Genomic DNA, 71,107 nt, shown 5'->3' on the forward strand with positions numbered 1-71,107 from the left:
GAGGAGGGGATTCACCAGCGGGGAAATATGCACAGTTCACCGAAGTCTAAAATCGGCGAGTGAACTGCTCCATAGGATAAATTGCCGGCGAACCGCTCTATCGGAGCCTTCTCTCGGAGCCTTCTCTCGGAGGGACGCTAAAGTGTGTTGCATAGCGACCGTCGATGCATAGCGGCAGCCAGGAGGGACTACTTTTTTGTATTCTTTAACAAAACGGCTACTTTGACTTTCTTTGTTTCTTTTTAAATGTAGTGTGTCTATGACTTTCGTTTCGCCATAACAGTAACCGTTGTATAAAAGCAATAGATCACTTCAGTCAGTGGTGTGTGCTCACATTATACCACTGTGAAGGGGGTCGCCGGCCCTCCGCTGCGCGTCGGGGCCGGACAACGCCCCAACAGTGGTATAATGAGCACATACCACAGCCTGGCGGGATCTATTGCTTAAATGTAAAGTAATGACCAACATTAGTTCTATCGGGAGGAGTGCCGCTGCCGACCGTCTCCTGGGCAGCGGCACACAGCTGGACACACAGGACTCATACTGTCATCTTACATGTCTAGATTGCCACGTAACATCGCTGTAATTCAAGCTGTAACTCCAGCCATTGGATAATAATATCTGTTGAATATCCAATGGCTTTCTAGATTTTTCACGGTCTTTTAAAGACCCAGACGCAGACAATCGAGACCTATTTTGTTTCCATATGGTTGATAACGCTGGAATAGCCTCAGCTTGGATCTGGTGATGGGCGAAAAAACGTTCATGACCGTACGTCAAAAAGGCTGAGGAGTTATGAGTTTTTGTAGTTTAATTGATCGCTATAGTGCCCCCTATGGTCCATGGAGTTTAGCTAGGTTAACCTTGAACTATGCTTCTTTAAGTAGACATGGTTTGGTGAGTATTGACTCAAGGTAACCCCGCCTTTGGCAACTAACATTGATTGGGCTAATTTGGACGTCCAGCCACCATTTTGTTACAGGTTCAGGGTTTCCTAGGAGCATTTTCTCAACATGAAGAGAGACAGGATTTAATGATTATAGATGAAAGGCGTCAGGAAATATGGCCGTCCAAAGTTTGCATTTTCAGTTAATTGTTAAAGCAACCCCTAAGGCCCAATCTGGTTACAATTTTGAGAGATTCCTCTTGATGCTTGTTCCTTTGACTACACCAAGTTTGATTATAATGGGGTCAAGTTTTGGCCTTAAATTCAATTTCTACGATTTTGAGCCTCCGGCAGCCATGTTGTTTTGTTAATCGAGTTCATCTTAGTTGAGCAGTTATAACTTTGGTCCCCAACAATCACTAATCAGTCCCCAACCCTAACACTAACGATTACAGTAGGTTGCCTCACACTTTGTGCTTGGCCCCCTAATAATAATAATCTCTGCAGTCCTGCAGGAGCGTGTGACGGTCATCCAGCCTGACTGAACACCTGTTGTTTTGACAGACCTTTGGTGGAAGCACATCAGAGGCCCCAGAGAGTTGTTAGAAGCATTCGTCTTATTTGCACGACGTGATTTGTATTGATTGAGTGTCCCACAAACATATTAGGTAAATAAGTAAGGTTTCATCAACTTGCTATAAAATCACAGGACCAAGGCCTTTATCTTGGCTTTATAGCAACAACCTCGATACCTGGTAAGTATTCTGATTGAAACTGTTATCTTGTTATGGTGTTCATTTATGTTATTGAATAGGGATGCATACATAGTACCAACCTAAGAAACCACAGTTTTCCTTATAAAATAGCCTAATTGTATATGGTTTCTAATATTTTCAGCCCAAAACAATCAAAAGAGATGGAAAATACGACAAACATGATTTCCAATGGCACAGAATCTGCCGGAAATAATGGGACAATCTTTTGCGCAAACGAAATATGTCAAACTTACATCACAATAAGTGAAATTCTTAGTATTTTCATTGGACAACCTGTGATTGCAAAAATGCTGTGGACCGCCTTTCACTCAAAGAAGAAGGATATCCTCAACATCAATTTGGCTCTTTTTCACAACATCCAATGCCTGCTAACCACTTTACACGTGTGTTTCATTTATTTAAACTGGGAATTCAAATCACGAATAGTTTATTTCATAACTGTGTATCTTCTCATAGGAGGGCCGATGAATTTATCCTTCATCTGTTGGGAGCGATACATTGCTGTGGTCCATCCCACCTTCTATCCACTGTTGAAGAAGTACAGATGTAGGGAGGGTTGTGCTCTGTCCATGTGGTTTCTAGTTCTGCCCACTGCCACAATTAATGCTTTTTCGTATGGATTGAATATCAAAGGTTATGTCATACCCTCTATGGTGTACACCGCACTGTGCCTCATGGCAATTGAAATGGCATGGGTCAACATCGCCATTCTGAAGGCCCTCAGGACTTCAGGGCCTGCGACTCATAAATTACATCCTGCCAGAAAGCGAGCTTTTCGAACTGTGTGTGGCATTGTGTTCATTGCAATGATATGTTACACTCCATTGGGTGTGGGTTTTTTATTCTTATTTTTCTCCGGACCTGATGCAACTTGTTTTTTACTTCCTGCCATCATATTACTGGTGTCTGTTGCTAGTGTTGCGCATCCCTTATTTTACCTGTCAACTACAGGGAACCTGCCTTGCCAAAGATCGTCAGCGACTCAGTAACAACACTGCTTGTACAATTCATTTAAAGCTTATAGGTTTAAACCTTAACATTGGGAAATTTAGAGAACCAATGGAAGCGGTCATGTGAGTATTTTTGTTTTGTATAATATTATAATATCACGTAGGCCTATGCCCGGATGTCCCAAAATGCGTTATACGAAAATAACTCAAATGTGTTGTAAGATGTATGACATAATATGAAACATTTCTGCATTAAAATATCGGAAAATGACTAGTCCTTTGTTCTACCTTTTTTGTTGTTGTGTGAGTTGAATTTTTCTAATTTCCAACAATGTTCATACACAGAAAATGCCGTAGTTTCCTTCATAGTAACGACCTGTTACATTCGGCAGAATGTCAATGACGGGGTGCTTTGTATTTTGCCTGTTGGAGAGGCCCGGATGTACAATAGGTAATGTAAAGTAATGACCAACATTGGCTCTATAGGGAGGAGTGCTGCTGCTGACCTGTCTCCTCGACAGCAATACACTGCTGCACACACAGGACTCATACTGTCATCTTGCGCGCCTAGTTCGCCACGTAAGACCGCTGTAATTCAGAGTGTGTACATCTGTTAAATATCCAATAGCTTACTCGATTTTTCACAGCCTTTTTAAAGACTGTGATGCAGACAATAAAGACCCAGACGCGGACGATTAAAACCTTTTTTGTTTCCATATCGTTGACAACGCTGGATTAGCCTCAGCTTGGATCTGGTGATGGGTGAACAAACTTTCATTACTGTACATCAAAAAGATGTGGAGCTATGAGTCTTTGGAGTTTAATTTATTGCTGTAGCGCCTCCTATGGTCAATTTTGGATGGGGTTTTGCCTTGTTAACCTTGACCTATGCTTATTTAAGTAGACCAAGTTTGGTGAGGATTGACTCAAGGTAGCCCCGCCTTTGGCACCTAACATTTCTTTTGGCTTATTTGGACGTCCAGCTGCCGTTTTGATACAGGTTCTGGGTTTCCTAGGAACATTTGCTCAACATAAGGAGAGACGTAAGTCTACAGGATTTAATGACTGTAGTGTAGGTGAAAGGGTCAGGAAATATGGCCGTCCAAAGTTTGCATTTTCAGTTTATTGTTATAGCGCCCCCTATGGCCCGATCTAGATAACATTTGGAGAGGTCCCTCTTGACTCATGTGCCTTTGACTGCACCAAGTTCGATTATGATCGGGGAAAAATTTTGGCGTTAAGTTCAATTTGGATGATTATGAGCCTACGGCAGCCATGTTGTTTCGTCAATCGAGTTCATTATCTACTTGAGCAGTTATAACTTTGGTCCCCAACAATCACTAATCACTCCCTAACCCTAACACTAACGATTACAGTAGGTTGCCTCACACTTTGTGCTTGGCCCCCTTATAATAATAATCTCTGCAGTCCTGCAGGATCGTGCGACGGTCGTCCAGCCTGACTGAACACCTGTTGTTTTGACAGGCCTTTGGTGGAAGCACATCAGAGGCCCCAGAGAGTTGTTAGAAGCATTCGTCTTATTTGCACGACGTGATTTGTAATGATTGAGTGTCCCACAGACACTTTAGGTAAATAAGTAAGGTTTCACCAACTGGCTATAAAATCACAGGACCGAGGCCTTTATCTTGGCTACATAGCAACAACCACCGGTACCAGGTAAGTATTCTGATTGAAACTGTTATCATGTTATGGTGTTCATTTATGTTATTGAATAGGGATGCATACATAGAACCAACCTAAGAAACCACGGTTTTCCTTCTAAAATAGCCTAATTGTGTATGGTTTGTAATATTTTCAGCCTGACTGAACACCTGTTGTTTTGACAGGCCTTTGGTTGAACCACATCAGAGGCCCCAGAGAGTTGTTAGATGCGTTTGTCTTATTTGCACGACGTGATTTGTTTTGCTTGACTGTCCCACAGACACTTTAGGTAAATAAGTAACTGGCTATAAATCACAGGACTGAGGCATTGATCTTGGCCATATAGCATCAACCAATGATACCTGGTAAGTGTTCTAATTGAAACTGTTATGCTAGTTAATGTGTTAGATTATGTTACTGAATAAATATTATAAATAGTACCAACTTCACAATACCAACTTTAGCCATCATGGTTTTCCTTCTAAAATAGCATAAATGTGTTTGGTTTTTCATATTTTCAGCCCTTAACAATCGAAAGACATGGAGATTACCACTAACGTGTTTTCCAATGGCACGGAATCTGCCCGACGTAATGGGTCATCAACCCAATGTCTGGGCCATAGATACTGGATTTCCGTTGCAATAAGTGACCTTTTGTGTATCTTCATTGGACAACCTGTGATTGCAAAACTGCTATGGACCGCCTTTCACTCAAAGAAGACGGACGTCCTCAATATCAATTTGGGTCTCTTTCACAACTTCCAATACCTGCTAACCACTATACAATTGGGTTTCATGTATCAATTTAACAAGGATCCAAGTTTAAAAATTGTTTCTTTCATAACTGTGTATCTTCTCATAGGAGGGCCACTGACTTTATCCTTCATCTGTTTGGAGCGGTACATTGCTGTGATCCATCCCACCTTCTATCCACTGTTGAAGAAGTACAGATGTAGGGAGGGTTGTGCTCTGTCAATGTGGTTTCTAGTGCTGCCCACTGCCACGATTAAATATTTTTTAATTGAATTCAAAATTAACAATCAGATTGTAATAGACTACATGGTGTACACTGTAATGTTCCTCATGCTGATTGTAATAGCATGGTGCAGCCACGCTATTCTGAAGGCACTCAGAACCTCAGGGCCTGCGACTGATAAATTACATCCTGCCAAAAAGCGAGCTTTTCAAACAGTCCGTGCCATTGCAATCATTGCATCGATGTGTTACATTCCAGTTGGTGGATTAATTTCATACACAATAATAAAAGGAAATGAAACAATTTGTTCAACAATTCCTGCCATCCTATTCCTGGTAACGATTGCTAGTGTTGCGCATCCCATATTTTACCTGTCAACTACAGGGAACCTGCCTTGCCTAATCATCACAGATTCCATAAGAAACTGGCGTCATGTGGCTCAGGTGGTGGAGCGGGTCGGCTAGTAACCGGCGGGTCGCTAGTTCGATCCCCGGCTCGGCCTAACCAAGTGTCGAGGTGTCCCAAGCAAGACACCTCACCCTGACTGCTGCTGACGAGCTGGCTGTCGCCTTGCATGGTAGTCACCGCCGTCATGCATCCATTGACACCAGAGTGTAAATGTGTGCATGAATGGGTGAATGTTGTAATGTTCAACATGTAAAGCGCTTTGAGTGGCCACTGGTTCTTAAAGCGCTACATAAAAGCAATTTATTGACCATAAGAAAAAACACTGCTAATGATATATTCTCTACAAAGAGCTTAGAGTGTAGATCCTTTGGAACACAATTGAAGTACATTCAACATTCATTTGCATAACATGTATAACTTATAGGTATAAATCTTTTCATTGGCACTTTTAGAGAAACAATGGAAGCTGTCCTGTGATTCTTTTTTACCATATTATAATATCATGTAGGCCTATGCCCAGAGGTCCTAAAAGGCTGAATGGGAGAAGAGTTTGAATGTAATTAGTTAATAATGCCACAGCCATTTGTCAGCTAGTAGTGTGCCGGCCTCTGTATGAGCCTATTGAGATTTTAGCCTGGCTTACTCGAATCTTTCTTACAGCACCCTATTAAAGGCATAAGAAGTAACATTTCTGCATTAAAATATCTTAAAACTACGATTCCTTTGTTATACTTTTTGTTGTTAAATCATCCAAATTGTTTCCAAAAAAATTTCAAACCAAGAGAAATCCGTAGTTTCATTCAGGGTAACGTCCCGTTACATTCGGCAGCAGGTCAATGACGGGGTGCTTTGTATTTCGCCTGTTGGAGAGGCCCGGATGTACAATAGGCAATGTAAAGTAATGACCAACAATGGCTCTATAGCAGGGGTCTCAAACTCGCGGCCCGGGGGCCAATCGAGGCCCGCGGGATGATATTTTATGGCCCCCTACTTGACATCAGAGTTTAGTGTTAGTGCGGCCCGCGTGTTGTTGTCAAACGCACATTTTTGCTGAGTCGCTTGCCATGCTTTTTTATCACTTGTGATAGGGTGACCAGATGTCCCGGTTTTGCCGGGACAGTCCCAATTTTGAGTTGCGTGTCCTGAGTCCCGACAAAAGCCAAAGGACACTAAAATGTCCCAGTTTCCACCAACCATTATGAAATGTCCCCTGTTGTCAGCGATTACATAGCCAACGTGATCTAATTACAGCCCGATCATTATCTTAGATTGGGTCAGTTGTGCTACTTTTTCTTGTGTAATACTTGATGTGGCCCAGCCTGACCCAGACTCTAGCTCCAGCGGCCCCCAGGTAAGTTGAGTTTGAGACTCTATAGGGAGGAGTACCGCTGCCAACCGTCTCCACGGCAGGAATACACTGCTGGACACACAGGACTCATACTGTCATCCTAAGCGTCTAGATCGCTGTAATTCAGAGTGTTGAATATCCAATATCTTTCTAACTTAACAAATTGACACCACTTGTGACCCTTCTGTCAGCTAGCACCAATTATGTTGGAAACACTATAAGTGTGAAGTAATATTTTAAATTTAGGGTAGTCGACTCATCTAATTCTGGGAGTTATTGTTATATTACTTATGCAATTTCATTTAAATTAATTTGCATAACGTGACTAAACGTAACCTGAATACAATGATAAAACATTGACCTGGCCGTGAACATGAGTTCGATGGTGGTAAAGACAACAACTTCAATTATGTTTGGACCGGCCGGATCCTGTCGGGAGAGAGACGGAAGATACGTCTAAACGCGGATAATGGTGAAAATACAATTTCCTTTATAACTTTTGGATTTCTATCACATTTATTTTTTATAACTGACTGTTATTATCTCAACCAATGGAGCTCGCATTCACTTTGCTCTGAATGCATTATCTTTTGCAGGTTGTATTTAACTTACATGCCACAGGGGCCATTAATGAGACAGAATATATATATATATATATATATATATATATATATATATATATATAAGCTGTTTAACAGTGTTGTTAAGGTCTCTCTCTCTCTCTCTCTCTCTCTCTCTCTCTCTCTCTCTCTCTCTCTCTCTCTCTCTCTCTCTCTCTCTATTTCTCTCTCTCTCTCGCTCTCTCGCTCTCTGTCTAGTCCTATTTGACTAAACACCTGCCGTTTCGATAAGCCTTTTGTAGGTCCACAGTATCACCTATCAATTGTTCATTTTTCTGATGCCTGAGTTACACCTCACATATATATACGCCTTGTATGTAAATCTCACTTGTTAAAGCACAACTAGAAGTGGTTTGTTTTGTTTGATTGTCCCACAGTCACTAGCCTGTAGGTAAATGGATGAGCTGTGATCCACTTGCTATAAAATCATAGGACTGACTGGAACCTTCAGGAAACTTCGCCAATAGCCCCAACCACCGTTACCTGGTAAGCAAAACATTCATTCATAAATATAGTCATTATGTTAGTTATGACCATGAATCTGTTTCGACCTATCCCTGACTTGTGTGCGGTTTCTAATATTTTTTAGCCCCACAATCTGGAGTTGGAGGACATGGAAGACTTATTTGACAACGACACAGTTAAAAATAATGAAACTGACCTTTGTAGGAGCTACCACTTAGTTGTTATCACAACGCTTGATATTTCTACTGTTCTCATTGGACTACCGGTGATTGCAAAGCTGCTGTGGACGACCTTCCACTCAAAGAAGACCGATGTCCTCAATATTAATTTGGCATGTTTTCACACCCTTCAAAACATGCTTTCCCTGTTACAAATAATTTTAATTTTGATTAACATTGATGACCATACCAAAATTACTAGGTTTTTATTTGTGTATGTACTCATAGGAGGGCCAATGAATCTATCCTTCATCTGTTTGGAGCGGTACATTGCTGTGATCTATCCCACCTTCTACCCACTGTTGAAGAAGTACAGATGCAGGGAGGGTTGTTCGCTGTTGGTGTGGCTTTTGGCGGTGCCTCCTAGCCTAATGAAAGCCCTTTCTGAGGACCTCCATACTTCAATGGAACAGGGGTCAATGGACCTTGTAGCGTACACCATTTTGTGCCTTACTACAGTTGTAATGTTATGGTCCAACATCGCCATTCTCAACGCTCTCAAAAACTCGCAGTCCTCCACTGATAAACAACATCCTGTCAAAAAGAGAGCTTTTCAAACAGTCCGAGCAATATTCATCGCGTCATTTCTGTGTTACATCCCAGCGGGTATAATGGTAAAGTATAAGACTGTAGTGAGAAACTCCTCTTGTATAATTGCTCCTTTCTGTATATTCCTCGTCTCTGTCGCTAGTGTGGTGCATCCCATGTTTTACCTGTCAGCTACAGGGCAGCTGTTTCCATGTTCAACACCGACAAAGTGAGATAGGCCTATTTATCTTTATATCTGAAATGGAGGTTATTCCTCCTCCATCCTTCTTAGTTTTAGTCAATCTTTTATTTTACCTTTTCAGAATACATTGTTTTGTTTATTCACGTTTTCTTGCCAACATCGCCCGGTTCCTCCTTTGAGAGCGATTGATCGCCCACCGTAACCATCCTGTTGAAACAGGTTATACTTGGTTTACTTTAATTTGCCCATTGAAGGAGTAGTGAGTAGAGTCCCTTTAATATATTCTTTTTTCTCACAATTCTTTCTGCGAGGACGTCTATAACGAATGCCATATGAAGATTATTTTCACCCAAAATTGGCGCATTATAAAAAATACACAAAAAAGTACGTTGTGTACACAATATTTATGCATGTTTAATGTTTTTGGAATAAAGTGTATGGTGTTCAAAAGTTTAAAGTCATTTATTTACATTCACTTACATTTCTATTTACAAATTTCTTGACACTTACAGGTAAACATTTTGGAAGCTGTCTTTGTGCTGGTAGGCTCGTACTCTCCTGTGCAGCTAGAGCCTATGATAAATTGTATTGTTTCATTTAGCCACTGATATGCCCCTCTCTTCCTGTAGTCAAATATTAGTCTGCTGACCAGACCGAGGGGTCTTGACATTTTATATAGCCTTAGGCTTAGTAGGCCAATGGCCATTCATTCCAACATGTGTGGTTTCCATTGCTGTTGGCTGGGTTTTCCACAATAAATTCCTTTAATCACGGGCATTTTGAATTGCATGGGTCCCCAGAAGAAAATAAGCTATACACGCTGACTAAAGGAAACATTGTGACGGCCCCTAACAAGGAACCCAACTGCACTACAGCGCCGCACCACACGAGGGCGCTGTGTCCTTCGTCGCGCAGGATCACCCCAATGATCACTTTTACATAGGACAGAGTGAGAACAAAAACAATCCAGGCACACACCTGTTGAGCAGAAGACAAGATGGGTGAACCTCATTGCATGCGTACATTCAAATGCGATGGAAATAATGGCTCTCAATCGAAATGCTGTAATAGCAGGTTATGCCATATTTTCCATAAACAATATACGGTAACATGTGAAGGTAATTAAATACTGGTGATTCTGGTTAACCGGCATATTTGATTAAAGAAAACAGCACAGAAATCACAGTTTTACACTGCTAAAGCATTAATCAGAAAATAATTAACTTATGACCACTATTTCACCACCAGGTACGAGGTTGATTAGTTATTAGATAAAGCCTCTCCTATCTGGGAGCGTCCACCCGGATGTAGGATGAAGCGATTTTAGCCTCCCAGTTGGTGCAGTCCATCAGGTTGGTCATCTATCCATCCTACACCTGGGAGAACGCTCCCACTTATGATGTCCCCCGGGGAACGCTGACCCATCAGCCATCACGCCTGGTGGTAACGTAGGGACCCTTTATAGCAGAGCAACAGAGTACAAGAGGCCCTGAAACAGCGTCAGACTCACGATGAGGACCACTCCCGAGGTGTCGTGGACCAGCAGTGGACAGGGACTCAGTGCAGCCATGCTCACGATGTACGCTGCAACACCGGTGCCCAAACACGTAAGCACTCCCATCGACAGCAGCGACCTACGTGTGCAGAAACAAACATCTCATTTGCTGTTTGCGTTCTCTTGGATTGATTAATCATTACACACAGTAATCGTTGTGTTGACACCAGTGTGTGATGTGGTTTAGCGATTACAAGCCATTTCAAAATCAACACTATGGTGAACTGACACGTTTTTGATGTGCGTCCATATTCTGAAGCCGGACGCATGATGGTTCAGCCTACCAGTTAATCGTCCACTAGATAGGCTGGTACTAGGGTAATCTACCTATCAGGTTCCTGCAGAACCACAAGTGGATCTGGCTCTACCTTATCGGGATGAAAACGGCAATGAAGCAGGCCAGCGGGTTGGCCACGGCGGCCATGGTGGCGGACAGGTGGTAGGCTTTGTTCCCGTAGGGCAGGCACGAGTAGGACTGCACGGACGGCACCACCACGTTGGTCAGGGCGTTGACCCACGCAAGGATGCCAAAGATATATAGCACCTCCCTCGTGCTGTAGGCCCCCGTGCCGAAGCCGCTCCTGGGCTCAGCGTTGACCACTCTGAACGGATCCGTCCTCACGGCGCCCTTCTCGGAAGCCTGTGACCGGCCGTGGGTGGCCTTGACGCCATTTGTGTAGTCGCCGTTGCGGTGTTCCCGGGCCACGGCCGGGTGGTGGTTGAGGAGCAGGAACGCCACCAGGCACACCAGCATCATGGCGCTCAGGAAGTAGAAGAAAACCTCCGGCGAGAAGTTGGCCGGCTGATACCGGGCCTCCAGCTCGGTGGCGGCGGCGGCGGCGGTTTGGTTGGGCGCCCACGCGGCGGCGGTGACGTTGACGCAGTCCACAACCCCGACCCCCTGCACCAGGGCCACCAGTGCCGGCAGCAAGCCGCTCAGGCCCTCACCGATGTAGTACGTGGTGAGGTACTGCGGCTTGAGGCGCATCATGAAGGGCAGGAAGGTGACGGAGGAGGTGCAGTCCACGGTGGACAGGAAGAAGGTGAGCACCAGCAGAGCCACGCTGCGCGGGGCGCCCGCCACCACCGTGGTCTCCTTCCAGAAGAGGGCCAGCAGGAGGGAGGCCGCGGTGCCCAGGCCGATGATGAAGTAGATGACGGCCGTCTCGTTAAGCTTCCCCGGCTGGAAGCGGTGCATGAGGGTGACGAAGAGGGGCCCCACGTTGGCCATCTGGATGAGCACCGACAGGTAAGAGGGCAGGTACCAACCCTCGGGGATCTGGGGCACCAGCAGGGGCAGCTCCACCCACAGACCGTTGATGGACACCCAGGAGCCCATGCCCAGCAGGCAGGCCAGTATGTGGGTGAACAGGGACATGCTGAAGGAAAAAGGTCCCTTCGAGTGAAGCACAACTTTCCTAAAAGATGGGAGGAAAAGACATTTTGTTCGTTGGGGGTTGAGGGCATCTTGCCAAATGATGCATAAGGGTACACCTGCGGACACTGGGGATTGAATCTAGTACCTTTTCCATGGCAGTAGGGGACCGTAACCATCAGGCTTTCCTGCATAATACAATGCATGTGTCCACGGTACCCCAGGCTGCACAAGGATTGCGGTGAGGAAAGGCCGGTTCTCAGTAGTGTGTCTACTTGCGGATTTGCCAGCTTACAAGTCTTATTCTCCAAAGGCCGAACTCCCAAGATTGGACTTTGTATTCAGAAACGTCTTTCATGGTCTTTCATTGATCTGCTGTTACATAAGCCTAAATGTGGAACTGCTTATTATCAGTAATTGGCAATTAAACTTAATAACAAGCTTGAATAACAAAGGACTGGTTGGGGCGCCCTGGTAGCTAGAGCATTACCCGGGTTAATGGTATGCATTAAGCGCACCATTAAAGGCTTAGTCCTTTTGGCAGTGCTGCGGGTTCGATTCCTGCCCATGGTCCTTGCCTGCATGTACTCCCATACCTTCCAGTCTAACTCACTTTATCTTGAATGATTAAAGCGTAAAGAAATGCAAAAAGATAAAGAGAAAATGACAAAAGAATGATCTGACTTGAAAGTTCTTAAGAAACAATATACATATGGCTGACAACCTCAAGGAAAGTAAAGTAAACATTATCAAAATGTGACCCATCAACAAACTTATGTTAATATGTAAGCAAACAATTGTATAAAAGGGTGTTTCCTCTTTCTCTAAATGATTAATTTGCATGTGCTGTCGAGTTAAGATGTCCTACAGCCCGTGAATGAGGCTTTAAAGTTACAGAAGAGGCGGAGACGTCGTGATCCAACAACTCTTCTTACTGAATAATACTATCGTATTGGTTTACGTGTCATGCAAAATCCGAAAAGTCTTTAATGACAAACCATATATTTGAACCAATGTAGACAAGACTTGGATTAAGATGGTTTCGTCCGTTTGGGAACCTTGCAAACTTTTGAAAAGTTTATAGCCATCTGCTATGCCGGGGTAATGTTCAGCAGTGTTATACAACCTAAGAACACGTCTGAGCAGGCATTGTTTGTGGAAATCATGAAGGAAATCATGCTGTGAGAGCTTTTGAAAACACTATTATGTCACAGCTCGGAAATCATAGCATGCACATCTGGCAATGGAACGTGAAAAATATATGAAAAGTTATAGAAAGGGTTTTTAACCTTTAAGTGCGCAAAATTGTCAATTTAAAATGTTCTATTTAAAGGTTATATTTGTGTCTCACTAAAAATAGTATCGTGAATTTCAAAAATTCTTTTTGCAAAGGATTAGCAGGTTGCAACACAGCATCTATCAACTTCCATATTAACATTTATACCATGTAATACCTGGGGTGCGCTTCTGTGACGTTATAATCACAGAAACGTCAAGTTAAAAAAAACAAGACAGTATCTCTTGTCGGGCAAACACTCACCGTGGCTCGACAGAAGCTCAGCAAACCGACATCTAAAATCACATTTCCCCGGACTCTGAGCCAAGTTTATAACGGTGAGGGAGGGGGGGACTATGATCAACCAACCATGACACAGGTCTGCAATATGCCCTCCCTCCCTGATACATTGACAAGTAGAGAGCCACACATCACATGTTGTGATTCGTAACCAGCTTCTTTGTTTTTTTAACAAAAAAAACCCACTAGTCAAAGGTTTATAGCATCTGGAGGTTTTCTTGACCCCCCCCCCAGGCCGGTCATGGGAGCAGAGGCTTAAAGTTTTCAGTTCCCCTTTCCTGTATACGTACTTATCAGATATAAACCAAACAAGTTGTTTCTGTTGTGGTGTGGGCTTTTGGAAAAAGAATACATTTGTATTATCTATGTGATTCCTGCAAGAGGGAATCACAAGATGGAGAGGCCTCCATCTTTTATGTAGCATTTTTATTTTATTTTATTAAAAACTAGAATGTAGTTAACAGAGTGGATTAATACTGAAATTCTTCTATATGGGTAAAAAACAAAATAATAGCTTAACTTGAGTTAATGGCCTGAAAAATATAGTACGATTGAGTAGATACCTTTTCATAAGCACATACTTTGCGGAAATGTCCATTCTCAGAAGAAAAAGAAATAAATAATTATAAGAAGCCAAGAGATTAATGTGGGCTAATGACAAGAAACCAAAATGGGGAGCTGGATACCCGTCGATTGGATTTAGCTTAAACGTCATGAAAATATTCATAAAAAAATCATATTTGGAAAATAGTTAACAGAAATGGATTTGGATTGGTATCAATAAAAAGATCAGTTTCATCTTTGAAAGTTACTTGGTTTAATCAGTTTCACTATTTCGATTTAGTGAACTTAATCGTAAACAAACCACATGATGGCAGTAGCATACATCAGTCAGGACATAAAATACACAATGTAATGGCTTTGGCTGGTTTAATTTCGACAGCAAGGAGACGGGGGGGGCTAGAGACATTTGAAAGACATTACAATTTATTCTTCCTGATACATCGTTATCCTAAGTTCCCTGGGCTCTCAAGAGTGTCACAACATTGTACAGTTTAATACATTTGCCATATTGTAGCAATAAATCAAACCTAATTGAATACTAGAAGATGAGGCGTACCGTACCATTTGTTCTCAAATAACCTTTTCTTTCTTTTAAAAAATTAGCCCTTTCCTCAGATGACTAGCAATGAAAGGAGTGTGATAGCTATGTAGTAGCTAACCAATACCTTTAGGCACATTGAGATTCTGATCTTCACAAACCCAGACAAACATGGGCTGGGTAAAGGTTCATTATTTACTCAGGGAAATCATGATCCCTTCAAAACTCATTAGGACTTTCACGATGGTGTCAATGTTGAACTGAATTTTTTACAACCTATGTACTTTAAAAAAAAGAACTTTTTTGCAGATGATTTCACTTATGACAACAATAATAATAATCTGTTACAGTTCATAAACAAAATCCAACTAAGAACAAAAAAAATTACAATTTCATCTACAATCAATCCGTCACATGGTAAATCAAACAATGAAGCCTTTACCCAACAAATCATGAACATTTCTTGTAGTAAAGTAACTATGACAATCTGTTCAGGTTTATCAACGGTAGCAGCATATTGATGATAATCAGAAAAGTACAATTTGAATATCAAAATATATAGCCTACATTCGTGGTGGTCTGCTATTAACTAAAACATTTCCTCTTTTACCAAAGTTGGTTTATTGACACTACATTTGGTAGGCTTTGAATTTACCAGTAAATACATTCTTCGAAATATTACAATAATGTATTAACTATTTGCCACTGAACAATTACTGTCCTTTGGCTGGTAATAAACCTGTGGTGTCACTTTTTTATGTAGAAAGCACTGATGTACAATAATTGCTACGCTGACAACATTTTATTACACAAATAGTAATTAGCTTATCCCAGTTCCTCCTAGGGTGAAGTTGAATTTTAAAATGTGTTGTTACATTTATTGTCAGTTGTCAAATACATGATTATATTCTTTTATAATAATTACCAAGTGACTAGCAGCAAGTAAAAAAAGGTATTAAAAAGGCAAAAGAATCTCCCTGTATTGTTTGAAAGACCTGGACGCATATGGATTGCAATGAACAGAAAATATGGTCCGTGCATGAAATGGTTACTTAGTGTAGAGGTAGGAAACTCCTTCAGTGTAAATATTAATAACCATTTCCATTGCATTTCTTTCCCCTCGCATAAGAAAAGGAAGAATGCTTTTCTTTCTCTCTGTGTGAATAAGTAGCTTATTGTGTTCCTGAGGTCATCAACAGTTTCACATGATCCTTCCAAAGCTTAGGACAGCTGTAAAAAATATTCATAAAACGCACCAAACACATAGCCTCTTGCAGTATCATCTCCTTAAAAGGCCCCTTTCTCTTTCCCAAGCTCTTGGTCGACAGTAACTCAATGCTCCCATTATCCAGGAAACTTGCCACTTCCAGCGACCTCTATGTTCCCCAAAACAACAACAGTGCGTCTCATCACGAGCGGCACTATCAGCGGGAATCAAAAAAAGGCTTGTGGCATTTTAATTCTAGAGCTTGCATCAAAAAAACCACGATCCCCTCGGAGTGAATACGGAGAACGACGTCTCAAAAATCCTGAAAATCGGTTCCGACGTTAGCTCGGACTGGACGCCGCGGGGCGGCTAGCTGCAGTTGTCCACACACTCCCGGGCGCTGGAGAAGACGTGGTAGACGCTCACCAGGGGGAACATGGAGAGCGCCCCCACCAGGGAGCCGGCCTGGATGGAGATGCCGCACCACAGCAGGGCGGAGTGGCCCGCCTCGTGGAGCAGGGTGCCGATGGCCACCTTCAGGTAGGAGAAGAGCCCCGTGAAGACGATCCAGGAGGTGACCTGCAGGGAGGAGGCGCCACAGACAGAGACACACACACACACACACACGTTTCACCACATGATGGCCAGAACACTGGAACTTCACAACGCCACTGGATTCAGGGGTAGGATAGTGTAGCGGGCGAGGGTACGAGTCCCAGCTGCCCAAAGGTACCCGGGTTCGATCCCCGCTAACGTCCATGTGCTATGAGCCTTGGCAGTCACACAGGGCCTGTAGGCATCCCAGAGCAAGAGGGGTGAACAGCCCACCCGCTCCTTCATGACCTGTTCCTGAAGTCACTTTTGGTGACATGGATAAAAGGAGCCAAGAACTAAAAATAGTATAGAAAGATTCTATGTGCCAGTTAATTCTTATTTTCCTCAATTCGTTAAATACAATGTAAACAAGACTTGGATTAAGATGGTTTCGTCCGTTTATAATTTGCCATTTCCGCCCACGTTGGACCAATCGCTGTAAACATCCATGAAATCCATGACGCTTACTACTAGAGTACAACCTATTTGTTTTGGTTTCTCTTGAAGCCCCTCGTGTTGACATGACTTACAGGCGATGAACCAGCCTTAACACTGGTGGGTGCGTCTCGTGGTTCTGCGTTTCGGGCCAGAGTGACTCACCACTAGTCCCACGCCCGCCGGGTGCCCCAGGAGAGGGGGGCACGGGCTGAGGGCCGCCAACGCCATGAGGTACGCTGCAAACACCCCTCCTGCCAAGGACATGACGCCCAGACACGTAGAGGACCTGGGAGGTGAGAGAACCGAACAAACTGGAGTTTGAGTATTGTCTTTCGAACTGAATACACAATATTATAAAACGACCAAAAGCCTTACGTTGTTTCCTCTCACATATGTACTTTATTTTATTACTCTATTTTATTGTGCACTTACTACAATGCAAACGTCCTACTTTGCCTTTGTTCTCTTTTACTCATCTGTTTTCTTTATTTTATGAAAATGTTTCTACGTGAAGCACTTTGAGTCTGCCTCGTGTATGAAAAGCGACACATAAATAAAGTGGCCATGTCTTGCCTATCATCAGACGACCTCTACACGGGGAGCACTAACCGATCCCACGGACTCAGACCCTCAGAGCGCCCCCCCCCCCCCCCCCTCACCTGAAGAGGACGAACATGGCCACGAAGCACGCCAGCGGGTTGGCGATGTTTCCCAGGACGACCGACAGGTGGAAGGTCATGGTGCCGTAGGGCAGGCAGGAGTAGCTCTGGACGGACGGCAGCACGCCGTTGGTGAGCGCGTTGGACACGGCCAGCAGCGCCAGCAGGTACACGTTGCGCGGCGTCCAGAAGGTGTGCGCCGCCAGCTGCTCCTCCATCGCGGGCCGCTCGTCCGTGACCAGCGGCCCGCCGTTGTGGAGCGGGTGCGTCTCCTCCCCGTCGCCCGTCTCCCCCGGCCCCGGCCCCTTCCCCGCCGACGCCGCCGCCGACCCCGCCTCCGCCTCGTCGACGGCGGCGACAGGCTCGTCGCGCGGTTGCCACGACGACGAGGCCTCCTGCCGCCGCACCAGCGCCAAGAAGGCGAGCGCCGACACGCAGAGCATGGCGCACAGGAACCAGAAGAAGCTCTGCGCGGGGAAGCTCTCGGGCTGGTAGACGGCGTGGCCCGCCGTGCCGTTGACGGACTCTGTGCACTCCATCTTGCCGATGCCCTGCGCCAGGGCCGCCACGCAGGGGAAGAGCGCGCTCAGGCCCTGGCCGATGAAGAAGGTGCGGATGTACTGCGGCGGGTAGCTGTAGGTGAAGGGCAGGAAGGTGACGTTGGACGTGCAGCACACCAGCGCCAGCAGGAAGCTGAGCAGCAGGAAGGCCAGCGAGTGCTGCCGGTCGCCCACGCTGGCCGTGTGCGACCAGAACACGGCCAGGGCGCCGGAGGTGGCCACGGCCAGCGCCTGGATGCCGTGGATGACCAGCCGCTCGTTCAGGCGGCCCGGGGCGCAGTGGTGGGTCACGGTGACGGCGATGGGCCCCAGGTTACCCAGAGCTATCAGCACGGAGAGGTAGGCGGGGAGGTTCCATCCTACGAGCAGAGGGGGGCGGCGGGAGGGAATCAAACCATTTTACAACTGCCAGCTGAACAATTACGCAGCATTACGACACACAGACGGAGTTCACCGCATTCCATGCAATGTTTCATACAATGACTGCAGCGGTCAGTACTGTGCAGAGCCATATAGTAGGACTTGTCTAACACGTCATTGGGTATGTGGGAGCGGTATATATATATATAATATATATATATCTTGGATGGACACACACGGCCCATCGGCTTGAGCCCTGAGCCCCATTCAAACCTCTTCATGACTAACCATGGAACTTCGCAGTGAACTAAACAACCCATTTCCAAGGTAAATAGTACTTGGGAAAAGTGTTTCATATATACAGAAAAACCTGCCGTGCCATTGGTCAAACAAAGAAACTAAATAGACAGAAGTTCTTCAGACAGTAACTACTAGAAGTAATAACGCCGTTATTACATTATGTATAGTATATCAGTAAGTAAACGGGTAGCAATACCAAGCATATATTTATTCGCTTTTTGGGGGGCGGATTTTACGATAGACTTGCTATTTCCCATTACCAGGACGTATGCCTACATACGGACAATGGCTAAACTGAAGATTCTTCCATAGAGTCGCTTGGGCAACAGACAGCAGTGTCCACGGAGACGCGCGAAAGAAACAATCCTTTCAAAAAAATATGCTAATTGGAAAACAATCCTCCATCGCCCCTAATTATTCTACAACAATAAAAAATAGACGTAATAGACGTATAATAGACGTAAACAAAGAGTTAACTCTGGCACACTGACCTTCGGGCAATACTTTGACAATCACCGGCAGCTCGACCCACAGACTGTTTACGGAAATCCAGGAGCCCATGGCAAAGAGCGCCATCAAAACGTGGGTCACCGCGGAACTGTGCCACCATGTGCCGGCCATTGCACCGAAAAATAGGTTTAGTTGGCCTCTGGTAAATTAAGTGTAGGTTGAGTTAACAAAGACTCCTATGTTACGGTTACCTAACGACCTAGAGCTTGCCAAAGCGGAAGGCGGGATGTAACATAGATGTATGATGTTGTGTTACGCAAAACTACCACACGCCCCCTTGAGAAAATGAGCCAATCAGACAGCAAAGGGGAGAAAGGGGTGCGTTGGTTCGTTATAAAATAATAGCCTCATATACAGATAAACGTATACACATAGACGTATTAATATAAATGTGTATTTATGTATGTATGTACATATATATGCATACAGATTTATATAAGCATATATAAACTTATGAAAATCGATACTATCACTAACACTGTTATTTCCATATATGTTCAAACAAGGTATTTATTTTGCCTGGGTCTTTGGCCAACAATAGGCTATTAAAGGACTTCAGAAGCAACACATTTTTGAGGTTTTAATGACATTTGCATATGATATTGCACAGTAATTTCACAGGCGTACAAATCGACATACATACAAAGTCAATACATTGAAAATTGAAGTTAGAAAATGGTAACAGTAATGGTTGGATTTGATTTGATTTATTTGGATAAAAACATATCCAAGGGATATAAGAAAAAACATGACAAAGTGCAAGCACTTATTTCCATGGTCACTCTATGCTAGCTGAATGATTGCCATCTTTTAGGTGGACCGCCTCATTTCATTGCAGTCGAAACATGATTGACTAACATGCCAAGTCACTGTAAGTAACATTATTTTCCTAATTATGTGGACTTTCCCCACATAAAACCAAACATTTTTCTTTTTAAAAACACAAAGTACTGAACATATTATTCTCCCATTATTGTTTAACATCGAATAAGTTCCCTTTGCTCTTCAGTACTCGAATTTCAACTGTTAGCCATTGACCCTGCGTTCGTCTGGGAACGTCAATTGGCCTGGCTGGGGGGGCTCAAGACAAAACTGTACCCAGGTTTCACCCGAGGTAGAGCCAGTTTGAGTTTTGGAGATATGCTCGAGGCGTACACAGCACCGTCAAAAGAGATATCCAAGTTGGGGTCGTTATTGTCCAGGACCATCTTCTGGTACAGAACTTCACAGCGCAGGGCCTCAACTTTCTCGGCGCCAGACTTAGATTCGAAGCGCAAGAGCAGCTTGTCGACGTCCTGCTGGGTCTTACACGGCCCCCCGTTTCTATTCACCGCGGCCATTACGTATTTTCTATTCGTATTCAAGGTGCGTCTTGGTTCAGCGACCTCAGGGTCGGGTTTGGGTGTCGCCCCTCCGTCCTTCTCCTCCCAATTGATTGTCTTCAGGACACGGGCCCGTTTGGCGCCAGGCGAGCCGTTCCGAATCGGCTCGTCATCCTCCTCCACACCGGACGTATCCAAGGAATCGTCATCCTCCGAAGAGCTTTCCGACGACAACGGAAGCTGTTGCCTTCTGGGAATCTTTCTTAGGTACGGATTGCTAAAGGGGTATTCCCTACACAAGGCCGAAAATGGGCAGCCGGTGATCTGAATGCCCACCTCCTCCTGTGGGGGTGGAGAGTACTTCCCCCCGGGCAGGAAATCCAACAAGTGTTCATCCAAAACCATGGCGATCCGCTTCAAGATGTTCTTCAGACAGTTCCTGATCAGGTCTTGGTTTGGATGCCACCTGCCGCAGTATTGGAAGACCCGGTGGAAGGTTCTCTCTTGCAGCGGATCCTGCAGAAACATGTTCACTTCCGCCTCCGGCTCCATGAGCATCGAGGGGTTCTTGGTCCACTCAAGGAGCTTCTGGTAGAGGCAGAGTATGTAGTGGCAGAAGAGGCCGTACTCACCGCCGCTGCTCAGTAGTTGGTAGTAAGGGCCCAGTATTTTGCAGTGGACGACCGCCAGCACACACACAAGACTCTGTATGACGTCATCGGTGGCGTCGCTGTTGACACTCTCCAGGACGACGTTGGGACAGTCGTCGTCGTTCAACAGAAGCAGATCTGAGAAAAATGAGGGGATTTCCTCGTGGTGGTGGACGAGGCCTGCGGCTGCTTCAAAGTAGCTGTGGGAGTCGAGTATCTCCCAAGGGCTACCTTTGAGTTTCGAAGGATTCCCCTTCTCCTCGCAGAACGCAATCCAGTGGTTCATGTAGCAGCTCCGACCGGAATCATCCGGGCTCAACACTTCGCAGGCCATGTGGACGTAACGTGAGGTGGCACTTTCAGGGAAATCCACAAATCTCTCGAACTTGGGGTTACCGTCTCTGCCCAACTTTTTTCCACTGGACTTTGCCGTCGCGTCCTCCACACTCATCAGCTCCTGTTCGATCACCTCGTGCAAGTCCACAAGAAAATGTGCGTTGTGGTGTAGAAACTCCAGAGGGGACGCCAAAGGGATGGCTTTCGCAAGCACATTGACTTTGCTCTCAAACTCTTTCATGTCTGGGAGTTCTTTGCATAAGTTGTATTGGTTTTTTAAAAGATCCAGCGAGAGCTCCTTGAAAGCATCGGTTTCCCCGCGATACACAGATGCCAGTTTTTGAATATTTAACATAGCAATGTCCAGCAGAGTTATTGTTTTTTGCTCATCATCTGTAGAATTACGATCGATGCTGAGAGGCATCTCCTCAACTTTAACTTGTAGGTTCCCCACGTCGGAATTTAGGCCAAAGATAGATCCCTCTTCGTCTTGCGTTTTTGAAAATGTTTCGCAATTAACATGCTCTTTCTTGATTTTGGGTTTTTCCATGACCAGTGAAATATCCTTTTTGACCCGTTTCTTTGTGTTGAGTTTGCGCCCTTCACGCACCAGCTCAAACGGACTTTGAATCAGTGTCTCCATTGCTGTATTTCTCCTATAACTCCTTGTCTTGTAATTGCGGTAATTCAGCCTCAATTGTCTTATTTTCGGCCTCAGGACTTTGTATGCCTTCTGAATATCTCCATCCTTGCAAAACAGTGGATGGAAGTTTCTAAGCCAGAATGTTAAATTCCTCAGCTCAAGTTTTTCCCTGGCAGCGAAATTGCACAGCTCAAGAATCAACCCGTTTGTGACTTCAATAGACTGGGCCTGCTCCGAAAAATCTGCCTTCTCCAAAAGAGCAGTTCTTTCAACCCCGATGATATCACACAGTGGGCCAACAAAGTTAAAGTTGACCTCTGATTCCAGGAAGGTGCGTCGCGCGTCAGTTCCTAAACTCAAGGTAGTGGCGATGCCGGTTTCTATCAGGCCTTGAAAGAAGGCAGATTGGTGTTCCGGAAAGATCTTCTTCAGCCACTCCACCACCGCATCCCAGGTCAGATGGTTGTCCTCTCGCATGAGTCCCACTTGAACCAAAAGTCTGTTTTTGCATCGCTGCGTGTCGAGGTCCAACTCCAAGCCAGCTTGGGAGCCATAGAAGTCAGCCACAAGCTTCCAGAAAGTTTCATCTCCTGAAAATAAAATAGAAACACATACATATTGCAAATGATTTTATCCAGACACACAAATGCTTTCTTATGTAACAACATGCCCAAGTTGTCTTTTTATGAATAAAAGCCTCCGAGTCGACTTTACAAAGGCCCCTACAGTGAGAGCCAGCGTGGCCCTCCCACCGACACACACTTACGTAGGTTCGCCTGAGCTATGACCGTTTTTCCAGATATCGAAAAGTTGAGGTCTTCTTCCATCGCTGATGGAATACTGATGAATGGGTTAGTCTGGGGAAGAAAGAGTTAACATTCGTCAACAAAACATAGAGGGTCAAAGAGCATTTGCGTCGGATCATGGAAAATGTTTACCATTAATTACAGCGACCCAAGGAAGGTAAATACATGCACGCTATTGTTGAGGCTTATACCTAAGCTCTGTAGAATTGTTATAAACTATATATTGTAAACGCATTTGAGTGCTACCTTTACTATTATGGTCTTAATGTTAACTTGTAGTGTTTCACATGTATTGTGTTAGATTCTTACCGAAGATGTGATCTTTTACATCTAAAGCGTGAATGGGTAAAGCTTTCCCGTCCGGGGCCCCAAGTTCTATCCTGGCATCTGATTGGCTGTTTTTAGAAGGGGCGGTGCGTATGTTGCCCCCTCTGCCAATGAGCTGAAGAAGGAAAGTGCGTCATGGACGTTGACCACGGAAGCTGCGCCATTTCAATGCGCGGGGAGAATCAGGAACCATAGTAAACAATGCACGTCTGAAATCAAGAAGAAATTAAGAACAATTCCCATTCACGGACTCGTTCAGCGGTGGGTTAAACCTGTTAGTTGATTTTAGTACTAGGCGTAGTTGCACGATTATAATAAAAGCATAGGAATGTATCTTGGCATGTCAGTTATGTATCAATATAGCAAAGCAGCAATCTTAATTTCGGCTAAACATTAAGTTTAACGCTTATGTTACATCAGGACCCTTCTTTGTTTCTTTGATTTCCAGTATTTGTAGAAATGTAAATGAGTAACTTATGTGTGCACATTATACACTGGATTTGATGTTAACATGGCCTTTATGAGTGACAATATATTTATAATATAAGGACAGGATAGCAAAATGACGGAGAGCAATATTTAATTCTAACTGCTCCCCATGATTTTATAAAGTGTTTTTAGTCTTTCTTGAAAGCGTTTGCTCAATTGCTAAAAAGCAAACTGTAAAAGTTTGCATTGTACAGCACAGTTTTATGTACTACATTCATTCACAAAAATGTATGGGTGTGTTTTTAGCATCTTTTGTGGTTGCAGACTTTTTGATCTCCCTTTCCTATTTCTCTCAACAGACTCAACCGTTATTGTCAGATGGCCTTGGCGTGTTCTCTGTCTGAAGTAGTGCCTGGCTATTCCATCTGTCCAAGGTGAAAGACGACGGACCACATCCAAGATGGATCAGGTGGTCATTGGCGGAGGTGACAGTAAACCCATGGATGAGGGTGTCGGCAGCGCTACATCTTGCGCTACATCTGGCGCTACATCCAGCACATCAGGGCCGTCGAGGGGTGGGGAAGGTGGACCGACGAAGCCGGCGGCGGCGGCGAAAAGGAAATCAAGCGAGGCGGCGAGGAGAAAGTCAAGCACGGGGGTGAAAAGGAAGTCAGGCACGCCTGCGGCCACAAAGCCGAAGAAGGCCAGGAAGAAGGCCAGGTTCGGAGCGGGGCCTGGCTACACCGTCCAGGAGGGAGAGGACATGCTACTGTTGATCTCCAACACAGGCCATCAGGATCACCTGGCCTGGCGGCCCTTGAAGAAGAAGAAGAAGATGACGACTGCGGCCAAGAAGAAGACGACCTCCTCTGGCAAGGGGAAGTTGAAAACCCATGCCCAGAGGAAGAAGAAAAAGCCAGCGGCCACCAAACCCGGAGTAAACCTAGGGGCGCCGACCCTCCGAGAACGTTCCAACGGAGTGGCAGAGGAGAGTCCTCTTCGCGCACCAAAGGACTTGGACCACAGATGGGGTCAGAGTCTGCCCGAAGAGGTGCTTGTCAGCATCTTTCAGATGATCGTGGTCCAGGACGGTGCAATACCATTTCTGTGCAGGTAGTAGGACATCACCCGCATCTCACTACGGGCATGAACCTGAACCGACGTTTCATTGAAATCCACAACGTGGTATTAAATAAAAGTGTGTGTGTGTGTGTGTGTGTGTGTGTGTGTGTGTGTGTGTGTGTGTGTGTGTGTGTGTGTGTGTGTGTGTGTGTGTGTGTGTGTGTGTGTGTGTGTGTGTGTTCCCCTCTGTGGGCACCTCAACCGTCATGTGTAAATGTGCTAATGACCCTTGTTTTCTCAGACATGCTCCACATTGTGGTAGTAGCTCATTCTGAGAGGCAGTGTGCAATCATAACAGGTGTGTGTGTGTGTTCCTCTGTCTCCAGGGTGTCCAGAGTGTGTCGGCTCTGGAACACGGCGGCCGCCAGCCCCGGCCTGTGGCGCAGTGTGTCCATGGGGTTCTGTTGGATAACGCCCAGCAAGACGCAGACGCCCAGAACAGAGGAAAAGATCAAGAACACCATCGGATGGCTGGCCTCCGATAGGTCAGGATGCTTCCCCGGGGGCTATTCTGTTTGTTTTTAACATCGGGGAGCTTCCTGGATATAATCACAATGGCGATGAAAACAATGAAACGTGTCTGTTGTTTTCTAGATTCAGCCAGCTTAAAGAGTTCACACTTAACCACTGGAAGAAGAATGTTGACTACGCTGTAAAAGTAAGTGCTTTTCGAGTTTTAAAGATTACAAGCATCCAAACACACCCCACAAACAGACATATAGGCATACTGGTCTTCATAATACAGTTAGCCCTTTACTCTCATAGTTTGATTTCCTATCGATTTTTACTTTATTTTTAAATATATGCTTTACCTTTTTAATTGTATGCATTCAATATTGAAATGTGTGCAGTCTTTTGAAATGTACTTTAAAATGCGCTGATTCAATCCCATCTTTTGAATGTTCCACCCCTGCAGGTTGTGTCCCAGTCGTGCCCTCAGCTTGCCTCCCTCAATCTGTCCTACTGCACGGGCGTGACTGGACAGGCCTTCCTGAGCCTGGCAGAGAACAGCCCCTCTCTACAGAGCATCAACATGCAGTACTCGGAGGTAGCAAAAGCCGAAAGAATCGTTGTGCGTTAACAGAGCCAACCCCTGTGCATAACAGAGTGATTAATCTCCTTGACCTCTGCAACACTTTTTGTGATAAATGTGTTGCAAAACCTGCACTTGTAGCCGTGGGAATGAGAGAGCAGGTTTGGTAAAACTCAGCCCCTTTGGTTCGGTAGTGAGCACCCTTTGGAAAGGCAAGACAGCAGTGCGAACAGAGCACTTTGTCTTCTGATTTGATTTCTCATTGGTACTGTGGTGGGAATTTCCGGGCCCACGTCAGTCATAACTGTCTCAACTGACCAAACCAGGTAGAATATAGAATCATCCGAACTAATAAAAGTTATTGTCATGTACTTGGGTAATAACGGTACAATAAAATACAGCAATCATACAACAAACAACAAAACAAACCATACAATGATCCAACGGATGGGAAATCAGCCTGCATCCCTCCAGAGAGGTCTACAAGCTGAAACTCTGCTCCACATATGATGTGTGATGGAAAATTGTATCATGTTGATTCCCCTTCATCATGTAAGCTCTGTCTTCTATTCCTTGCGTTGTCTAGCCACTCTACTTATTCCTAGCGTTATCTAACGTTGACCTTTGTGTCTGGGGTATACCGGCCACGAGGGAGCAGAGATGCATTCATCTCCTTGATGAGAATATAGGAAACTCTGTCCTTAACATGCCCTGAACATTATTTGAATTGATCATTGGTAATTGTAATGTGGGGTCTCATAGAGGTGACTTCTCAGTTGGACCCTTTCACCCTTGACCACCCCAAGGATGTCAGCGAAAAGGCCAATCAACAAATCAACAAAAGTTACAGAAACCGAATGTGAAAATATAATTTTCCCATTACAGTACCCCCCACTCCCTCCCTGCTCTCACTTCCAAAGCTATGTCCAAATGTTGCAACACATGCATCACAAAATGTTGCAAAAGTGTGTGGGGGGGGGGGGGGGGGGGGCATTTGTGAATATTTTCTCTCTGACCTCACGTCCAGGAACCCGAGTTTGTAAATGGGTGGAATGCAGAAAGTACCTTTTATATGAGGGAAAAATATAGACCCTTGAGTTATTTTCCCTTCATGCAGGTCCTGCGGGTTTTAACACCCGTTTGACCTGCTGTGCTCTCCTTGGCTCCAGTACCAGGTGGAAGGTCTCGCTCAGCTGCTGAAGACCAACGGCGGCAAGATCAGGAAGTTCCTCTTCACGCACGGGTCCAGGAACGACATGCTGCTGGCCGCTCTCTCCGTACGTACTAATCACACCGCGCGCGCGTGTGTGTGCGTGTGTCCATAAGGAATGAAAATTATGCGCAAACAGGTTAGAATAACCGGATACTATGAAGTATTACATGTAGTGTTCCAACTTTGCGGTAGCCTAAAAAAAAGTGTTCACTTCAGTCCCCTCAAGAGGTTTTTCCCCCTTGTATGCTAATCTCTCTTCACCTACATTTACATTTACGGCATTTAGCAGACGCTTTTATCCAAAGCGACTTACAATAAGTACATTTGTCATAAGAAGTGCATCAATATATCGCTGTCGGTACAGAAAGGATGTGTATCACTAATGGACACACGGCCAGACTGACGGCATCATGGAAATGCAGCCTTCTCACACATTGGCCAAATACTATATATACCATATAGTATATAGTAACCATATAATACTATAATAGCCGAATACCGGATATTCGGTGCGTCCCTATTTTAAAGACGTGTAGTAGTAGCACACGCTCTACGTGTTGTATATTATCTTTCATAGAGAGGATGCTGCCCGGATCTAGAGTTCCTGGAGATCAACTGGAATGTCCAGAAAGGCGGGTTTTGCGAGCTTCCTATCCACATCCAAGCATTGCAGCATGGCTGCCCCAAGCTGAAGGTGAGCTTCTGTTGACCTAACACTGCCATGTTTCGGCCTCATGACAACTCAAACACAATCAATCCATGAATTGTGTGTTCACCTCCCTGCCCCATGGGCTTATTTGCATATAGAATGAATCAACCCATCCATCACACATAGGCGCAATCACATTTCTACCCCTTACCCCTTCCCCTTACTCCTCCCCCTTTTTTCGAAGGGGTAAGGGGAAGGGGTAAGGGGTAGGAATGGGATTGGGCCTTAGACTCGTACTCATAGACCCATGGCTCCGATTTCCTCCCGGCGAATCCACCAGACGTTCCGGTTGCTGAACGTCGTCCTGGGGCGTAAGACGATCAGGAACGCGGAGGTCTCTGCGCTGGGCTTCCCCCGGCTGGAGGAGCTGTGCATGGCCACCTCCTCCAGCTGCCCGACCAGCGACCGCGACCTGTGGGACCTGCTGCTGGCCTCCCCCAAGCTGCGTGTGCTGGACCTGCGAGGCTGCTTTTATATCAGTGCACCCGGGCTGGCGGCCCTGCCCTGTGAAGGTAGGCCGAAGGCCGCTTTAAAGGTCCCAGATCACACCACCAGGTGTGAGTGATTAGCCGTTTCAAGCCGTTTTGAAAATCTCCTTCTCGTGACATCACACGTGGGCGTGTCCTCCTAGATGTGTGCTGAATTGATCAGTGTACCAGCAAAACGTAACAAAACGTATCCGTCATACATCTAGGTGGACACGCCCACGTGTGATGTGAGAAGAGGCAGGCTTGTAACGGCTGGTCATTCTCACACCGTGTGCTATAATATGGGACCTTTAAACAAACATTTTAAGGCCAATTAAACGATGGGTCTTTCGGTACAGCGATAGATGTCGTGTAGCAGACAGTCAAACCTCCATGCTCTTCCCAGCTAACACAAGTGTACTTGTTTTCATTCAAACATTTGACTTCAGTGTGCACCAACGTCTCCCCCAGGTGAGACAAATAGGGTGTTTTAAAGGGGAGAGGATCAACGTGGGCTAAGCCCATATCCGAATCTAAATAGTTGATTACTGAGACAGGCGAATTCAGCCATAACAGCTGTTCTCAGATAATTTCACTCACTGATATAATAGAATATAATCGTCAATAACCCTAAAATGTACTCCCTTAAATCTCACCTACAGCACCATTTGAATAATATAAAGTTTTATATTGCGTTATGTGTCGTAATACTTCTATAGCAATGTACATATATTTATTGTGATTGTTATACCTAGATTATTAAAGTCCCTTGTTGTGTTTGATCCCTGCCCCCCCCCCCCCTCCCCCCACCCCACCCAGAGCTGGAGTGTCTGTTCTGGGGTCAGTACTTTAACTCCAAGTGTAACTCCTGGCCGCCCCCGGCCAGGAAGGACCTCCACAAGCTGACGGAGAAGTGGAGCCGCAGCTTGCGGGAGCTGGACCTGGCCAACCAGCTGTTCAGCGAGGAGGACCTGGAGCTGGCCCTGGGCCACCTGGCCCGGGCCCCGGACGCCGACACCCTGCGGTCCCTCAACCTCAGCGGGACCCGGATCAGCGCCCCTGCCCTCAGGTCCGGTACTCAGGGCTCTTGGAACGGTTGATCGACTATGACAATTATAATTGCTATGATTAACATTATTGCGTTTCTGAATGTTATTATTAATTATATTGTTATTAATCATAATCAATCATCATTGCTATTATTGTGAAAATATTGTTGTTGTTATTATTATTAAATTAATATTGTTATGAATATCAATATGTGTATGATTATTATTAAGATTATAATTATCATGAATTATGAACTATTATATCTGTAGCTCAACCGTTAGAGCATGGCATTATGACTGCCAGGGTTAGTGGTTAATTTCCGACCAGAGCCACTTAAAATGTCATGGTATTGAGTTTGGATTGAGCCCACAAGCTATTTGTTAGCCATTCTTTGCGCAAATGTTCTTTATCAAATGTTTCATTTAATGTCAATGATCTGACACACACTTTCATTCAGTGTTTAATAGATGGGTTTATCAAGGAAACGAAATACTAAGAGAAGAACATACACTGGTTTGTTTAAACCATTTGGGTGTTTAACTTACAAAACCACTAATGTGTGTCTTTCCTTTTTTTTACAGGTTGATTATTCAGCAGTCGACAGCGCTCAACTACCTCAATGTAACCTCGTGTCGCAATCTTCCCCGTGGCCAGAAGAGGGTGCACCGCGGCCATGAGGAAATCAGTCAGTTGCTGGTGGCGCTGCAGTAGCTCAGGGGCTTAATTTTTTTGATATTCATAAAGCCAATCTTTGTATATAAATGTGTCAGGTCTCTTTTAATATTAAAACATTTGAATCTGTTTGTTTGATTAGTATCCATTATTTTATAATATCTTTCGTGCATGCATGTGTAAGCACAAGATTATAATTAAAATTAAAAACTGTGTATATTAGAGCTTGTCTAGGCTCTTAGGCGTTTGTCTTAGACATCTACAAAGAAAGGATAAGTTCTGGTTGCTCATAGCGAGTATTTTAAAAGAAATGGTAAGACACACAAGTGAGAATAATTTTGAACCCCTAACAACGATCTGCCATTGAAAGTTCTTGAAAGTATTGGACTTAAAAATGTGTGCAAACTTAACATGACTAAAAAACTAAGTTCTGGGATTTAGTTAATAAAACCCATTAGATCTGACATGACATTAAAGGTTTCTTAAAGTGTTGCATCTAGGCAACATACCATACCACATGAATAGACAAACAAAAAGGGTCTTACATTTTATTTTCAACATAATTGTGTTTATAAAGGTTTACATTTATTTCCCGGAATGCATTTCATAAAATACACCAAGCATTATAAATGTAAGATAAAATATATATATATAGGTTTGCCGGAAATCATTTGCATATCTAATTCATATAAATCATCAAAAGCAAGATAGAAAAAAAGGTCAAAGGGGATGATTAGGTCATTACTTGTTCAAGGGCAGCAGACTCAACCCTGTTCGTGGATCTCTGATGCATCGCTCCAACAGCTTGAGATAGGTGAGGTTCTCATGTGTGTTTGGGTCGAAGAAGCCTTTGGTGTCATCGTCAGAATCCGACAGGATCTGATTCATTTTCTCATCAAAGTACCCTCTTTGGTAGGCAACCTCTACTGGCACTCTGTGGCTGTACACTGGGTCTATGATGCCCCCTGTAGCAATTTGTGCTTCAAGGAGACGAATTCCATGGTCCTTTACAATAAGGTCCTTCTGCAAGGCCTGGAACAAAGAAATGGTCTTATCAGTGTGAGGATCTATGTATCCAGTCACCGCTCTTTCAGCTGAAAGCAGTTTCTTTTTCCAGTCATGGCCAATCACACCTTGAGCTGCCGCTTCTTCTACTGAGAGTTTCTTGTTATTCACTGGGTCTATGATGAAGCCAGTGGCTGCCTGGGCTTCTAGCAGGACCAGGGAGGTTCCAGGGGTGAGCAGACCCTTGGACTTGGCCTGGTGGATGCTCATGGTTTCCTGGTTGGACTGGAGGTACACTCCTGCAATACTGTTGGTTCCCACCAAATACTGGCGCACAGAGTCCATCTCGCTGACCTCTGTCACAGTGACCTTTCCAGTGTTGAGATCTTCAAAGAGCTTCTTGTCAATGATTTTAGATTCCAGGAGCTCAGTGGCACTGACGTCCTTTCTGATTCCATGGAAGGCGTTACTTTGAGTGGAATTGGTAGATGTGGTTGTGGTGATGGTGGTTTTGGTGATGCTGGCATTTGAGTCAATTTCTGGAGGTGTGGAATGCACCATTGAGGATGTTGTGGTTGTTGTGGTCTGCTGCTGAATGGTGGTGAGAATGATCTCCATGAAGCGTTCAATGTTAATGGCTCCAGACTTGTACTGCTGGACCAGCTCCCTCCTTTCCTCTTCAGTGATGTATTTGGAGTACAGAAGGTCCCACAGGGAAACAGTCTTTCCTTGGTATTTTCCTCCAGCTCGGGTCGTTGTTGTTGATTTCAGAATGAGTTTTGTTGCCTCATCAACAAAAAAGTAAAACTCTCCCTTCTTTGCAATGACCAGCAGACTCAACCCTGTTTTTGGATCTCTGATACATCTTTCCACCAGCTGGAGATAGGTGAGGTTCTCATTTGTGTTTGGGTCGAAAAAGCCCTTGGTGTCATCATTAGGATCAGAGAGGATCTGGTTCATTTCCACATCAAAGTACCCTCTTTGGTAGGCAACCTCTACTGGCACTCTGTGGCTGTACACTGGGTCTATGATGCCCCCTGTAGCGATTTGTGCTTCAAGGAGACGAATTCCATGATCCTTTACAATGAGGTCCTTCTGCAAGGCCTGGAACAAAGAAATGGTCTTATCAGTGTGAGGATCTATGTATCCAGTCACCGCTCTTTCAGCTGAAAGCAGTTTCTTTTTCCAGTCATGGCCAATCACACCTTGAGCTGCCGCTTCTTCTACTGAGAGTTTCTTGTTATTCACTGGGTCTATGATGAAGCCAGTGGCTGCTTGCGCCTCAAGCAGGACCAGGGAGGTTCCAGGGGTGAGCAGACCCTTGGACTTGGCCTGATGGATGCTCATGGTTTCCTGGTTGGACTGAAGGTACACTCCTGCAATACTGTTGGTTCCCACCAAATACTGGCGCACAGAGTCCATCTCGCTGACCTCTGTCACAGTGACCTTTCCAGTGTTGAGATCTTCAAAGAGCTTCTTGTCAATGATTTTAGATTCCAGGAGCTCAGTGGCACTGACGTCCTTTCTGATTCCATGGAAGGCGTTACTGTGAGTGGAATTGGTAGATGTGGTTGTGGTGATGGTGGTTTTGGTGATGCTGGCATTTGAGTCAATTTCTGGAGGTGTGGAATACACCATTGAGGATGTTGTGGTTGTTGTGGTCTGCTGCTGAATGGTGGTGAGAATGATCTCCATGAAGCGTTCAATGTTAATGGCTCCAGACTTGTACTGCTGGACCAGCTCCCTCCTTTTCTCCTCAGTAATGTACTTGGAGTACAGAAGGTCCCACAGGGAAACAGTCTTTCCTTGGTATTTTCCTCCAGCTCGGGTCGTTGGTGTCGATTGCAGAATGAGTTTTGTTGCCTCATCAACAAAAAAGTAAAACTCTCCCTTCTTTGCAATGACCAGCAGACTCAACCCTGTTCTTGGATCTCTGATGCATCTTTCCAACAGCTGGAGATAGGTGAGGTTCTCATGTGTGTTTGGGTCGAAAAAGCCCTTGGTGTCATCATTAGGATCAGACAGGATCTGGTTCATTTCCACATCAAAGTACCCTCTTTGGTAGGCAACCTCTACTGGCACTCTGTGGCTGTACACTGGGTCTATGATGCCCCCTGTAGCGATTTGTGCTTCAAGGAGACGAATTCCATGATCCTTTACAATGAGGTCCTTCTGCAAGGCCTGGAACAAAGAAATGGTCTTATCAGTGTGAGGATCTGTGTATCCAGTCACCGCTCTTTCAGCTGAAAGCAGTTTCTTTTTCCAGTCATGGCCAATCACACCTTGAGCTGCCGCTTCTTCTACTGAGAGTTTCTTGTTATTCACTGGGTCTATGATGAAGCCAGTGGCTGCTTGCGCCTCAAGCAGGACCAGGGAGGTTCCAGGGGTGAGCAGACCCTTGGACTTGGCCTGGTGGATGCTCATGGTTTCCTGCTTGGACTGAAGGTACACTCCTGCAATACTGTTGGTTCCCACCAAATACTGGCGCACAGAGTCCATCTCGCTGACCTCTGTCACAGTGACCTTTCCAGTGTTGAGATCTTCAAAGAGCTTCTTGTCAATGATTTTAGATTCCAGGAGCTCAGTGGCACTGACGTCCTTTCTGATTCCATGGAAGGCGTTACTGTGAGTGGAATTGGTAGATGTGGTTGTGGTGATGGTGGTTTTGGTGATGCTGGCATTTGAGTCAATTTCTGGAGGTGTGGAATACACCATTGAGGATGTTGTGGTTGTTGTGGTCTGCTGCTGAATGGTGGTGAGAATGATCTCCATGAAGCGTTCAATGTTAATGGCTCCAGACTTGTACTGCTGGACCAGTTCCCTCCTTTCCTCTTCAGTGATGTATTTGGAGTACAGAAGGTCCCACAGGGAAACAGTCTTTCCTTGGTATTTTCCTCCAGCTCGGGTCGTTGTTGTTGATTTCAGAATGAGTTTTGTTGCCTCATCAACAAAAAAGTAAAACTCTCCCTTCTTTGCAATGACCAGCAGACTCAACCCTGTTTTTGGATCTCTGATGCATCTTTCCACCAGCTGGAGATAGGTGAGGTTCTCATGTGTGTTTGGGTCGAAAAAGCCCTTGGTGTCATCATCAGGATCAGACAGGATCTGGTTCATTTCCACATCAAAGTACCCTCTTTGGTAGGCAACCTCTACTGGCACTCTGTGGCTGTACACTGGGTCTATGATGCCCCCTGTAGCAATTTGTGCTTCAAGGAGACGAATTCCATGATCCTTTACAATGAGGTCCTTCTGCAAGGCCTGGAACAAAGAAATGGTCTTATCAGTGTGAGGATCTATGTATCCAGTCACCGCTCTTTCAGCTGAAAGCAGTTTCTTTTTCCAGTCATGGCCAATCACACCTTGAGCTGCCGCTTCTTCTACTGAGAGTTTCTTGTTATTCACTGGGTCTATGATGAAGCCAGTGGCTGCTTGCGCCTCAAGCAGGACCAGGGAGGTTCCAGGGGTGAGCAGACCCTTGGACTTGGCCTGGTGGATGCTCATGGTTTCCTGCTTGGACTGAAGGTACACTCCTGCAATACTGTTGGTTCCCACCAAATACTGGCGCACAGAGTCCATCTCGCTGACCTCTGTCACAGTGACCTTTCCAGTGTTGAGATCTTCAAAGAGCTTCTTGTCAATGATTTTAGATTCCAGGAGCTCAGTGGCACTGACGTCCTTTCTGATTCCATGGAAGGCGTTACTTTGAGTGGAATTGGTAGATGTGGTTGTGGTGATGGTGGTTTTGGTTATGCTGGCATTTGAGTCAATTTCTGGAGGTTTGCAAAATACCATTGAGGATGTTGTGGTTGTTGTGGTCTGCTGCTGAATGGTGGTGAGAATGATCTCCATGAAGCGTTCAATGTTAATGGCTCCAGACTTGTACTGCTGGACCAGCTCCCTCCTTTCCTCTTCAGTGATGTATTTGGAGTACAGAAGGTCCCACAGGGAAACAGTCTTTCCTTGGTATTTTCCTCCAGCTCGGGTCGTTGTTGTTGATTTCAGAATGAGTTTTGTTGCCTCATCAACAAAAAAGTAAAACTCTCCCTTCTTTGCAATGACCAGCAGACTCAACCCTGTTCTTGGATCTCTGATGCATCTTTCCAACAGCTGGAGATAGGTGAGGTTCTCATGTGTGTTTGGGTCGAAAAAGCCCTTGGTGTCATCATTAGGATCAGACAGGATCTGGTTCATTTCCACATCAAAGTACCCTCTTTGGTAGGCAACCTCTACTGGCACTCTGTGGCTGTACACTGGGTCTATGATGCCCCCTGTAGCGATTTGTGCTTCAAGGAGACGAATTCCATGATCCTTTACAATGAGGTCCTTCTGCAAGGCCTGGAACAAAGAAATGGTCTTATCAGTGTGAGGATCTGTGTATCCAGTCACCGCTCTTTCAGCTGAAAGCAGTTTCTTTTTCCAGTCATGGCCAATCACACCTTGAGCTGCCGCTTCTTCTACTGAGAGTTTCTTGTTATTCACTGGGTCTATGATGAAGCCAGTGGCTGCTTGCGCCTCAAGCAGGACCAGGGAGGTTCCAGGGGTGAGCAGACCCTTGGACTTGGCCTGGTGGATGCTCATGGTTTCCTGGTTGGACTGAAGGTACACTCCTGCAATACTGTTGGTTCCCACCAAATACTGGCGCACAGAGTCCATCTCGCTGACCTCTGTCACAGTGACCTTTCCAGTGTTGAGATCTTCAAAGAGCTTCTTGTCAATGATTTTAGATTCCAGGAGCTCAGTGGCACTGACGTCCTTTCTGATTCCATGGAAGGCGTTACTGTGAGTGGAATTGGAAGCTGTGGTTGTGGTGATGGTGGTTTTGGTGATGCTGGCATTTGAGTCAATTTCTGGAGGTGTGGAATGCACCATTGAGGATGTTGTGGTTGTTGTGGTCTGCTGCTGAATGGTGGTGAGAATGATCTCCATGAAGCGTTCAATGTTAATGGCTCCAGACTTGTACTGCTGGACCAGCTCCCTCCTTTCCTCTTCAGTGATGTATTTGGAGTACAGAAGGTCCCACAGGGAAACAGTCTTTCCTTGGTATTTTCCTCCAGCTCGGGTCGTTGTTGTTGATTTCAGAATGAGTTTTGTTGCCTCATCAACAAAAAAGTAAAACTCTCCCTTCTTTGCAATGACCAGCAGACTCAACCCTGTTTTTGGATCTCTGATGCATCTTTCCACCAGCTGGAGATAGGTGAGGTTCTCATGTGTGTTTGGGTCGAAAAAGCCCTTGGTGTCATCATCAGGATCAGACAGGATCTGGTTCATTTCCACATCAAAGTACCCTCTTTGGTAGGCAACCTCTACTGGCACTCTGTGGCTGTACACTGGGTCTATGATGCCCCCTGTAGCAATTTGTGCTTCAAGGAGACGAATTCCATGATCCTTTACAATGAGTTCCTTCTGCAAGGCCTGGAACAAAGAAATGGTCTTATCAGTGTGAGGATCTATGTATCCAGTCACCGCTCTTTCAGCTGAAAGCAGTTTCTTTTTCCAGTCATGGCCAATCACACCTTGAGCTGCCGCTTCTTCTACTGAGAGTTTCTTGTTATTCACTGGGTCTATGATGAAGCCAGTGGCTGCTTGCGCCTCAAGCAGGACCAGGGAGGTTCCAGGGGTGAGCAGACCCTTGGACTTGGCCTGGTGGATGCTCATGGTTTCCTGCTTGGACTGAAGGTACACTCCTGCAATACTGTTGGTTCCCACCAAATACTGGCGCACAGAGTCCATCTCGCTGACCTCTGTCACAGTGACCTTTCCAGTGTTGAGATCTTCAAAGAGCTTCTTGTCAATGATTTTAGATTCCAGGAGCTCAGTGGCACTGACGTCCTTTCTGATTCCATGGAAGGCGTTACTGTGAGTGGAATTGGTAGCTGTGGTTGTGGTGATGGTGGTTTTGGTGATGCTGGCATTTGAGTCAATTTCTGGAGGTGTGGAATACACCATTGAGGATGTTGTGGTTGTTGTGGTCTGCTGCTGAATGGTGGTGAGAATGATCTCCATGAAGCGTTCAATGTTAATGGCTCCAGACTTGTACTGCTGGACCAGCTCCCTCCTTTCCTCTTCAGTGATGTATTTGGAGTACAGAAGGTCCCACAGGGAAACAGTCTTTCCTTGGTATTTTCCTCCAGCTCGGGTCGTTGTTGTTGATTTCAGAATGAGTTTTGTTGCCTCATCAACAAAAAAGTAAAACTCTCCCTTCTTTGCAATGACCAGCAGACTCAACCCTGTTTTTGGATCTCTGATGCATCTTTCCACCAGCTGGAGATAGGTGAGGTTCTCATGTGTGTTTGGGTCGAAAAAGCCCTTGGTGTCATCATCAGGATCAGACAGGATCTGGTTCATTTCCACATCAAAGTACCCTCTTTGGTAGGCAACCTCTACTGGCACTCTGTGGCTGTACACTGGGTCTATGATGCCCCCTGTAGCAATTTGTGCTTCAAGGAGACGAATTCCATGATCCTTTACAATGAGGTCCTTCTGCAAGGCCTGGAACAAAGAAATGGTCTTATCAGTGTGAGGATCTATGTATCCAGTCACCGCTCTTTCAGCTGAAAGCAGTTTCTTTTTCCAGTCATGGCCAATCACACCTTGAGCTGCCGCTTCTTCTACTGAGAGTTTCTTGTTATTCACTGGGTCTATGATGAAGCCAGTGGCTGCTTGCGCCTCAAGCAGGACCAGGGAGGTTCCAGGGGTGAGCAGACCCTTGGACTTGGCCTGGTGGATGCTCATGGTTTCCTGCTTGGACTGAAGGTACACTCCTGCAATACTGTTGGTTCCCACCAAATACTGGCGCACAGAGTCCATCTCGCTGACCTCTGTCACAGTGACCTTTCCAGTGTTGAGATCTTCAAAGAGCTTCTTGTCAATGATTTTAGATTCCAGGAGCTCAGTGGCACTGACGTCCTTTCTGATTCCATGGAAGGCGTTACTTTGAGTGGAATTGGTAGATGTGGTTGTGGTGATGGTGGTTTTGGTTATGCTGGCATTTGAGTCAATTTCTGGAGGTTTGCAAAATACCATTGAGGATGTTGTGGTTGTTGTGGTCTGCTGCTGAATGGTGGTGAGAATGATCTCCATGAAGCGTTCAATGTTAATGGCTCCAGACTTGTACTGCTGGACCAGCTCCCTCCTTTCCTCTTCAGTGATGTATTTGGAGTACAGAAGGTCCCACAGGGAAACAGTCTTTCCTTGGTATTTTCCTCCAGCTCGGGTCGTTGTTGTTGATTTCAGAATGAGTTTTGTTGCCTCATCAACAAAAAAGTAAAACTCTCCCTTCTTTGCAATGACCAGCAGACTCAACCCTGTTTTTGGATCTCTGATGCATCTTTCCACCAGCTGGAGATAGGTGAGGTTCTCATGTGTGTTTGGGTCGAAAAAGCCCTTGGTGTCATCATCAGGATCAGACAGGATCTGGTTCATTTCCACATCAAAGTACCCTCTTTGGTAGGCAACCTCTACTGGCACTCTGTGGCTGTACACTGGGTCTATGATGCCCCCTGTAGCAATTTGTGCTTCAAGGAGACGAATTCCATGATCCTTTACAATGAGGTCCTTCTGCAAGGCCTGGAACAAAGAAATGGTCTTATCAGTGTGAGGATCTATGTATCCAGTCACCGCTCTTTCAGCTGAAAGCAGTTTCTTTTTCCAGTCATGGCCAATCACACCTTGAGCTGCCGCTTCTTCTACTGAGAGTTTCTTGTTATTCACTGGGTCTATGATGAAGCCAGTGGCTGCTTGCGCCTCAAGCAGGACCAGGGAGGTTCCAGGGGTGAGCAGACCCTTGGACTTGGCCTGGTGGATGCTCATGGTTTCCTGCTTGGACTGAAGGTACACTCCTGCAATACTGTTGGTTCCCACCAAATACTGGCGCACAGAGTCCATCTCGCTGACCTCTGTCACAGTGACCTTTCCAGTGTTGAGATCTTCAAAGAGCTTCTTGTCAATGATTTTAGATTCCAGGAGCTCAGTGGCACTGACGTCCTTTCTGATTCCATGGAAGGCGTTACTGTGAGTGGAATTGGTAGATGTGGTTGTGGTGATGGTGGTTTTGGTGATGCTGGCATTTGAGTCAATTTCTGGAGGTGTGGAATACACCATTGAGGATGTTGTGGTTGTTGTGGTCTGCTGCTGAATGGTGGTGAGAATGATCTCCATGAAGCGTTCAATGTTAATGGCTCCAGACTTGTACTGCTGGACCAGTTCCCTCCTTTCCTCTTCAGTGATGTATTTGGAGTACAGAAGGTCCCACAGGGAAACAGTCTTTCCTTGGTATTTTCCTCCAGCTCGGGTCGTTGTTGTTGATTTCAGAATGAGTTTTGTTGCCTCATCAACAAAAAAGTAAAACTCTCCCTTCTTTGCAATGACCAGCAGACTCAACCCTGTTTTTGGATCTCTGATGCATCTTTCCACCAGCTGGAGATAGGTGAGGTTCTCATGTGTGTTTGGGTCGAAAAAGCCCTTGGTGTCATCATCAGGATCAGACAGGATCTGGTTCATTTCCACATCAAAGTACCCTCTTTGGTAGGCAACCTCTACTGGCACTCTGTGGCTGTACACTGGGTCTATGATGCCCCCTGTAGCAATTTGTGCTTCAAGGAGACGAATTCCATGATCCTTTACAATGAGGTCCTTCTGCAAGGCCTGGAACAAAGAAATGGTCTTATCAGTGTGAGGATCTATGTATCCAGTCACCGCTCTTTCAGCTGAAAGCAGTTTCTTTTTCCAGTCATGGCCAATCACACCTTGAGCTGCCGCTTCTTCTACTGAGAGTTTCTTGTTATTCACTGGGTCTATGATGAAGCCAGTGGCTGCTTGCGCCTCAAGCAGGACCAGGGAGGTTCCAGGGGTGAGCAGACCCTTGGACTTGGCCTGGTGGATGCTCATGGTTTCCTGGTTGGACTGAAGGTACACTCCTGCAATACTGTTGGTTCCCACCAAATACTGGCGCACAGAGTCCATCTCGCTGACCTCTGTCACAGTGACCTTTCCAGTGTTGAGATCTTCAAATAGCTTCTTGTCAATGATTTTAGATTCCAGGAGCTCAGTGGCACTGACGTCCTTTCTGATTCCATGGAAGGCGTTACTTTGAGTGGAATTGGTAGATGTGGTTGTGGTGATGGTGGTTTTGGTTATGCTGGCATTTGAGTCAATTTCTGGAGGTTTGCAAAATACCATTGATGTTGTTGTGGTTGTGTCGTTCTGCTGCTGAATGGTTGTGAGAATGATCTCCAGGAAGCGTTCAATATTAATGGCTCCAGACTTGTACTGCTGGACCAGCTCCCTCCTTTCCTCTTCAGTGATGTACTTGGAGTACAGAAGCTCCCACAGAGAAACAGTCTTTCCTTGGTATTTTCCTCCAGCCCGGGTTGTTGTGGTTGATTTCAGAATGAGTTTTGTTGCCTCATCAACAAAAAAGTAAAACTGTCCCTTCTTTGTAATGACCAGCAGACTCAAATCTGTGGTGGGGTCTTTGAAGCATCTCTCGAGCAGCTGGAGATAGGTGAGGTTCTCATGTGTGTTTGGGTCAAAGAAGCCTTTGGTGTCATCATCAGAATCTGATAGGATCTGATTCATTTTCTCATCAAAGTACCCTCTTTGGTAGGCAACCTCTACTGGCACTCTGTGGCTGTACACTGGGTCTATGATGCCCCCTGTAGCGATTTGTGCTTCAAGGAGACGAATTCCATGGTCCTTTACAATGAGGTCCTTCTGCAATGCCTGGAACAAAGAAATTATGTTTCCAGTGTAGGGGTCCTTGTATCCAGTCACTGCCCTTTCAGCTGAAAGCAGTTTCCTTTTCAATTCAGAGCCAACCACACCTTGAGCTACAGCTTCATCTACTGACATTTTCTTGTTGTTTAATGGGTCGATGACGAAGCCAGTGGCTGCTTGCGCTTCAAGGAGTATAAGAGATGTTCCAGGGGCCAGCAGTCCTTTAGACTTGGCCTCATATATGCTCATTACCTTTTTGGTTGATTCGACCCTGACACCAGCTATACAGTTGGTGGCCCCAAGGTACTTCTGAATGGATTCCATTTTATTGATAGTATCTTCAGTGAGTTCTCCTTGTACAATTTGTGTGAAGAGGTCTTTTGAGATAATTTTTGATTCATAAAGTTCACTGGCGGAGACCCTCTTCCTTAGACCTTTGAACTTCTTCTCCTTGGACGTCACCTCAATTATGATTGTGGTGACAATTTCAATGATCTGGTCCATCTTCATGGCTCCTGACCTGTATTGCTGAAGTAACTGCTCCCTTTTTTGTTTCGAAATGTATAACGAGTTCAACACCTCCCACAAAGTAGTACTCTTGCCTTGAAACTTTCCTGCATCTACGGTCATTGTACAGTTCTGGAATGCCAGCTCAGTCTGGTTGTCTGTATGAAAATCACGGGACCCTTCCTCATGGATGGGTAGAAGAAGGAGCCCAGTCTCATGGTCTTTCTCACAGCGCTCTTTTAATTCGAGATAAGTGACCGCTGTCTTGGTGTTTGGGTCAAAGAAGGCCTTTGTGTTATCATTGAGGGCAGACATCATTTGATTCATTTCCTCACTAAAGTATCCCTTTTTCATTGCAACATGAAGAGGTATCCGGTGACTTTGAATCGGGTCGATAATCCCGCCGGTTCCCATTTGCGCGTCCAGAAGTCGAATGCCCTGGCTTTTCGTGACCAAGTCTTTGCCCATTGCTTCAAAGAGAGAGATTTTAGCACCTGTGAAAGGGTCCGCATAGCCTGTCACAGCCTGCTCGGCTGAAAGCAATTGCTCATGTAGATCTGCACCAATACATTTCTCCCTTGCTGCTTCCTTAACAGTATAGCATTTAGCTTTGACCGGGTCAACGATGAACCCTGTTGCAGCCTGGGCTTCCAGCAAAATAAGTGCAGAAGCTGCTGTCAACAGCCCTTGTTCTCTTGCTTCATAGATGCTCAAGGTCTTCTTGGATGGGTGACTCACAATCCCAGCAATGTTTCCAGTTCCTTTCAGGTATTTCTGCACCAAGTCACGTTTAGAGACCTCTTCGAAAGTAAGTGTGCCTTCCTCCAAACAACTAAATGTCTTTACATCAATGATGTCACATTCCAGGAGCTGTTTGGCAAATACCGGTTTTCTGAGGCCCATTACGGTCTTGTGAGTTTCGGCCTGTTCCAGTTTTGTAATGGTGCTAATCACTGTGGTGGTTATGCTCTGTGTGGTTGTTTTCTTTGTCCTATATTCTGCTATTAATTCCTGCCGCTGATCCTCTGTGAAATATCCAGAATGGATCAACTCCCAAAGCGAAATGTTTCTTCCTGAGTAAAGGCCCACTGATATGGTTACAAGGGTTTTTTCAAACACTTGCCTGATTTCTTCGTCAGTATATGTTTCCACCTTTGTTCCTGTAGAAGTGCCTTTTTCATTTAATGGCAGTAGAAACAGGCCTGTTTCTGTATCTTTGACACATTTGCCTAACATCTCCATGTATGTCAGATTTGCTTTGGTGTTCGGGTCAAAAAAGCCTTTAGTGTCATCAGTAGGGTCTGTCAGGATCTGGTTAAGTTCTGCATCGAAGTATCCCTCCCTGTAGGCAATGTTGAGGGGTAAGTGAAGGCACCTTATGGGGTCAATGATGCCGCCTGTAGCTATCTGGGCCTCAAGCAAACGGATGCCATGTTCCTTCACAATCAGATCCTTTTTCAATGCCTGGAAAAGGGAGATTTTTTTGTCCGTGTATGGATCTTTGTACCCTGTCACAGCTCTTTCAGCAGATAGGAGCTTTTCATACATGTGTGGACTTATGAGCTTGTCTTGTAAAGCCTGTGCCACTGTACATTTCTGGTTATTTGTGGGATCTACTATGAATCCTGTGGCAGCTTGGGCCTCGAGAAGACACAGGGCAGTACCGGGTGTTATGAAGCCCTTCTTCTGAGCTTCATAGATGCTTAGCTTCTGGTTAGATGGCTGTAGTATAATGCCAGCTACACAGCTTTTTCCTTGAAGGTAAGTTCTGACACTTTCCATCTTCCTTACCTCACTTCCTGATAGTGTCCCTTCTAGCAAACCATTGTAAATTGAATTATCCACAATATCTAATCCCAAGAGATCCAAAACAGAGACCTTTCCCCTGAGACAGTCAAAATTCAGATCTGCTTGATGTTTCAATTCCCTGATCTCGACAATCTCCAAAATGGTGACAGTGATCTGTTCCAAAGTCATCTTTCGTGACTTGTAGAGCTTGAAAAGTTCCTGTCTTTTTTCCTCTGAGAGATATTCTGAATTGATCAGATCCCACAGTGTTGTTTGCTTGCCACGGAATCTGCCATACTTTACAGTGACCATCGTGCTTCTGAAGACCTCCCGAAGGGTATCATCAATGTTGATCTTATGCACTTTACCTTTGAGGGGCAGAAGGCACAATCCTGTGCTTGGATCGGTCACACATCTGTCCATGAGCTGAAGGTAAGTCAGATTTTCGTGGGTGTTTGGGTCAAAGAATCCTTTGGTGTCATCACTGGGGTCGTCTAGGACCTGGTTCATCACCTCGTCGAACAGACCTCTCTTATAGGCCACCTGGACAGGAATGCGATGACTGTTTATCGGGTCAATAATTCCACCCGTTGCAATCTGTGCCTCGAGCAGACGAATTCCGTGCTCGCGGATGATGAGGTCCCTCTGCATTGCTTGAAACAAGGAGATTGTTTTGCCGCCTGAGGGATCTTTGTACCCTGTGACTGCCCTCTCCGCTGAGCATAACTTTTGGTAAACGTCTGCTCCGATAATTCCGGCCTTCACAGACTCCTCCACTGAGAACTTCCTGTTAGCAATGGGATCGATGACAAACCCGGTTGCTGCCTGGGCCTCAAGCAGAATCAGAGCTGTACCCGGCCTGAGCAATGCCTTCTGTCGGGCTTGGTAGATGGTCATGATCTGAGAATTTGGAAGAAGGACACCGGCGATGCTACTTTTCCCTTGCAAATACATGCGGACGGTCTCATCTTCTTTAAGCTTGTTCACTGAGATCTTTCCCATTTCCAGCTCCTCCAGGTCCTTATCAGTGATGATATCTGCCTCGAGTAACTGCTTTCCGGTGACAGTTTCTCGGATTCCCTCAAAGACGACGGTAGTTGTTTTCACAGATTTCTCTATGATTTCCAGGACTGTCGTAGTGACCGTCTTGATCGTGAGTTTTCCCTGTTTGTACTTGTTGATGATTTCCTGCCTCTGGTTTTCATCAAAGTATTCTGACATCAGCAATTCCCACAGTGACACCGTCATTCCCATGTATTTTCCACACGTCATTTTCACCATTGTTTGCTTCAGTTCCATTTTAGTGTTATAGTCGATGAAGCTGATATTCAACTTGTCTGATTTCCCAATAAGAGGAAGCAGGCAGAGCCCCGTGACTGGGTCAATGACGCATCTCTCCATCAGCTCAAGATAGGTGAGATTGTCTTTGGTGTTTGGGTCAAAGAAGCCTTTGGTGTCGTCTCCGGAGTCTTCCAGGATGGCATTCATGTCTTCCGTTAAAAAGCCCCTCTTGTAGGCCACTTCTACTGGAAGTCTGTGGCTGTTTATCGGGTCTATTATACCACCGGTGGCAATCTGAGCCTCAAGTAAGCGTATCCCGTGCTCCTTCACCATGAGATCCTTTGATAGCGCTTCGAACAGAGATATTGTCTCACCAGTGTAAGGGTCTTTGTAACCTGTTACCGCCCGCTCGGCAGAGAGAAGCTTGGCATGGAATTCGGGGCCAACAACTTTGTTTTTGACCGCCTCATCCACGCTGTATTTTCTGTTCTTCACAGGGTCAAACATGAATCCAGTGGCGGCTTGGGCTTCCAAGAGGACCAGCGCGGTTCCAGGCATCAAGATGCCTTGCTTCATGGCTTTATAGATGCTCATCCGCTCATTGGTGGAGAACACTGCTACTCCAGAGATGCTCCCTTTCCCCTGCAGGAATTCCTTCACTGTCTCCATGAGCATGACGTCCTGAGTTGTGGTCCTGCCCATCTGCAGGTCATCATAGGTTTCTTTGTTGATGATGTTGGATGCCAGCAGCTCAGAGGAGGACACACCCCGACGCAGGCCTTTGAAGGTGATGAAGATCGGCAGAAGCACCATGTCGGTCTCAGGCTCGACAGTGCATTTCTCGAGGAGATGGCTGTAGTTGAGGTTTTCTTGTGTATTTGGATTGTAGAAAACTTTGAGTTCTTCCATCTTGTTATTGAGCAGACCTTTCTCATAGTAGCCCTTTTCAATGGCAGATTCCACCGCAATGCATTTCTTCTCAATCGGGTCGAAGAGACCATGTGTAGACATCTGTGCTTCGAGTAGCCTCAATCCATTCTCCTTTGGTAGTAAATCCTTTTGTATGGCTTGGTATACAGAGATTGTTTCATTGGTGGAAGAGTCAACATAACCATCAACGGCTCTCCCTGCTGCCAGCAGTTTCTCTTTCATCTCAGGTCCAACTATTTGAGCTTTGATGGCCTCCTCCACAGTAAGTGTGCGATTGTTTACTGGGTCAAGAATCCCGCCAGTAGCAGCTTGAGCCTCGAGCAGGGCTAGTGCAGTTCCAGGCTTGAGAAGACGCTTCTTCATGGCCTCATAGATAGTCTTCTTCTCCTTTGTCTTCTCCAGGAATATTCCCGCCACAGGGCGGTGTTTGTGTTTTCCAAAAACATTTTGCTTCCCATTAGTAGCTTCCCTTATGGGCGCCATTTTGACACCTGAGACAATAAAATAAAAAGAGAAAGAAAGAAGTTAGAGAAGTATGGCCAAACCAACACACATTTACATGTACCTTACCCTAAATGATCAGCTAATTCTACTACGAATACAACTACAAAATAATTTATTTGTAATATCTCTATACATATAAATACGTTTAAACCAACCCAACACATTTTACTTTGCATATCCTCAACAATGTAGCGCAAAAGGATATGGGAGGAATTAAAAAAATAGTCAGTTGAAAATAAATTAGGGGATGCATGCAGTAATCTAAATGACCTATCTAGTAATGAAGTATATTCATGATATAAGGTACTCGCAATGAGCATTCAAATTGTTTATAAATGTTAATACAAACATAGGTTAAAGATTCAAACTAGTGATGTCAGTTTAAGGCGTTATTAACTGCGTTAATGCAAACCAATTTTAACGGCGTTAATTTTTTTGTCGCATGATTAACGCTCTTTTGGTTTGGCAAACATTGTAGCTTTTTCACCTGCTGTCTAGCAACAATTAGTCACATTAGGAAAACTACAACACCATACCGGATCTAGCTACACCGGAAACAAAACAACAAGCATGCCGCACAAACTTGTTGGGGCAAGCAAGGATATACGGATATACGGAGTGGGTGAAAAACTCCTTAAAAGTTTGTGTGTGTTTGTGTGTCACTCTGTTCGAGCCTGACGAAATGTACGTTTTGTTTTCGTTGATGAGACGAGACAGGACTAAAATGTTAGTGGTGTGCTATTTGGACATTCAAAATGCACGATATTTTCCAATCAATACCCTCCCGTAAGGTTCTTATGCAACTGATCACTCCTCCAGTAAATAGGACGGACCTTAGCTACGATTTGGCCATGGAGGTATAGTCCACTCAGCTATGAGCTAACGTTATGCATTGTACATATAATTCGAAATTCGTCCCAGCCTTTATACCACAGATACTCTAGGGTCTATAGCATATAACCGCGTTGTATGATTACATTTTTCAGAATTTACCGGCTCTCGTTTTGAAGAGAATCACCGCGTAATATCTAGAATAGATTGTCTTCATATAAAAAGAAACTAAACTAAACTAACGTTTACGAACTTTTCCTTTTAATACCCCAGGGGAATACATGAACGCCTCGACATGTTTCGATTGGTAGTGATTTTCACCTCTTGAAATTGATTTATTTTCATTTTGAAAAAAACAACACATGGAAGCAATGGAGAACGCCATCTCTCGTTCGGTTGTTTAGAACTGAAAATCTGGTTGCCAGGACAACGTGACGTATTCACTTTAGTACTCTATTTGAGTGGAACAGTTTAGCAGGTGTCCATATATATGGGGTTAGCCTAATTGAACTAGTTTAAAAAGAGAAAATATTTTGACTAAAATGTAAGGACTTTTCGTTGACTAAAACTACAAAGGAAAACAATGACTAAAATGTGACTAAATCTAATAAGCATTTTCATCTAAAGACTAAGATCCCGTCCACACGAAGCCGATTTTATGGCGAAACCGCAAAGGTCTTGTACGGTTCGGCCTTCCGTCCACACGAAGCCGGCGAATCCGCTGACCGAAACCGTAAACTTCTGAAACCACCCTCGGAAGTGGTTTCAAATCTACCCGGTTTCGTTTTGGATTTGTGTGGACGCCTGAAACCGACTGAAACCGTAAACCATGAAGTCATCGCCCCACTCTTCGACCCTCTAGCCAATGACTGTAGCCCGCGGAGTCTCACCCTTTATGCGCATGCTTGCCTCTTCGTATTATTTATTTTCCTTCTACATTTCTGTAGCAGAAGCAGCGCCCCTTATGGGCCTGGAATGTGTACTACAGCGTTTCTACAGATCTTCCCGGTTTTGCTTGACTCCGTCTTTACGGAGATACTCCGAAACCGGATAGATCGAAACCGTAACGGTTTCGCCCGTTTCAGCTTCGTGTGGACGGAGCCTAAGACTAAGGCTAAATCTAAAATAGCAGACAAAATTAACACTGGCTGCAAGGAACTTTTAGAAACGCAATATTGTTATCCCGCAGTAATCAGCCCGACAGCCGCGAAACGTTAACGGCCCACCGGGAATTCTCCTGACTCTCCCGATTACCACTCCACCACCGTGTGTGTCTATGTGTGTGTGTGTGTGTGTGTGTGTGTGTGTGTGTGTGTGTGTGTGTGTGTGTGTGTGTGTCTGTGTGTGTGTGTTTGTGTAGGCGTTATTCGATAGCCTGGTAATGTGTATAGGCCTTCGTATGGTATGAATATTCATACTAGTTTAAATAATAAATGTAATAGTATTTCCCATCTTTGCTGAGCAAGAGTTTTGTTCGAAATTTCAGTGGTGGAAATACAAATAAAAGCCTGGGCTATTGAAGTTTTACGGTAGGCCTACCACTGTCATGCACCTACCCGATGTCAAGTGGACCGGTTTGAATTCACTGCGGGTCTCTCTTCTTATATCCATCTTACCAAATATAATTTATTACTGTCCTTCTCAACATTCTCTGATCTCACTAAAAGGCTAGCAGCACGAAATCAAGGGGTATTTAGAATAGAAAAAAAATTGCGATTAATCGTGAGTTAACTATGACGAATAATCGCGATTGTAATCGTTTGACAGCACTAATTCAAACATTAATAAAAAGTTGTGTGTGTTTGTGTGTGTGTGTGTGTGTGTGTATGTGTGTGTGTGTGTGTGTGTGTGTGTGTGTGTGTGTGTGTGTGTGTGTGTGTGTGTGTGTGTGTGTGTGTGTGTGTGTGTGTTGTGTGTGTTGTGTGATGTAGGTACATGTTCAGTGTACTGCTACGAAGAATTGGCACATAGCTGTGAATAAATATTAATTTAGCACGCGCCAATAGCTCCTGGCAAATTAAGTATAGGCCTTCAGCCTTTTACTTGTGCTAGCATAACATAACAGGGATTGTGTGAATTAATCATGACAAAATTGCTTCTGCTCTGAGATGAGCAGACTACACAGGAGCCGGCACTGTCGAGTTTGAAGATTAAAAATGCAGAAACCCTGACATACAATATCTGCCAGGTTTTTAACTTTCAATTTTTTTTTTTTTTTTTTGGATTAATCGAAAACTTCATTTCAGCCAAATGTTTTCAGTTTCTGGCCGCTGTTCACTGGCTGCTGCTGAGTGTGCGTGATTCCCCTTTCCATCAGAACAAACGACAGAGTAATCATATCTGCAGTTGAGTAGTATCATTCCAATTAATCAAATTTCAACAAACTAGCAACTAATAAAAATATCCTTTCCCACGACAAGGCATCTTCTGAAGAAACTAAATGTGTTTATCTCAATGTTATAACATCCAACCTCTGATCTATCTGATCACACATTAAGCAGATAAACGTCGGCCCATTTCACCAAGTAGCCTCTTCTGCAGGACCTGTCTGGTTTTCTAAAAAGGGCTCTGTTGAGTTCAGTCGGGCAAACATCAGCATTATTTATATACCGCAGGAAATAAGTATTTGTAACCACATGTTGTGCATGAGTGCAAATTAAATGAATGGGTACTGCAATGAGGAGTGCCAAACCGGGGAAGGTTTCCGTCGTTGCAGGGCAGAGTGATTTGTCAACCACCCGTAATCTCTCCCCCTCCTCCCCTCACCGTCCCCGGCCCCTCCCCACCGATACCACCGACCTGACCAGAGCACCCACCCAACCGGGGAGTTGGAGCGAAACTATTCACCTTGACAGGAGAAGGATTGCGATGATCAGCTCTCCGAACATAGCATTGGGAGAGAGGTTTGTTTGCGTTGGAGAGACTTTCTTTTGTTGACTGATTACCTCATGTCGAATCTAATCTCGTCACCTCTTCAACCAGGGTTAGGGTTTTGCAAAATCTGGTTGTTGGCCACAGGCTGAGATCACATTGGACCGACGTATCTTTTGAGATCTGCCAATGGCCTCTTTCTAATGAGGTGTTAAGGAAGGGAGGAATATATAATAATACAAGGAATATGTTGTATTGATCAAAGATTTACATCCGGAAGAACATACAGATAATTACAGCCATTTGCAGAACATCACCAGCAATTTGAGAGGCCTTTAAGGAAAGAACATTCCAAAATGAAAAAGATTTCATCTGAATAATCCGTTGCAGTGTAAGCACATACTGTCATTTCGTCAAATTTGTGCAATCATTCTTTGCTTTGTTTCACATTAAATACGAGCCTGATAGTAGGGTTAGTCATTTGTAAATGCAGATGACATTCGACTGAAAATGTAGAATGTAATGACAAAGAATGTGTGACAGTACAGTGTGTTACCTGTTATTTACTCCTATTTACACTCGCATGTTCACATTCTGGTTCATTCAGTAATGGTAGTTATTAAGAAGTTGCAGGAGAAGTTTCACAAGAACTGCATAAGCATGCACACAATGCACTATTTTAAACCAACCCTGATGTTAACTGAACAACAAACAGACAGGAGCAAACGACAGGAACGGTTTCAAACCTTTTTTGTGTGATATTGATGTTTTAGTTCCTGGGTTGTGATCAATATGAAAACATAAAAATGCCAGTTGGGTCATGAATATGCATTTTGTAAATGCACAAGCATCATAAAGGGTTATCCTACCAAGGCTGAGCTCATTGTCGGTTTACAGGCAAATAGGAAAGCATATCGTTTTATGTTGGACCATAACCCAAGTGTGTATCTCTCAAAGAGGACGTCGTAGGTTGTGACATATTTATGGCCTGCTCTCCCAGTAAAGCCCCAGGTTCAAGGGTTACTCAGCAGTGCAAAAAAAAAATAGTTAGAGGCGATACGCAACCTTCCAGTTATAAAGTGTCAGGTCCCGGTATTCGTTCCTTATTTCTAAATTCAACAAAACCCCCAGGTTATTTGAGATCTGTTGTTAGTAGTGACAGAGAACCGTCTCTGACCTGGTGGTGGACTTGTTGCGTCCTCTCCGCCCAAGCGTTAACCCCTCGCGCGGGACACTCAAGATCTGAGAGCTACCACGACCTAATCGCACAGGAATGTTTACTTTCCCTTTTTTATGGCAAGGGAGTTGGCACTCTAGGATTTGATCTAGGATACCCGCAATACCTACTACACATGCTGGGCTTTTCTCCCTCGTGAAGTTTATTTCAAGATCTCTATCCAACCTGATCTTGCCATTAAAACCAATCAAAGAAGAATGGAATACATTTTAAATGATGACCTTTCATGAGATAACACAATAATGTGTTTCACCACATTGGTAAAGTTGGTTAGATACCACAGTCACTGAATGACACACTTACGTGTAGGTGGGTAGATGCAGAAACCGGTGCGTAAAGGAGATGGCTGGAGTGGTGGTGGTGGTGGTGTTAAATGCCAGGGAGCACTGGCGTCTCTCGGAGCTGGGCTGACGGACAGCTCTTATAGAAAGTGTCAGAGGGGCTGTCCACCACTGGATCGAGTCAAAATGCTTTCCACGGAAACCACGCCCACCTTCCAAATACAGTAAAGGCTCAAGGCAAGGTGGAGAGAAATCCTGTCAGCCGATTGGTTGCAGAATGCCAGGAATTCCGTTGGATCTCAGTACATCCCCTCGCCATTGTTTTGCCCAAGAATAACATTTTGTGCTGCAGAGTCACATCCTTACTTTGAGTTAACATATTAAATGCTGAGTAGTGGGTTTTTTGCTTGTTTTATACATTTGTGTGTTTTTCCTGTTATGCTGAAACACGTTTTCACTTGTACTGAAAAGTGGTATGTAAATAAAGGCATTGTTTTTCATCTTTGTATAATCAAATAATAAAGTTAAAGATCTCACATGAATCCCAGAATCTCTTCTACACCTCTGTAGTCAAGAGCCCTGCGAATAACACTATGTGTGTTTAGGTATGAGCTTCACACATGTGGACGGCTCCCTAGCTGTCATTTACTCTGTTTAAGAGGCTCTTGGTGTGACCCCTTATCTCTCCTCACAGAGTAAGCCAAGCACTGACATGAATACCTCCATCAAAGTCAGAGAGAAAGGGTGAGGCTGTTAACCAAGCGTGTCCCGTGCCCGGCGGGTTCTCAGGGGATAGTCAGACATTCCAAGATAGAAAGGCGGGGGGGTGGGGGGGGGGGGGAGCATTCTCTGGAAAAGTCGTTATTTTAATTACCGTTTACATCATAAATGCGGGACAATCGGTGTCTCACAACTGTGACACCCGTCTGTTAGGACGGTAAGGTCGTCACAGACTCTAACAGATGCCGAGATATGAATCAGTCAATGGAGTAGACTATAAACAGATGCAGAGAGATAGATCACGCAACAAAGTGCTGTAAGAGACATGACATCTCACACTGTTCTGTTACCAACCCCTGGAGCTAAATCTGGAGTTCTGCAGTATTTCACACCATGAGACCTTATCACTGATGACCCATACAGACAGCCTTATTAAAATAGTTAATTGATTAGTCTATGATAATCCCATAAAATAACATTCAATAACTGCTTTAATGGATCGCAACTAACAGCCTTATATAAAACAAGTAAACGTTTATGATCAGGCAACTATAGTTTGGCCCCCATCCAGTCAGAAGATAATCAGACAGCCAGTACAAAATCTGTGAAGTTCACGAATCAGTGAGCTAATAGAATCAGTCAGCTATCAGAATCAGTAATCAAGCCCCAGAAGTCTGCCAGTACCAGAAACAGTCTTAAGGAATCAGTCAAACTGTTCCGAAATCAGTCATCCAGAACTTGTCAACTCGAAATAATTCAGCCAGCCCCTAAATCAGTTAGCTACCAGAATTATTCAGCTTACAGAATCCATCAGCCAGCACCAGATTCAGTCCAATAGAATCAAGATGCAGCCCCAAGCTGCAAAATACTTGTTTGATCTTTACAGAAATGGCACATTTTGTTACCTCAGCTTTAACCTCTTCCATTATTCCCTGGTTATATAAAAGGCTTGGATACATCTGCTGTTTACCCCTGGGCCAAATCCAACACAAACCCAGATAGTTTGGACACCACCGGCACAGCAAAAACCTATTGCCAGACATATTGCTGTGTTGAGTGTGGAAAATTCCCAGAATGCATTAGTAGGCACCCGGTGAGGTAATGTCATGATGAATTGAAGAAACAGGTGTGGATTGATTGATAGATGGGTGCGGGGAACAGAACACAATTGGAGATTGAGCAATCACATACACGAACGAACGCACTGAAAGATGACATCATCCACAGGCCAAAGATTGGCAAAAGAAAAAGGTAAGCATTGTGCACACATAATGTAATGCTTATAACTTAACACACACGCACATTGTTGGTTTGCACAAAACTGCTGTATAAAATAAAGTTTTTGTTGTTTGTAGATTGAATGCTTCGATTGTGAAATGCAAATGTTGTGCAGAGAGTCGATGAATGCAAACACAGTGCTTGCCAAGACTCTTCTCATACTTGGTTGCCTCTGGAGGTGCAGAGTTTCAGGGACAGGCATGGGCATTTCAACTTTTCAGATCACAGCAGTAATTATTAGTAATTGTAACAATTGTTGAGCATTTCACAATTTTACCTCCAGGCCTTGATGATCTGTAGGCTACTGTAGTCATAGACCTCTTTTCCCTGTAAACCACAAAACCCAAATCATCGTCGTTTGAATGGGCAATATGGTATAAAACAGGAACAAAAAGCATTGAAGTCATTATAAGTCATTGAACTTAAGTTGTATTTAAGCCATTCTTCCTGGCTAAGAAGTGTGTTTAAGTGCTGACCAGTGCTCTAAATATCATTCTATTGGATTGTGAACTTAAGATCTGTCTCACATATGGAACAATCTGCACCGTTTTTCCAGCAGAAGGATGTAGCATTAAAGAAAGTATTACAAAGGACCCATTGACGCATAAGTACTACACCAATAGAGAGGTACTGGAGAAGGCCTCACTTTATCCACTTTAAAAATAAATCCCGGTGGAAATATAATTGCCAACCACATCCACCCAGCCTGCCCTCCTTGCCTCCCTCCCTCTCTCTCTTTCTCTCTCTCTCTCTCTCTCTCTCTCTCTCTCTCTCTCTCTCTCTCTCTCTCTCTCTCTCTCTCTCTCTCTCTCTCTCTCTCTCACTCTCTCAATCTCACTCAATCTCTCTCTCCCTCCTTTCTGGTAGTTCTCTTAGACCCTGGAATGTTCTCCTATTGTCCGGCCAGACCCTGCCACACCCACACTCTGACCTGTCGAGACAGGGGGAGGGCCCTCTCACTCAGCCAGGCATCTGGAGCTCTGCTTAAAGCAAGACGGATGTGTGCGTCCATCACCTGCAGGAAAACAACAGCAGCTGCAGCTGCAGCAACTTCTGTGGAAATAAAGAAGGGTAGAAGGGTAAATTGATTATGTTTGAATTGACATTTTTCTTATTTTCATCAGGCATTCTAGTAGTCCCTTACCAACTATGTTTTTTTTAAATATGAACGTGATTCAAACATGGGCACACACACACACGCACGCACACACACGCACGTACGCATGCACACGCACACATGCGCAAGCACACACATAAACACACACACACACACACACACACACACACACACACACACACACACACACACACACACACACACACACACACACACACACACACACACACACACACACACACAGCTCCCTGGTTTCACATCTACATGTCATTAAACACACAGCAAAATATCGAACACACACCTTTATTCATCATGGTTAACCCGTCACTGAAGTCAGTTGCGTAATCAGGGTCGTGCGTTTATGTAGCTACATGCATCAATCCGATTAACGCTCTACCCACCGTACGGGCTCGTGTCCACTGTGCTGCAGGTTCCTCTTTATCAGCCCGGGTTATCTCGGCCACTCCCGCCCGTCGACGGAGAATAGTTTGTACAGGCATACCATTGACGGCGGCTGAGCCTGCTCGTCGAGTTGGGTTAATACATGTTTGTGACACGGTTAGGCTTAATCACCCTGTTCCAGTTCCGAGGAATAATGCTTTGTCTCGGGTGTCATTTTTTCTTTTTAATCTAAACCAAATGAATTCATTAGACCAATAATGCCAAGTCCTTCAAAACAAACACAATTAAACAAACATTTAAGGACACCATTGCCAAGCCGCATCAGTTGGATGGCAGCCAATCTGTTGTATAAGTGCTGATATTATCTGAGAAGATGGTTTGAAAGAAATAGGATTTCCTGTTCTCTGGGAAGAATACCGAGAAGCATATGTGAGATACAATTCTGTCTCCTCCTCAGTTAGGCATTGTGTTTTGTGTGTTGAGTAATCATGCACAACATTTACCTACTGATGTTCAATATTGACTGCATTGTATACACTTAACGGCCTTACCACCATGGACAGGCTGATCTCGTCTCGTACCGTACTGCAATGTACAGTATCGTATTTGTATTTGTAGTATTTGTTTTTTTTGGTTGTTGTGAAAACGTGCCTTATCAAGTTTTAGGTTGAATCTAGCTTATTTATTTTGTTACCATTGGATTCATTGGCCCTCAAATATGACATTTCATTGGGAGTCCAATTCCTCCACTGAAAAGGGTGGAAAGTGCTTACAACTCTCTGCTAGGTAGCGATCTATGACACTTGTTTTTTATTGGTCGTCATGAAAAAAACATAAGGGGTAACACTGTCGTTTTAATCAAATGAAACATGAGGGGTAACACTGTCTTTTTTATCAAATGAAACATAAGGGGTTACACTGTCGTTTTTTATCGTCGTTTTATATCAGTCGTCATGAAAAAAGACATAAGGGGAAACACTGTCGTTTTTTGTCGGTCGTCATGAAAAAAAACATAAGGGGTAAGTTACCCCTTATGTTTTTTTTCATGACGACCGACAAAAAACGACAGTGTTACCCCGGGTAACACTGTTGTTTTTTATAGGTCGTCATGAAAAAAATCATAAGGGGTATCACTGTCGTTTTTTATCGGTCGTCATGAAAAAAAACATAAGGGGTAACACTGTCGAAATGTATAGAATAAAACATAGGGGGTAACACTGTCGTTTTTATCAAACGAAACATGAGGGGTGACACTGTCGTTTTTCGTTAACTAGAGCCGGTAACCTAGGTATCAGTCCGCCGCTGCCGTAGCGTACTACCAGGAATATAACACTGCTGCTGTAATGACAGTGTTACTCCTTATGTCGTCATGAAAAAAAAAATAAGGGGAAACACTGTCGTATTTTATCGGTCGTCATGAAAAAAACCATAACCATTGTCGTTTTTTATCGGTCGTCATGAAAGAAAACATAAGGGGTAACACTGTCGTTTTTTATCAGTCGTCATGAAATAACCCATAAGGGGGAACACTGTCGTTTTTTATCGGTGGTCATGAAAAAAAACATAAGGGGAAACACTGTCGTTTTTTATCGGTCGTCATGAAAAAAAACATAAGGAGTAACACTGTCGTTTTTTATCGGTCGTCATGAAAAAAACCATAAGGGGTAACACTTATTTTTTATTGGTCGTCATGAAAAAACCCATAAGGGGAAACACTGTCGTTTTTTGTCGGTCGTCATGAAAAAAAACATAAGGGGTAACACTGTTGTTTTTTATAGGTCGTCATGAAAAAAAACATAAGGGGTACCACTGTCGTTTTTTATCGGTCGTCATGAAAAAAAAAAAAGGGGGAACACTGTCGTTTTTTATCGGTGGTCATGAAAAAAAAAAAAGGGGGAACACTGTCGTTTTTTATCGGTGGTCATGAAAAAAAACATAAGGGGAAACACTGTCGTTTTTTATCGGTCATCATGAAAAAAAACATAAGGGGTAAAACTGTCGTTTTTTATCGGTCGTCATGAAAAAAAACATAAGGGGAAACACTGTCATTCTTTATCGGTCGTCATGAAAAAAAAAATAAGGGGTATATGACGGTCGTTTTTTATCAGTCGTCATGAAAAAACCCATAAGGGGTAACACTGTTGTTTTTTATTGGTCGTCATGAAAAAAAACATGAGTGGTATCACTGTCGTTTTTTATCGGTCGTCATGAAAAAAAACATAAGGGGTAACACTGTCGTTTTTTATCGGTCGTCATGAAAAAAACCATAAGGGGTATCACTGTCGTTTTTTATCGGTCGTCTTGAAAAAAAACATAAGGGGTAACACTGTCGTTTTTTATCGGTCGTCTTGAAAAAAAACATAAGGGGTATCACTGTCGTTTTTTATCGGTCGTCATGAAAAAAAACATAAGGGGTAACACTGTCGAAATGTATAGAATAAAACATAGGGGGTAACACTGTCGTTTTTATCAAATGAAACATGAGGGGTGACACTGTCGTTTTTCGTTAACTAGAGCCGGTAACCTAGGTATCAGTCCGCCGCTGCCGTAGCGTACTACCAGGAATATAACACTGCTGCTGTAACGACAGTGTTACTCCTTATGTCGTCATGAAAAAAAAAATAAGGGGAAACACTGTCGTATTTTATCGGTCGTCATGAAAAAAACCACAACCATTGTCGTTTTTTATCGGTCGTCATGAAAGAAAACATAAGGGGTAACACTGTCGTTTTTTATCAGTCGTCATGAAATAACCCATAAGGGGTAACACTGTTGTTTTTTATCGGTCGTCATGAAAAAAAACATAAGGGGTAACACTGTTGTTTTTTATCAGTCGTCATGAAAAAAAACATAAGGGGTAACACTGTTGTTTTTTATCGGTCGTCATGAAAGAAAACATAAGGGGTAACACTGTCGTTTTTTATCGGTCGTCATGAAAAAAAACATAAGGGATAACACTGTTGTTTTTTATTGGTCGTCATGAAAAAAAACATAAGGGGTAACACTGTCGTATTTTATTGGTCTTCATGAAAAAAACATAAGGGAAATAATAGAAAAACACACATACATTTTAATGTCATGTATATCCTCTTTATTGATCATTGATCATTGTGAATTTTCATCGCCTCAGTGGTGCCGTGGAGTGTCCTCTGCCTAACCCACTGGCGGCCGCGGCTCAATTTCTGTGGAAAACACAATATCTTTAATTTGAAACGTAATGCCATCATGTCTATTGAAAAAAAACATAGGGGGTATCACTGTCGTTTTTTATCGGTCGTCATGAAAAAAAACATAAGGGGAAACACTTTTGTGTTTAATCGGCCGTCATGAAAAAAAACATAAGGGGTGTCTTGATGGTGCATTGATAAGTTCGGAGGTTAATACTCCATACAGCTCAGGTTCGGATCCCTGTAAAAACGTAGACAGGGATACCGCTGTTGGTTTGGTCAACATGGAAAAAACATGAGGGGTAACTGTCGTTTTTTATCAGCCGTCATGAAATAAACATATGTCGTTTTTTATCGGTCGTCATGAAAAAAAACATAACCATTGTCGTTTTTTATCGGTCGTCATGAAAGAAAACATAAGGGGTAACACTGTCGTTTCTTATCGGTTGTCATGAAAAAAAACTTAAGGGGTAACACTGTTGTTTTTTATCGGTCGTCATGAAAAAAAACATAAGGGGTATCACTGTCGTTTTTTATCAGTCGTCATGAAATAACCAATAAGGGGTAAAACTCTTGTTTTTTATCGGTCGTCATGAAAAAAACCATAAGGGGTGTCACTGTCGTTTTTTATCGGTCGTCATGAAAAAAACCATAAGGGGTAACACTGTTGTTTTTTATTGGTCGTCATGGAAAAAAACATAAGGGGAATCACTGTCGTTTTTTATCGGTCGTCATGAAATAAAACATAAGGGGTAACACTGTCGTTTTTTATCGGTCGTCATGAAAAAAAACATAAGGGGAAACACTCATGTGTTTTATCGGCCGTCATGAAAAAAAACATAAGGGGTGTCTTGATGGTGCATTGATAAGTTCGGAGGTTAATACTCCATACAGCTCAGGTTCGGATCCCTGTAAAAACATAGACAGGGATACCGCTGTTGGTTTGGTCAACATGGAAAAAACATGAGGGGTAACTCTGTCGTTTTTTATCGGCCGTCATGAAATAAACATAAGTCGTTTTTTATCGGTCGTCATGAAAAAAACCATAACCATTGTCGTTTTTTATCCGTCGTCATGAAAGAAAACATAAGGGGTAACACTGTTGTTTTTTATCGGTCGTCATGAAAAAAAACATGAGGGGTAACACTGTCGTTTTTTATCAGTCGTCATGAAAAAAAACATAAGGGGTAACACTGTTGTTTTTTATCGGTCGTCATGAAAGAAAACATAAGGGGTAACACTGTCGTTTTTTATCGGTCGTCATGAAAAAAAACATAAGGGATAACACTGTTGTTTTTTATTGGTCGTCATGAAAAAAAACATAAGGGGTAACACTGTCGTATTTTATTGGTCTTCATGAAAAAAACATAAGGGAAATAATAGAAAAACACACATACATTTTAATGTCATGTATATCCTCTTTATTGATCATTGATCATTGTGAATTTTCATCGCCTCAGTGGTGCAGTGGAGTGTACTCTGCCTAACCCACTGGCGGCAGCGGCTCAATTTCAGTGGAAAACACAATATCTTTAATTTGAAACGTAATGCCATCATGTCTATTGAAAAAAAACATAGGGGGTATCACTGTCGTTTTTTATCGGTCGTCATGAAAAAAAACATAAGGGGTGACACTGTCGTTTTTTATCGGTCGTCATGAATAAAAACATAAGGGGTAACACTGTTGTTTTTATCGGTCGTCATGAAAAAAAACATAGGGGGTAACACCGTCGTTTTTTATCGGTCGTCATGAAAAAAAACATAAGGGGTAACACTGTTGTTTTTTATCGGTCGTCATGAAAAAAAACATAAGGGGTATCACTGTTGTTTTTTATCAGTCGTCATGAAAAAACCCATAAGGGGTAACACTGTTGTTTTTTATCAGTCTTCATGAAAAAAAACATAAGGGGAAACACTGTCGTTTTTTATCGGTCGTCATGAAAAAATAAATAAGGGGTAACACTGTCGTTTTTTATCGGTCGTCATGAAAAAAAACATAAGGGGTACACTGTCGTTTTTTATCGGTCGTCATGAAAAAAAACGTAAGGGGTAACACTGTTGTTTTTTATTGGTTGTCATGAAAAAAAACATAAGGGGTATCACTGTCGTTTTTTATCAGTCGTCATGAAAAAACCTTGTTTTTTATTGGTCGTCATGAAAAAAAACATAAGGGATAACACTGTTGTTTTTTATCGGTCGTCATGAAAACAAACATAAGGGGTATCACTGTCGTTTTTTATCGGTCGTCATGAAAAAAACCATAAGGGGTAACACTGTCGTTTTTTATCGGTCGTCATGAAAAAAACCACAAGGGGTAACACTGTCGTTTTTTATCGGTCGTCATGAAAAAAAACATAAGGGGTATCACTGTTGTTTTTTATCGGTCGTCATGAAAAAAAACATAAGGGGAAACACTCTTGTGTTTTATCGGCCGTCATGAAAAAAACATAAGGGAAATAATAGAAAAACACACATACATTTTAATGTCATGTATATCCTCTTTATTGATCATTGATCATTGTGAATTTTCATCGCCTCAGTGGTGCAGTGGAGTGTACTCTGCCTAACCCACTGGCGGCCGCGGCTCAATTTCTGTGGAAAACACAATATCTTTAATTTGAAACGTAATGCCATCATGTCTATTGAAAAAAAACATAGGGGGTATCACTGTCGTTTTTTATCGGTCGTCATGAAAAAAAACATAAGGGGTAACACTGTCGTTTTTTATCGGTCGTCATGAATAAAAACATAAGGGGTAACACTGTTGTTTTTATCGGTCGTCATGAAAAAAAACATAGGGGGTAACACCGTCGTTTTTTATCGGTCGTCATGAAAAAAACATAAGGGGTAACACTGTTGTTTTTTATCGGTCGTCATGAAAAAAAACATAAGGGGTATCACTGTTGTTTTTTATCAGTCGTCATGAAAAAACCCATAAGGGGTAACACTGTTGTTTTTTATCAGTCTTCATGAAAAAAAACATAAGGGGAAACACTGTCGTTTTTTATCGGTCGTCATGAAAAAATAAATAAGGGGTAACACTGTCGTTTTTTATCGGTCGTCATGAAAAAAAACATAAGGGGTACACTGTCGTTTTTTATCGGTCGTCATGAAAAAAAACGTAAGGGGTAACACTGTTGTTTTTTATTGGTTGTCATGAAAAAAAACATAAGGGGTATCACTGTCGTTTTTTATCAGTCGTCATGAAAAAACCTTGTTTTTTATTGGTCGTCATGAAAAAAAACATAAGGGATAACACTGTTGTTTTTTATCGGTCGTCATGAAAAAAAACATAAGGGGTATCACTGTCGTTTTTTATCGGTCGTCATGAAAAAAACCATAAGGGGTAACACTGTCGTTTTTTATCGGTCGTCATGAAAAAAAACACAAGGGGTAACACTGTCGTTTTTTATCGGTCGTCATGAAAAAAAACATAAGGGGTATCACTGTTGTTTTTTATCGGTCGTCATGAAAAAAAACATAAGGGGAAACACTCTTGTGTTTTATCGGCCGTCATGAAAAAAACATAAGGGAAATAATAGAAAAACACACATACATTTTAATGTCATGTATATCCTCTTTATTGATCATTGATCATTGTGAATTTTCATCGCCTCAGTGGTGCAGTGGAGTGTACTCTGCCTAACCCACTGGCGGCCGCGGCTCAATTTCTGTGGAAAACACAATATCTTTAATTTGAAACGTAATGCCATCATGTCTATTGAAAAAAAACATAGGGGGTATCACTGTCGTTTTTTATCGGTCGTCATGAATAAAAACATAAGGGGTAGCACTGTTGTTTTTTATCGGTCTTCATGAATAAAAACATAAGGGGTAACACTGTTGTTCTTTATTGGTCGTCGTGAAAAAAAACATAGGGGGTAACACCGTCGTTTTTTATCGGTCGTCATGAAAAAAAACATAAGGGGTAACACTGTTGTTTTTTATCGGTCGTCATGAAAAAAAACATAAGGGGTATCACTGTTGTTTTTTATCAGTCGTCATGAAAAAACCCATAAGGGGTAACAGTGTTGTTTTTTATCAGTCGTCATGAAAAAAAACATAAGGGGAAACACTGTCGTTTTTTATCGGTCGTCATGAAAAAATAAATAAGGGGTAACAGTGTCGTTTTTTATCGGTCGTCATGAAAAAAAACATAAGGGGTAACACTGTCGTTTTTTATCGGTCCTCATGAAAAAAAACGTAAGGGGTAACACTGTTGTTTTTTATTGGTCCTCATGAAAAAAAACGTAAGGGGTAACACTGTTGTTTTTTATTGGTTGTCATGAAAAAAAACATAAGGGGTATCACTGTCGTTTTTTATCAGTCGTCATGAAAAAACCTTGTTTTTTATTGGTCGTCATGAAAAAAAACATAAGGGATAACACTGTTGTTTTTTATCGGTCGTCATGAAAAAAAACATAAGGGGTATCACTGTCGTTTTTTATCGGTCGTCATGAAAAAAACCATAAGGGGTAACACTGTCGTTTTTTATCGGTCGTCATGAAAAAAACCATAAGGGGTAACACTGTAGTTTTTTATCGGTCGTCATGAAAAAAAACATAAGGGGTATCACTGTTGTTTTTTATCGGTCGTCATGAAAAAAAACATAAGGGGTAACACTGTCGTTTCTTATCGGTCGTCATGAAAAAAAAATAAGGAGTAACACTGTCGTTTTTTTTTGGTCGTCATGAAAAAAAACATAAGGGGTAACACTGTCGTATTTTATTGGTCTTCATGAAAAAAACATAAGGGAAATAATAGAAAAACACACATACATTTTAATGTCATGTATATCCTCTTTATTGATCATTGATCATTGTGAATTTTCATCGCCTCAGTGGTGCAGTGGAGTGTCCTCTGCCTAACCCACTGGCGGCCGCGGCTCAATTTCTGTGGAAAACACAATATCTTTAATTTGAAACGTAATGCCATCATGTCTATTGAAAAAAAACATAGGGGGTATCACTGTCGTTTTTTATCAGTCGTCATGAAAAAAAAACATAAGGGGTAACACTGTCGTTTTTTATCGGTCGTCATGAAAAAAAACATAAGGGGAAACACTCATGTGTTTTATCGGCCGTCATGAAAAAAAACATAAGGGGTGTCTTGATGGTGCATTGATAAGTTCGGAGGTTAATACTCCATACAGCTCAGGTTCGGATCCCTGTAAAAACATAGACAGGGATACCGCTGTTGGTTTGGTCAACATGGAAAAAACATGAGGGGTAACTCTGTCGTTTTTTATCGGCCGTCATGAAATAAACATAAGTCGTTTTTTATCGGTCGTCATGAAAAAAACCATAACCATTGTCGTTTTTTATCCGTCGTCATGAAAGAAAACATAAGGGGTAACACTGTTGTTTTTTATCGGTCGTCATGAAAAAAAACATGAGGGGTAACACTGTCGTTTTTTATCAGTCGTCATGAAAAAAAACATAAGGGGTAACACTGTTGTTTTTTATCGGTCGTCATGAAAGAAAACATAAGGGGTAACACTGTCGTTTTTTATCGGTCGTCATGAAAAAAAACATAAGGGATAACACTGTTGTTTTTTATTGGTCGTCATGAAAAAAAACATAAGGGGTAACACTGTCGTATTTTATTGGTCTTCATGAAAAAAACATAAGGGAAATAATAGAAAAACACACATACATTTTAATGTCATGTATATCCTCTTTATTGATCATTGATCATTGTGAATTTTCATCGCCTCAGTGGTGCAGTGGAGTGTACTCTGCCTAACCCACTGGCGGCAGCGGCTCAATTTCAGTGGAAAACACAATATCTTTAATTTGAAACGTAATGCCATCATGTCTATTGAAAAAAAACATAGGGGGTATCACTGTCGTTTTTTATCGGTCGTCATGAAAAAAAACATAAGGGGTAACACTGTCGTTTTTTATCGGTCGTCATGAATAAAAACATAAGGGGTAACACTGTTGTTTTTATCGGTCGTCATGAAAAAAAACATAGGGGGTAACACCGTCGTTTTTTATCGGTCGTCATGAAAAAAAACATAAGGGGTAACACTGTTGTTTTTTATCGGTCGTCATGAAAAAAAACATAAGGGGTATCACTGTTGTTTTTTATCAGTCGTCATGAAAAAACCCATAAGGGGTAACACTGTTGTTTTTTATCAGTCGTCATGAAAAAAAACATAAGGGGAAACACTGTCGTTTTTTATCGGTCGTCATGAAAAAATAAATAAGGGGTAACACTGTCGTTTTTTATCGGTCGTCATGAAAAAAAACATAAGGGGTACACTGTCGTTTTTTATCGGTCGTCATGAAAAAAAACGTAAGGGGTAACACTGTTGTTTTTTATTGGTTGTCATGAAAAAAAACATAAGGGGTATCACTGTCGTTTTTTATCAGTCGTCATGAAAAAACCTTGTTTTTTATTGGTCGTCATGAAAAAAAACATAAGGGATAACACTGTTGTTTTTTATCGGTCGTCATGAAAACAAACATAAGGGGTATCACTGTCGTATTTTATCGGTCGTCATGAAAAAAAACATGAGGGGTAACACTGTCGTTTTTTATCAGTCGTCATGAAAAAAAACATAAGGGGTAACACTGTTGTTTTTTATCGGTCGTCATGAAAGAAAACATAAGGGGTAACACTGTCGTTTTTTATCGGTCGTCATGAAAAAAAACATAAGGGATAACACTGTTGTTTTTTATTGGTCGTCATGAAAAAAAACATAAGGGGTAACACTGTCGTATTTTATTGGTCTTCATGAAAAAAACATAAGGGAAATAATAGAAAAACACACATACATTTTAATGTCATGTATATCCTCTTTATTGATCATTGATCATTGTGAATTTTCATCGCCTCAGTGGTGCAGTGGAGTGTACTCTGCCTAACCCACTGGCGGCAGCGGCTCAATTTCAGTGGAAAACACAATATCTTTAATTTGAAACGTAATGCCATCATGTCTATTGAAAAAAAACATGGGGGGTATCACTGTCGTTTTTTATCGGTCGTCATGAAAAAAAACATAAGGGGTAACACTGTCGTTTTTTATCGGTCGTCATGAATAAAAACATAAGGGGTAACACTGTTGTTTTTATCGGTCGTCATGAAAAAAAACATAGGGGGTAACACCGTCGTTTTTTATCGGTCGTCATGAAAAAAAACATAAGGGGTAACACTGTTGTTTTTTATCGGTCGTCATGAAAAAAAACATAAGGGGTATCACTGTTGTTTTTTATCAGTCGTCATGAAAAAACCCATAAGGGGTAACACTGTTGTTTTTTATCAGTCGTCATGAAAAAAAACATAAGGGGAAACACTGTCGTTTTTTATCGGTCGTCATGAAAAAATAAATAAGGGGTAACACTGTCGTTTTTTATCGGTCGTCATGAAAAAAAACATAAGGGGTACACTGTCGTTTTTTATCGGTCGTCATGAAAAAAAACGTAAGGGGTAACACTGTTGTTTTTTATTGGTTGTCATGAAAAAAAACATAAGGGGTATCACTGTCGTTTTTTATCAGTCGTCATGAAAAAACCTTGTTTTTTATTGGTCGTCATGAAAAAAAACATAAGGGATAACACTGTTGTTTTTTATCGGTCGTCATGAAAACAAACATAAGGGGTATCACTGTCGTTTTTTATCGGTCGTCATGAAAAAAACCATAAGGGGTAACACTGTCGTTTTTTATCGGTCGTCATGAAAAAAACCACAAGGGGTAACACTGTCGTTTTTTATCGGTCGTCATGAAAAAAAACATAAGGGGTATCACTGTTGTTTTTTATCGGTCGTCATGAAAAAAAACATAAGGGGAAACACTCTTGTGTTTTATCGGCCGTCATGAAAAAAACATAAGGGAAATAATAGAAAAACACACATACATTTTAATGTCATGTATATCCTCTTTATTGATCATTGATCATTGTGAATTTTCATCGCCTCAGTGGTGCAGTGGAGTGTACTCTGCCTAACCCACTGGCGGCCGCGGCTCAATTTCTGTGGAAAACACAATATCTTTAATTTGAAACGTAATGCCATCATGTCTATTGAAAAAAAACATAGGGGGTATCACTGTCGTTTTTTATCGGTCGTCATGAATAAAAACATAAGGGGTAACACTGTTGTTTTTTATCGGTCTTCATGAATAAAAACATAAGGGGTAACACTGTTGTTCTTTATTGGTCGTCGTGAAAAAAAACATAGGGGGTAACACCGTCGTTTTTTATCGGTCGTCATGAAAAAAAACATAAGGGGTAACACTGTTGTTTTTTATCGGTCGTCATGAAAAAAAACATAAGGGGTATCACTGTTGTTTTTTATCAGTCGTCATGAAAAAACCCATAAGGGGTAACACTGTTGTTTTTTATCAGTCGTCATGAAAAAAAACATAAGGGGAAACACTGTCGTTTTTTATCGGTCGTCATGAAAAAATAAATAAGGGGTAACACTGTCGTTTTTTATCGGTCGTCATGAAAAAAAACATAAGGGGTAACACTGTCGTTTTTTATCGGTCCTCATGAAAAAAAACGTAAGGGGTAACACTGTTGTTTTTTATTGGTCCTCATGAAAAAAAACGTAAGGGGTAACACTGTTGTTTTTTATTGGTTGTCATGAAAAAAAACATAAGGGGTATCACTGTCGTTTTTTATCAGTCGTCATGAAAAAACCTTGTTTTTTATTGGTCGTCATGAAAAAAAACATAAGGGATAACACTGTTGTTTTTTATCGGTCGTCATGAAAAAAAACATAAGGGGTATCACTGTCGTTTTTTATCGGTCGTCATGAAAAAAACCATAAGGGGTAACACTGTCGTTTTTTATCGGTCGTCATGAAAAAAACCATAAGGGGTAACACTGTAGTTTTTTATCGGTCGTCATGAAAAAAAACATAAGGGGTATCACTGTTGTTTTTTATCGGTCGTCATGAAAAAAAACATAAGGGGTAACACTGTCGTTTCTTATAGGTCGTCATGAAAAAAAAATAAGGGGTAACACTGTCGTTTTTTTTTGGTCGTCATGAAAAAAAACATAAGGGGTAACACTGTCGTATTTTATTGGTCTTCATGAAAAAAACATAAGGGAAATAATAGAAAAACACACATACATTTTAATGTCATGTATATCCTCTTTATTGATCATTGATCATTGTGAATTTTCATCGCCTCAGTGGTGCAGTGGAGTGTCCTCTGCCTAACCCACTGGCGGCCGCGGCTCAATTTCTGTGGAAAACACAATATCTTTAATTTGAAACGTAATGCCATCATGTCTATTGAAAAAAAACATAGGGGGTATCACTGTCGTTTTTTATCAGTCGTCATGAAAAAAAACATAAGGGGTAACACTGTCGTTTTTTATCGGTCGTCATGAAAAAAAACATAAGGGGAAACACTCATGTGTTTTATCGGCCGTCATGAAAAAAAACATAAGGGGTGTCTTGATGGTGCATTGATAAGTTCGGAGGTTAATACTCCATACAGCTCAGGTTCGGATCCCTGTAAAAACATAGACAGGGATACCGCTGTTGGTTTGGTCAACATGGAAAAAACATGAGGGGTAACTCTGTCGTTTTTTATCGGCCGTCATGAAATAAACATAAGTCGTTTTTTATCGGTCGTCATGAAAAAAACCATAACCATTGTCGTTTTTTATCCGTCGTCATGAAAGAAAACATAAGGGGTAACACTGTTGTTTTTTATCGGTCGTCATGAAAACAAACATAAGGGGTATCACTGTCGTTTTTTATCGGTCGTCATGAAAAAAACCATAAGGGGTAACACTGTCGTTTTTTATCGGTCGTCATGAAAAAAACCACAAGGGGTAACACTGTCGTTTTTTATCGGTCGTCATGAAAAAAAACATAAGGGGTATCACTGTTGTTTTTTATCGGTCGTCATGAAAAAAAACATAAGGGGAAACACTCTTGTGTTTTATCGGCCGTCATGAAAAAAACATAAGGGAAATAATAGAAAAACACACATACATTTTAATGTCATGTATATCCTCTTTATTGATCATTGATCATTGTGAATTTTCATCGCCTCAGTGGTGCAGTGGAGTGTACTCTGCCTAACCCACTGGCGGCCGCGGCTCAATTTCTGTGGAAAACACAATATCTTTAATTTGAAACGTAATGCCATCATGTCTATTGAAAAAAAACATAGGGGGTATCACTGTCGTTTTTTATCGGTCGTCATGAATAAAAACATAAGGGGTAACACTGTTGTTTTTTATCGGTCTTCATGAATAAAAACATAAGGGGTAACACTGTTGTTCTTTATTGGTCGTCGTGAAAAAAAACATAGGGGGTAACACCGTCGTTTTTTATCGGTCGTCATGAAAAAAAACATAAGGGGTAACACTGTTGTTTTTTATCGGTCGTCATGAAAAAAAACATAAGGGGTATCACTGTTGTTTTTTATCAGTCGTCATGAAAAAACCCATAAGGGGTAACACTGTTGTTTTTTATCAGTCGTCATGAAAAAAAACATAAGGGGAAACACTGTCGTTTTTTATCGGTCGTCATGAAAAAATAAATAAGGGGTAACACTGTCGTTTTTTATCGGTCGTCATGAAAAAAAACATAAGGGGTACACTGTCGTTTTTTATCGGTCGTCATGAAAAAAAACGTAAGGGGTAACACTGTTGTTTTTTATTGGTTGTCATGAAAAAAAACATAAGGGGTATCACTGTCGTTTTTTATCAGTCGTCATGAAAAAACCTTGTTTTTTATTGGTCGTCATGAAAAAAAACATAAGGGATAACACTGTTGTTTTTTATCGGTCGTCATGAAAACAAACATAAGGGGTATCACTGTCGTTTTTTATCGGTCGTCATGAAAAAAACCATAAGGGGTAACACTGTCGTTTTTTATCGGTCGTCATGAAAAAAACCACAAGGGGTAACACTGTCGTTTTTTATCGGTCGTCATGAAAAAAAACATAAGGGGTATCACTGTTGTTTTTTATCGGTCGTCATGAAAAAAAACATAAGGGGAAACACTCTTGTGTTTTATCGGCCGTCATGAAAAAAACATAAGGGAAATAATAGAAAAACACACATACATTTTAATGTCATGTATATCCTCTTTATTGATCATTGATCATTGTGAATTTTCATCGCCTCAGTGGTGCAGTGGAGTGTACTCTGCCTAACCCACTGGCGGCCGCGGCTCAATTTCTGTGGAAAACACAATATCTTTAATTTGAAACGTAATGCCATCATGTCTATTGAAAAAAAACATAGGGGGTATCACTGTCGTTTTTTATCGGTCGTCATGAATAAAAACATAAGGGGTAACACTGTTGTTTTTTATCGGTCTTCATGAATAAAAACATAAGGGGTAACACTGTTGTTCTTTATTGGTCGTCGTGAAAAAAAACATAGGGGGTAACACCGTCGTTTTTTATCGGTCGTCATGAAAAAAAACATAAGGGGTAACACTGTTGTTTTTTATCGGTCGTCATGAAAAAAAACATAAGGGGTATCACTGTTGTTTTTTATCAGTCGTCATGAAAAAACCCATAAGGGGTAACACTGTTGTTTTTTATCAGTCGTCATGAAAAAAAACATAAGGGGAAACACTGTCGTTTTTTATCGGTCGTCATGAAAAAATAAATAAGGGGTAACACTGTCGTTTTTTATCGGTCGTCATGAAAAAAAACATAAGGGGTAACACTGTCGTTTTTTATCGGTCCTCATGAAAAAAAACGTAAGGGGTAACACTGTTGTTTTTTATTGGTCCTCATGAAAAAAAACGTAAGGGGTAACACTGTTGTTTTTTATTGGTTGTCATGAAAAAAAACATATGGGGTATCACTGTCGTTTTTTATCAGTCGTCATGAAAAAACCTTGTTTTTTATTGGTCGTCATGAAAAAAAACATAAGGGATAACACTGTTGTTTTTTATCGGTCGTCATGAAAAAAAACATAAGGGGTATCACTGTCGTTTTTTATCGGTCGTCATGAAAAAAACCATAAGGGGTAACACTGTCGTTTTTTATCGGTCGTCATGAAAAAAACCATAAGGGGTAACACTGTAGTTTTTTATCGGTCGTCATGAAAAAAAACATAAGGGGTATCACTGTTGTTTTTTATCGGTCGTCATGAAAAAAAACATAAGGGGTAACACTGTCGTTTCTTATCGGTCGTCATGAAAAAAAAATAAGGGGTAACACTGTCGTTTTTTTTTGGTCGTCATGAAAAAAAACATAAGGGGTAACACTGTCGTATTTTATTGGTCTTCATGAAAAAAACATAAGGGAAATAATAGAAAAACACACATACATTTTAATGTCATGTATATCCTCTTTATTGATCATTGATCATTGTGAATTTTCATCGCCTCAGTGGTGCAGTGGAGTGTCCTCTGCCTAACCCACTGGCGGCCGCGGCTCAATTTCTGTGGAAAACACAATATCTTTAATTTGAAACGTAATGCCATCATGTCTATTGAAAAAAAACATAGGGGGTATCACTGTCGTTTTTTATCAGTCGTCATGAAAAAAAACATAAGGGGTATCACTGTTGTTTTTTATCAGTCGTCATGAAAAAACCCATAAGGGGTAACACTGTTGTTTTTTATCAGTCGTCATGAAAAAAAACATAAGGGGAAACACTGTCGTTTTTTATCGGTCGTCATGAAAAAATAAATAAGGGGTAACACTGTCGTTTTTTATCGGTCGTCATGAAAAAAAACATAAGGGGTAACACTGTCGTTTTTTATCGGTCCTCATGAAAAAAAACGTAAGGGGTAACACTGTTGTTTTTTATTGGTCCTCATGAAAAAAAACGTAAGGGGTAACACTGTTGTTTTTTATTGGTTGTCATGAAAAAAAACATAAGGGGTATCACTGTCGTTTTTTATCAGTCGTCATGAAAAAACCTTGTTTTTTATTGGTCGTCATGAAAAAAAACATAAGGGATAACACTGTTGTTTTTTATCGGTCGTCATGAAAAAAAACATAAGGGGTATCACTGTCGTTTTTTATCGGTCGTCATGAAAAAAACCATAAGGGGTAACACTGTCGTTTTTTATCGGTCGTCATGAAAAAAACCATAAGGGGTAACACTGTAGTTTTTTATCGGTCGTCATGAAAAAAAACATAAGGGGTATCACTGTTGTTTTTTATCGGTCGTCATGAAAAAAAACATAAGGGGTAACACTGTCGTTTCTTATAGGTCGTCATGAAAAAAAAATAAGGGGTAACACTGTCGTTTTTTTTTGGTCGTCATGAAAAAAAACATAAGGGGTAACACTGTCGTATTTTATTGGTCTTCATGAAAAAAACATAAGGGAAATAATAGAAAAACACACATACATTTTAATGTCATGTATATCCTCTTTATTGATCATTGATCATTGTGAATTTTCATCGCCTCAGTGGTGCAGTGGAGTGTCCTCTGCCTAACCCACTGGCGGCCGCGGCTCAATTTCTGTGGAA

General features: G+C 42.9%; 5 protein-coding genes across 5 annotated transcripts; 1 reads left to right on the forward strand and 4 right to left on the reverse strand.

The window, feature by feature from the left end:
• Positions 1–9,428: 9,428 nt before the first annotated feature.
• On the reverse strand, positions 9,429–13,630 carry slc52a3-2a (solute carrier family 52 member 3-2a). Its single transcript, XM_030347888.1, has 4 exons — positions 13,510–13,630; positions 10,963–12,012; positions 10,550–10,673; positions 9,429–10,017 (listed from the first exon to the last, which is right to left on the reverse strand). Exons 2-4 carry the CDS (start codon positions 11,970–11,972, stop codon positions 9,808–9,810), a joined length of 1,344 nt encoding a protein of 447 aa, XP_030203748.1. The 5' UTR covers positions 11,973–12,012; positions 13,510–13,630; the 3' UTR covers positions 9,429–9,807.
• A 708-nt stretch (positions 13,631–14,338) lies between these two features.
• Positions 14,339–19,535, reverse strand: slc52a2 (solute carrier family 52 member 2). Its single transcript, XM_030347785.1, has 4 exons — positions 19,257–19,535; positions 17,546–18,464; positions 17,049–17,172; positions 14,339–16,433 (listed from the first exon to the last, which is right to left on the reverse strand). The coding sequence occupies exons 1-4, from the start codon at positions 19,384–19,386 to the stop codon at positions 16,224–16,226; spliced, it is 1,383 nt and encodes a 460-aa protein (XP_030203645.1). The 5' UTR covers positions 19,387–19,535; the 3' UTR covers positions 14,339–16,223.
• A 307-nt stretch (positions 19,536–19,842) lies between these two features.
• LOC115535562 (uncharacterized) lies at positions 19,843–23,459 on the reverse strand. Its single transcript, XM_030346873.1, has 3 exons — positions 23,342–23,459; positions 22,993–23,083; positions 19,843–22,816 (listed from the first exon to the last, which is right to left on the reverse strand). Exons 2-3 carry the CDS (start codon positions 23,051–23,053, stop codon positions 20,334–20,336), a joined length of 2,544 nt encoding a protein of 847 aa, XP_030202733.1. The 5' UTR covers positions 23,054–23,083; positions 23,342–23,459; the 3' UTR covers positions 19,843–20,333.
• On the forward strand, positions 23,384–30,183 carry fbxl6 (F-box and leucine-rich repeat protein 6). The gene is made up of 10 exons (XM_030346875.1): positions 23,384–23,620; positions 24,148–24,901; positions 25,237–25,395; positions 25,505–25,568; positions 25,827–25,958; positions 27,113–27,220; positions 27,734–27,850; positions 28,146–28,377; positions 29,152–29,401; positions 29,964–30,183. The coding sequence occupies exons 2-10, from the start codon at positions 24,249–24,251 to the stop codon at positions 30,091–30,093; spliced, it is 1,845 nt and encodes a 614-aa protein (XP_030202735.1). The 5' UTR covers positions 23,384–23,620; positions 24,148–24,248; the 3' UTR covers positions 30,094–30,183.
• Positions 30,184–30,588: 405 nt separating this feature from the next.
• eppk1 (epiplakin 1) lies at positions 30,589–51,156 on the reverse strand. Its single transcript, XM_030346855.1, has 2 exons — positions 51,026–51,156; positions 30,589–45,770 (listed from the first exon to the last, which is right to left on the reverse strand). The coding sequence occupies exon 2, from the start codon at positions 45,760–45,762 to the stop codon at positions 30,796–30,798; it is 14,967 nt and encodes a 4,988-aa protein (XP_030202715.1). The 5' UTR covers positions 45,763–45,770; positions 51,026–51,156; the 3' UTR covers positions 30,589–30,795.
• Between the last annotated feature and the right edge of the window lie 19,951 nt (positions 51,157–71,107).

The sequence above is a fragment of the Gadus morhua genome, chromosome 22, assembly GCF_902167405.1.
Source record: "Gadus morhua chromosome 22, gadMor3.0, whole genome shotgun sequence".
Taxonomy (NCBI): domain Eukaryota; kingdom Metazoa; phylum Chordata; class Actinopteri; order Gadiformes; family Gadidae; genus Gadus; species Gadus morhua.

Coding starts and splice junctions, on each gene's coding strand:
- slc52a2 (XM_030347785.1), bottom strand. CDS start 19,386: ATGGCCGGCACATGGTGGCACAGTTCCGCGGTGACCCACGTTTTGATG. Junction 18,465..19,256: donor TGTCAAAGTATTGCCCGAAG/GTCAGTGTGCCA, acceptor CTCTGCTCGTAG/GATGGAACCTCCCCGCCTAC. Junction 16,434..17,048: donor CGGCGGGCGTGGGACTAGTG/GTGAGTCACTCT, acceptor TCCTCCCTGCAG/GTCACCTCCTGGATCGTCTT.
- LOC115535562 (XM_030346873.1), bottom strand. CDS start 23,053: ATGGAAGAAGACCTCAACTTTTCGATATCTGGAAAAACGGTCATAGCT. Junction 22,817..22,992: donor CATAGCTCAGGCGAACCTAC/GTAAGTGTGTGT, acceptor TTTTATTTTCAG/GAGATGAAACTTTCTGGAAG.
- fbxl6 (XM_030346875.1), top strand. CDS start 24,249: ATGGATCAGGTGGTCATTGGCGGAGGTGACAGTAAACCCATGGATGAG. Junction 25,569..25,826: donor ATGTTGACTACGCTGTAAAA/GTAAGTGCTTTT, acceptor CCACCCCTGCAG/GTTGTGTCCCAGTCGTGCCC. Junction 27,851..28,145: donor ATGGCTGCCCCAAGCTGAAG/GTGAGCTTCTGT, acceptor CGAATCCACCAG/ACGTTCCGGTTGCTGAACGT.
- slc52a3-2a (XM_030347888.1), bottom strand. CDS start 11,972: ATGTCCCTGTTCACCCACATACTGGCCTGCCTGCTGGGCATGGGCTCC. Junction 10,674..10,962: donor GCCGTTTTCATCCCGATAAG/GTAGAGCCAGAT, acceptor CTGCACACGTAG/GTCGCTGCTGTCGATGGGAG. Junction 10,018..10,549: donor CCTCGGGAGTGGTCCTCATC/GTGAGTCTGACG, acceptor TCTGCTCAACAG/GTGTGTGCCTGGATTGTTTT.
- eppk1 (XM_030346855.1), bottom strand. CDS start 45,762: ATGGCGCCCATAAGGGAAGCTACTAATGGGAAGCAAAATGTTTTTGGA.